The sequence below is a fragment of the Taurulus bubalis genome (genome assembly GCF_910589615.1).
Source record: "Taurulus bubalis genome assembly, chromosome: 5".
Taxonomy (NCBI): Eukaryota; Metazoa; Chordata; class Actinopteri; order Perciformes; family Cottidae; genus Taurulus; species Taurulus bubalis.
Window position 1 is genome coordinate 24,017,819 of NC_136593.1, and position 66,976 is coordinate 24,084,794.

The 66,976-nt window shown below is 40.7% G+C and overlaps 4 protein-coding genes across 5 annotated transcripts in view; 1 reads left to right on the plus strand and 3 right to left on the minus strand.

Moving 5' to 3' along the window:
- Positions 1-1,515: 1,515 nt before the first annotated feature.
- On the minus strand, positions 1,516-18,859 carry LOC306736361 (3'-5' exoribonuclease HELZ2-like; the record flags this gene model as incomplete). The annotated part of the gene is made up of 20 exons (XM_079217989.1): positions 1,516-2,331; positions 2,411-2,578; positions 2,836-2,992; positions 4,008-4,217; positions 4,419-4,565; positions 5,269-5,461; positions 6,320-6,451; positions 6,542-6,674; positions 6,755-6,821; positions 6,894-6,910; positions 6,993-7,118; positions 7,301-7,386; positions 7,547-10,943; positions 11,193-11,268; positions 11,419-12,211; positions 13,913-14,551; positions 14,643-15,157; positions 15,652-15,759; positions 16,478-16,661; positions 17,511-18,859. 20 exons carry the CDS (start codon positions 18,857-18,859, stop codon positions 2,219-2,221), a joined length of 8,610 nt encoding a protein of 2,869 aa, XP_079074115.1. The 3' UTR covers positions 1,516-2,218.
- A 3,875-nt stretch (positions 18,860-22,734) lies between these two features.
- Positions 22,735-41,496, minus strand: stmn3 (stathmin-like 3). Of its 2 annotated transcripts, none has more exons than XM_079217928.1 (5): positions 41,426-41,496; positions 31,539-31,634; positions 30,507-30,685; positions 24,976-25,167; positions 22,735-23,869 (listed from the first exon to the last, which is right to left on the minus strand). In XM_079217928.1, exons 1-5 carry the CDS (start codon positions 41,442-41,444, stop codon positions 23,810-23,812), a joined length of 546 nt encoding a protein of 181 aa, XP_079074054.1. In that variant the 5' UTR covers positions 41,445-41,496; the 3' UTR covers positions 22,735-23,809. The 2 variants fall into 2 exon arrangements, with proteins under 2 accessions (XP_079074054.1, XP_079074055.1); XM_079217929.1 differs by having other exon boundaries at positions 22,735-23,865; positions 24,972-25,167.
- A 4,651-nt stretch (positions 41,497-46,147) lies between these two features.
- Positions 46,148-53,543, minus strand: arfrp1 (ADP-ribosylation factor related protein 1). Its single transcript, XM_079218612.1, has 7 exons — positions 53,362-53,543; positions 50,905-50,992; positions 50,502-50,584; positions 48,915-48,996; positions 48,611-48,681; positions 48,275-48,375; positions 46,148-47,678 (listed from the first exon to the last, which is right to left on the minus strand). Exons 1-7 carry the CDS (start codon positions 53,452-53,454, stop codon positions 47,591-47,593), a joined length of 606 nt encoding a protein of 201 aa, XP_079074738.1. The 5' UTR covers positions 53,455-53,543; the 3' UTR covers positions 46,148-47,590.
- A 9,788-nt stretch (positions 53,544-63,331) lies between these two features.
- LOC306737224 (acidic mammalian chitinase-like) overlaps positions 63,332-66,976 on the plus strand; it is a gene marked incomplete at both ends in the record, with an annotated part of 3,868 nt that continues 223 nt past the window's right edge. The window contains 11 exons of the mRNA XM_079218935.1: positions 63,332-63,356; positions 63,902-63,928; positions 64,032-64,236; positions 64,458-64,514; positions 64,951-65,116; positions 65,221-65,345; positions 65,430-65,553; positions 65,772-65,954; positions 66,083-66,199; positions 66,288-66,420; positions 66,940-66,976. The exon at positions 66,940-66,976 is cut by the window's right edge and continues 223 nt beyond it. Of these exons, the coding sequence (XP_079075061.1) occupies positions 63,332-63,356; positions 63,902-63,928; positions 64,032-64,236; positions 64,458-64,514; positions 64,951-65,116; positions 65,221-65,345; positions 65,430-65,553; positions 65,772-65,954; positions 66,083-66,199; positions 66,288-66,420; positions 66,940-66,976 (1,199 nt within the window). The remainder of the gene's footprint in view (positions 63,357-63,901; positions 63,929-64,031; positions 64,237-64,457; positions 64,515-64,950; positions 65,117-65,220; positions 65,346-65,429; positions 65,554-65,771; positions 65,955-66,082; positions 66,200-66,287; positions 66,421-66,939) is intronic.

A 66,976-nucleotide genomic window follows, 5' to 3' on the forward strand; every position in this document is an offset into this window, starting at 1 on the left:
AGAAGGATCCTCCATGTTGCTCTCCCTCAGGTTTCTTCCTTTTTTCCCCATGAAAGGGTTTTCTCTATTTTTTGGGGGGAGTTTTTCCTGATCCGATGTGAGGTCCTGAGACAGGGATGGCGTATGTGTACAGACTGTAAAGCCCTGGGAGGCAAAACATTTTTTTGGGATTTTGGGCTATACAAAATAAACTGAATTGAATTGAATAATACATTCTGCCAAGCATTGATTATATGGTAAGAGCATCACCTAAATATAGCATACTCTTATGCAAGGTGGATAAAGATCTCTAGTAGACACCTTTTATCCCATAATCTGAGCATTACTGTCACATTAAAATAAACACACAGGTAACAAAATTAAACTTTAACATAGCAGAATTTCCCAAAAACATCTGCTTCATCGGCAACTCTCCTTCGAGATAAATCTGTGCCTCGTGTAATCTAGTCACGCAGGCACATCTTACATCCTGCCAGCTTGCCCCCAAAAGTCTGTTACTTCGCTTTTTGTCTAAGTAAGTTCTTTAGCTGACTTGGCTGGGAGAGATGGTGCTTCTTCCTTTGCCCAAATAAGGTATTTAGTTTTTCTTACTCTGAATTTGTTTTCCTATGTTAACGCTGCAGTGAAAAACCAGGGCTCTACGTTGATGAGACATTCACATAAAATTGCAGGTCGTTCAACAGAGCAAACCAAAATTAAAAATTACATTTTAAACAAATTGTGTAAAAACTCAATAAGTTCACATTAGTTGAACATAACATACTTTAAGTTAAGGAATGCCTTCAAGGATAGCTCTACATTCAGCCCATGTGACAGTAATATGTTTAGTATTTTTTATCCATGATGCTTTACATTTCAGGAGCAATACCTCTGGTATTTTCAAGGCTTCGGAAGCATCTGACTAGACATAGCGTGGCCGTGTTCTGGAAAATGTTTCGCTAATGGAGAGGTATAGATATTGTCTCCTGGTGGTGCTTTTTGTGTTTTGAAATCTTCATTTTCAGTCGGCGTTGTGTCTTTCCTATAACACCTATACACAAACCAGTAAACCACCGCACAAGTAATGTTTCCCTTTAGATTACAGCTCTGTCCTGTCTGGGGGTGACTGAACTCTTCAGTGTGGGTTGTGTTGTTTCAATGAGCAGATGAGTACAGATAAGTAACCTGAGAAGCATCAGCCACTGTGTTAGGTTACATGTTTCTTTTATTATTAAAAATGAAATAAATTATGTAACTATTTGAATTACTTCATCAAAGTAATTGAACTGATTACATTTGATTACTTTTCGAATAAATGTTTCAAACTTAAAATAAAGCTGAAAAGTACTGAAATGTAAACCAGTGTAAACCTCACAACACTCAACACTGATTACTGTGTTTTATTAAAGTGCTTCAATGGTGAGAACAAAATATGTGTTGACAAATGTAATGTAATAGAATAAATAACTATTGCTCAGTTTACTTCGTATTAGTCCACACATAAAACCTCCAAGTTTCATAATATATTGTGCTCAGTGTTTTATTTGATCTTACAGGAAGTACCTTGTCTTAAAGTGAAAATTCCTATTATTGAAATAATGACATAAATACATCTGAAAATGTTGACTATGAATAGTGGACGTGCATCTCACTGTGTACATATCCCATTACGTCTCTCTGTCTTTTCCTTGTCTCTCTTGTTTACGTCAAAGTTTGTACCTTAATATAGGTCAATAAATCCCTGAACATTGCCAGCACTCCAGTCTGGCTGAAAAGCAGCCTTCATCCAGTCAATCACACATCATACATGTTATATTCAATGACAATGTTTTATTAAGAGTTCTGTAGCCGAAGCTAATCCCTGAACATATAAGAGCTTAAGGTATCAAAACAGAGTAGGTCAAACATTTCTTTAACAACGTTTCTTAATCACAAACATAAAAACCCTCTGAATCTGGACGTTTGGAATTTAAATGAGCACATCTAACAATATCATTCTAGATACAGTTGACCTAGAAGTTGTAGGATTTCCTATTTATATTCAATAGCAGAGAAAGTCAGAGCACATCAAATATAATATAAAAAAACTAAAATTTGCTGTAAAACTGTAAAAAGAGTACATCATAAGTTATGCCATTATAGACTTAACCTAAAATATGAACATGACGTTGTGCTGTTCTGTTCTTCTGGTCTGCTACTTATAGAAATCCAGTCCCTTAAAAGCGATGGATGAGTTCAGCTATGTGGCACCTTTCACGGAAATCTTGTCTGCAGTTGTCACTGCATTGTGACGCCTGTAGTGGGCCAGGAGACTCCTCCAACTTCTACTGCAGCTCAGCAACTCATGGTTCCCTTTGAGAGGACAGAAACATCTTGAGTTATGAGGCTCCATAGGAGTTTTGCGCTTTAAGCGTAGCAATAAGTGTCTTACCGATGATGCACAGGCCCTCCTTGGCCCTGGTGATGCCCACGTTGATCTGATTGGGATCGCCCACAAAGCCCAGATGTTTGGAAATCCAAGCGCCGTCTGGCTCTTTCTCAATGTCTTTACTTGGCAGAGAGCACACTGTGGAATAGATGACGTAACGCCATTCGCTTCCTAGAAGACAAAATATTGCATGGCACATGAAATGCAACTGTCTGTATGTACTACTTTATGAATTATGGTCTTAAATTCAAAATATGAGTTATAGTCATGAAATATGATGCGCTGCGTTAAACTGCCCACTGGGTATCACTGAGACGAGCTCAAACATACTAGTTACAAGCAATTATTCAGAATGTGCAGTTTTTTGTGCAGAAAAACATGTTTTCATTGAAGTTTAGCTACTTTACTCTCAATAAAGGATTGGTCACCTTGGCTTTTAGTGATTGTGGTGACAGTGATGTGCTCCATTTTCTTCTTCTTCAGCCCATCTTTTATTTCTGACACTTGGGCATTATAGGGTGTCAGAATCACAATGCTTTGCTGTTTGATTTTGGCGACCTTCACCAGCTGTTCAGCAATTTCAATCTGCAAAAGAACAAAAGCAAAAAACACTGTTTGTAATAATGAAGCCGGATTTCCATTCAATTGTCAAGCAAAGTTTTTAAATGTTGTAAAACAGTAATGTAAATCAGGAACATTTCCGTCAACTGGTTTGGATCGAATAAACTCGGCTACAGCGTAGTTTAGTCAGAAGTTGGAGTTATGGGCTACACATGGCTGTAATCCACCGGTAGACAGAGTAACAGAAGTAGAGCTACGAACCGGAAACAAAACAAATTGCCTTGTCCATCGAACCATTATTGATGATCAATCATGTGAGTTTAATATTCATGATTCAGAATGTATTCTTTTTTGTTTGTGATTCGGTGCATCAACTGTATTTTGACGAATGCAAAAGACATCTCAAGAGAGCATCCAAACCTGTTCGCTCAGTTGAAGAAGTTTTATTGAACTTGTTTTTTCCATACAGATTTTCTAATGCAATTCTTCAAAATGTGCATCAATATTCTAAAATGGAAACGCGGCATGTTTAAAGGGTTAACGGGTTAAAGTAGGGTTGGTAATCTTCTTCAAAAGCATTTTTGTTATAATTGTTCAAATATATTTTACATCTCCACAGCAATCAATAAGTCAAATGCCCTGTCCAAAAAAGAGAAGAGAAAAAAATCTGATTCTGTGGTGGTCACAGGACTGTAATAGGCCTGAATGGAATGATTGGACGGCCTCTGTCTGTCCACTACGTGCATTCTGTACACTCATTGCGTGTCACAAGCTGCTAGCTTGAGAGAAAGAAGCCCAAAAGGCAGTGTTGCCGACATTTTTGCTAGATTTAACAAAGTTTGGAGCTTATGTGATAAATAAATAAATACATTTGAAAAGAGTTGGTAACACTGGGTTGGTTATTTAGGTTGGATTGTTTTTCAAATCTAGTGTACTCTTGCTGGTTTCTCAACATTACCAGCCCCACCTTGTCATATCCTTATATTTGAATATCACTGTTTAAAATCAACAAGGAAACCAAGGGTGCCCAAAATAGTACCACTTTGACGCTCTCTTCCTTGTTGGCTTTAGAGTTCTCGTTCCCCTTGTCTGTGTTGACGACCAGACTGACGGTCTCTCCAATGATGTCCCCAAAAACAATTGGCATTATCTTGTCACCAACACGCAGGACGCTGCTGGGCTGCTCCACCCCAGTTTTCAGTTTTCCCTCGTAATATTCTTCTGACGGGAACTTGCATATGCTCTCATGCTATAAAGGCACATAATTCATAGTTATTGAACAATTTTTAATATTTAACTCAGACATATGGTAATACAATATTGCTGCTGTAAGTACATATGTATACAATATACTGTCATAATTCACATTACTGTATGTATATATATACATATATATATATATATATATATATATATATATATTTGTATAGTGTATATTTTATGTTCTCACCATTCTGTACTGGGTGTCCAGCATCACTGCCCTTTTCTGATGCATTGTATGGTAGCGTTCAAACAGAGACTTGGCCATCCCGAGCTTCTTCACACGCTCATTCTTCACAATGGGTTGTAACTGTTTGTGGTCCCCGATCAAAACAATCTGAAAGTGATATTTTATAACGTTACAGTCACTAACTAGTGTGACGATGCAAAAGGAGCCCCCCTACCTCTTGGAGAAGCTTTTTTGCTCTAGAAACAGACATGATTATATCAACAGATGACATTAATTACATCAAACAAAGGAAAATTGAAATGGCCAGTTATGTTTGAATATCAACAAGCCAATGATGACACATCATCAGGTAGATATACGTGTTTTGCTGCTGCGAGCAAACGTTTCCTTGGATGTAGTGACACAAAATGGGGAAAATAGTGTTTTTGAGGAAATATGACCCTGAATACATTCAATTTAGATTCATAATGGCAGGCAGAAATGGTCAGGGTAAGCAGAATATTACACCCGGCCAACTTGAATATGCTACTGTTTTCTGCCAAAATATGTTTTTAACAATCCGCTGTGGGCCTTACGTTACATAAGGTTGAGAACCCCTAGATTACCCTGCATGAACAGGATCAAAGCACTGCTGTGCACTAAGTTTCTTCAGTTTTTGACAAGGATTAGGCTAATAAAGATAAAAAGGTATTTTGACATTAAAACTTGTGCTTTAAAAATGTTGTTCCCGGACAGTATTTCATAAAGCAATGCACAAACACAGCAACATTCATCGTTAGCAAACAGACTTATTCTTACAGTGTTAATGGAAAGCACGAGCAGGATATTGATTGTGAAATGGAAAGCGTACCTTTTCTGGATTGTTGCAGACCAATGGGATCAAGGCCTGGGGTTCGGTGGCCATTGCACATTCATCAACGATGATCTGGCGTGCACTGACTGTGGAAGATAATATCGGGGTGGAAGACTGTGTACATGTGCACAGTATGATGTCATGCCGTTCAAGCTCATACTTCCGAGCGTCTCTGAGAAGATCTTTGTATCTAGGAAGAAAAACAATCCATATTAGTGCTGGACATTAAGTTCAAATATTGCTCGATTACTTGTTTCTTCTATTTTTTCACAAGATTTTGGTATGCAAATGTAGAAAATATAAATGACTAATAAACACAAGACAAGGATTGTCTTTGTGCAGACCCTGGGCAAAAGTGGTGCAAATCTGTTCTTTTTTGCACATATGTGAAACAGATGGAATCTGATCTTTTCCATTCTGATTTGGGCCACTTTCACATGCGGCTGTCATTTTAAAAATGAAACCTCCAATTAAACAGCGACTTTTACGTCCTTTTAGGTTGAAATCCGTCACAGTTCTGCACTGGCAGGAGTTACTCGGTGAATACAAATATGGAAGACTGCGGCAATGGAGTAGTCAGTGGTGGGACAGTATTTGTATTGTATTGTAAGTGTTTGGGGTGACTCTTCTGTACAATTTTGGATGAAATCTGATTCACTCCTGGCTTCGACTTTGAACTGCCACACACCTCTGTACAGAAGAAGCAATTGCTGCAAAAAAAACCCACTGACTTCAGTGACCTCCATGTTTGTGTCTGTACAACAGCTATGTGTGACGTCTTTGTTATTCTTTGACGTGACCAGTTCACCATGGAATCTAATTTTGGCCCAAACATAACAGCCAAACAAAAATGTCTGATCTGAGCAATGGAGGTGGGGAAGTTAATTAGAGGTTTATTTGCCAAACCAACTAGTTAGTCATTATCCTTGAAGTCCTCTTTTCTTGTAAAACCTGAAAACACGGTTTATTCCGCAGATTTTGTAGAAACTAGTAAGTGAGTATCATGCAGCTTTAAAGTGTGTTAAACCAGCAGTGCATCTGAACTTACTCTTTCACTTCTTGAGCAGTCAGCTCGTTTTCTTTTTTCTCAAGGGCAAGTTTAATGCGTTGATCAAAAACTTTTATTTTGCCAGAGGAAGGGTTTTGGTCCTGTCGCATGAGGTGATGCAGGGTGATGCTCCTAAAACCATGTCAAATATGCCAGTGTTGGTTAATAATTAAAGACATTATTTAAAAAACTGAATCTCATCAACTGGTGTGATTATTATACTTGAGCTCCTCTTTGGCGCGTTCTTGGCGGTGTGACCTCCGGGTGCTGTCGGGATAAGGGTAATCAAGCATCTCCACTTGTTGGCTGTACACCCTGAGGGGCCGTAGTCTGTTCCCAAACTTCAACAAGTACTCTGTGATGACAGTAAATCGTGGATTATAGAAACAGAAAGAAATTATGCGGAAATTTAAGTAGAGAAACAAAGTAACTTGCCTGCAACAACATCCACAGACTTGTTGGACGGGCCGCAGTAAAGAACGACTTCCTTCTTGTTCTCATCCTTTGGGTCAATTAATATCCTTGGGTTTGTACAGTTCAGCTCAAAGAAACAGAAGACTATGTAAACACCTACCACTGTCTTTCCAGTTCCTAAGAAACAAATGGGGAAAAATGGGGTTAGCCTTTGCAGAAAATATGAAGCATCAGGGTGATTAAAAGTTCCAGCTCTTACCAGGTGGTCCCTGAATGATTGTGAAGGTTTGATTTAGAGCTTTCCCCACAGCAAGATGCTGACTGGAGTTAAACTCTGGTAGTCCCTCTGGTAACCCTCTCCTCAAGCTTTGCCACCTTGGTTCGACTGCAAAGACAAAAGGACTTTTTTTTTTTTGCACACAAAACAAAAAAGCAATTGAATCAAACTTAAAACACAATACACAGTAGGAATGTACAACTTGTGTTATGTGTATTCTCATGTGTGACACACATTGATACAAATAGTTAAAGTCAATGCAACTGTCTACTGCTTACAACGGCACATACCTTCTCTTGGAATGTGTTTTCCAAGTGCTATTGCCATGACAAGTACAGATCTAGATGGTATTTTCCTCACAGCATCTTCTTTCCGGCTACAACAAGAAAGAAGTGCATGTCAACTGTTTGATCTGAAACTGAAAAACGTCTAACAACATATAACCTCAATGCCAATGCAAGACAAATTAGAGAGAGAAAGAATGAACAGTCAAATTGAACTCTAGTAAGGCCAAAGTGAACTTTACTTGTACTTACATGTCAGGTACGAGCTTTGGAATTATTTCCACTGTGAAACAAGTGTTTCTCTGAAGGACACAATTAGGAGTGGGCTCCATCGGCAGGTGATTGACATAGAACTGCACTGTACTTCCTTCATTTGGAGGCTTCTTCCGTTGTTCTACTTGTGTTGTGACTCCGTGGGCCACCCATGTAAACAGTTTGGGGTCCACCAGTGCAGCATGCTCCGGGGTTGAAGGCAACTTCAAACCTCTTTTCCGTATGCACAGTAAGCACTTTGACAGGTTACATTCAATGGCCCATTCATTGATCCATGCTATTGGTAAGAAGAAGCTTCCTGTTAGTGTGCCTTCCTGCTTTTGAGTGAAGTTTACCTCCAGGTTCTCGATGACTATGCAGTCATTTTCATCCACTGCATTGGAAGCAGATTCCATCTCACACATCGGTTCCCATATCCGTACGTACTCTGCGGAGTCGTTGTAAGAACTCCTTGACGGATCGTCTGCAGATCTGGAGAAGCATGTGATAGGGCTGTGGACATGATGCACACAAATCTCAAACTTTGGTTTAATGCGCACCAACTGAACAGCAGGCATGTGATAACCTCTTTTGAGCTCTGTTGCCATTTGGATCTGAAGGGTGTCACCTCTCTGCAACTTAAGCTTGACGACAACCTCATGCTCCTTCTGTTCCTTTTGCTTCTCGTTGGTACATGAGTTAGTCTTGGAATGAGGCACCATAGCGGGTTGAGGCAGGGTTTTGAGTTTTTCCAGTCGCTTCGTATTAGCCTCCATTGTGAGAGACTTTGTAAGATCCCAGTTTTTTGTTTCAACAGCTTCAATAGTGGCCTTCCATACTGTCAGTGGAAGCTCAATGCAGGGCTCACAGCCTGGCATTTTCAGCTCTTGGTGGATTTGCATGTTGTCAGCTGCGTAGATTCGCTTGTTCCATGTGAGAGTGACGCAGTTGGTTTCTTCATCAAAAAGTGGTTGGTCGCACAATTGTAAATCTCTGTACATAATTGACACACTCTCTGCAAATACATTCTTGTTAAAAGGAAATGCCACTGCTAAACAGTCTCTGTTGGGACTAACAAAGCCTAACTTTGAAGCACTTTGCTTTTTCATGCTCACTGCATAGCGGATCTGCTCAACCTTTTGGTCATACGCCTTGACATCCTTGAGGTTCTTCTCAAATTGACTGCACAAAGTCATAATCTCTAAGGGAGTGTATTGGACATCCCTCTTGCATATGAAGGAGTGCAAAAGTCTCTGCAAGATGATGTCCATGTACCGCCGTATTGGTGAGGATGCTTGGGTGTAGGACAATAAGTTCAGAGAGTAATGCCCGACCTGTGCTTCGCTAGAGGAGTTGGAACAGAGGACTTCAGCTTTACTGAGGCACCTCCTGAACTGATCAATGACTGGCTGGAGCTGAGGGTGGATGTCATCTGCAGCAATCAGGTCCACCATACTGTCTATATCACCTGATCTGGCAGCTGCCTCGATACCTTCCCACACTTCTGTGAGTATGTGGAAGTTTTCACAGTTTGGGGCTTGTTCGTCGTGGTCAACTTTGTGCCGCACATGAAAAGACAGTGATATTAATCCTCCGAATTCCTTCTTGAATTCTTCGATCTTTTCAGGAGCTGGTGGTCCTTGACAGCGAAGGGGTGTGCAATTCATGGTCTTCTCAAAACCAATCAATTCCGTAGACGCAAGTGCATTGAATAACAAACTCAGCTCTTCAATCATCAGATTGGCTTTGCGCTTTCCGGGCAATCTATCATCATCAGGTTGAGAGTAAGCCCAATCCACAAGCCTCAACTTCCTTTGGGCTTTTGCAAAACAATAAGCCACTGTCACACAGTCTTCTTTAGAGTCAAATCTCGGCCCGTCTCCATATCTTTTGGTGATTATGTCCCCTGCCTCTTTATAAGACAACTTCCAATTAGACTCGATCAATGACAGCTTGAATTCGGGCTTTCCAATGATCTCATGTGTTTGTTTTTTTACTTTGAACATTAATGAGACCACCCTGCAAACTTTATTTGGCAGAAGACTGAAAAGTTCAGTATCGGCTTTGGGGAACATATGCACAGGATCTTCCTTACTGCAGTAATACGTAGCTCCACGTTGTTTTGCAACCTCATCCAATTCACTACTTGGACTCACAAAGCTTGCCACATCTGCAATATGGACTCCCAACTCATACTCATGATCTCCAATTTCCCTGACACTGATGGCGTCATCCAAGTCTTTTGCATGTTTTGGATCAACAGTGAAAGTAAAGACTTTCTTTATGTCCTGTCTGTGTTTCCTGTCTACATCTACAGAGGAGAGTACCTCGTCTGATTTACATGTATTGGGTGCAACTTTGAACTCTTCATTCAGGATCTGTAGTCCAGCCGGGAAAGAACTTCCGATTGGAAGAATATCTATGACGTACCCCAATGGAATATAGCATTGTTCTTTCCAGCTAATCACTTGCACCACAAATACATTGTTTTGTTTGAGGTTTTCGTTGAGACGTACATATGATGCACGTGTCCAATGTCCATTTATCTGCTCCCATATTGGAAGGAAGTTACGTCTTCTCTTGATCATCAGTATCCGTATTTTGGGTGCAGATTTTGTAATGGGCATCATTGTCCTTTTAACAAATATGCTGTCCGAATTTTGGCTTGATTTGCTGTGATCCTCATCCTCAAGCACGCACACAAGTACACGAGCCGATTCAGCTTCCTTGGTGATGCTGACCACTCTTGTTGTTTGTACGACCACTTCGTCCCCACTGAAGACCTTTCCCAGGTTTGCCCTTCCCTTGATGCTGATACGTGTGGCGGGGTTATGAAATGGTACGACATAACCTTTGTTAAATGTCTCCCTGATCAACTTTCCTTGCATGTACATCTCTGGTTGTTTTTCACACAACTCCAAAAGGTCTGTATCGACATCACTGACATTGTATGATGATCTTGACTTGTGGTTGTCAAAGTCTTTCAGATTCAGTCTGTCGTCTTCTGAACTACATCCTGGTTTCAGCTGTTCATATTCATCTTTCAGCTCTTGGAGAATTGCATCGTTGAGAGTGTTGCTCTCATCCACATGTTCAGACTTTTGAAACCTTGTAGTTTCCATGATATCTTTTTCAAAGAAATCTTTGGTGAAATGCTGCGGTGCAACACTGTTGTTGCTGATGCAGTGGTCTACGTAGCTCTTCCAGACCCCTGAGCATTTCCCAAAGCAACAGAGAGCAGCAGCATCTCCCACCACAACCACTTGGGACTGGGCCCGAGTCATTGCAGTGTTCAACACACGGGCATCATTGAACAGCTCCAGACCAGGCAGGTGAGATGTTTGTAGGCTGTCGCGTGTTTGCACTGCTGTTATTATGACTGCCCTGAACTGTTTGCCTGTTAACACATGAAGACAATTCACATTAAGTAATTAATTTAAGTATAAGGTCAAATAAATATATATTTGTATTCATCTATTTATTTTTGGTTGAACCACTCCAAGTTCTACCAGACAAGTTCTTAAGAACAAATTGTTATTTAAAATTAAAATAAAAAACTTATACTGAAATAGTCAGACAGGTGTGCTAGTTAGCCAACCTCCATGAGTAGCATAATAGCATAATCATCTAGGAATTCTAAAACTACCTTGTACGTTTGCGAGATTCTCAACATGGACATCAGCAAGGCCTCTTCTAGAAAGTCTTGTCCTAATTTGCCGAACCTAATGATCAAAAGAAACAATCGAGATAATTGAACCATTACAACTCTGACCATATATAACATGACAATTCAAATACATTCATGCAGAAATCTTCACTGTATCATTGATGTAATTATGGTTCAACTAAACAACTAAAAAGTTGTGATTTACCTGAGCTCCCTCTGATAGGATGCAGATTGATCTTTGGTCCTTGATCCCCCAGGTCTGTGGCCAGTGTTTGAGAATCTCCTGTACTTCTTCAACCACTCTGCCAACCTCGTCTTTGTTATACCATGACATGGACCCAGTGTCCAAGACACACTCTCCCCGGACATGGTGAAACTTTAGGGCATGGCCACTTTCAGGAGCCGGAACGTTTCCAATGGCTTTGATAACATCATTCTTACCAACGTAGAAATGGGTGGACACAAACGCCACAATTTCTTTGGTGGAGCGGTAGTTTTCACTGAAAATGATTCTACTATTCAGGGCCGCGTCACACTTTTGGCCTTGATAGTAGTGGAACAAGCGATTGAGGAGTGTGTGATTTGAACGGTGGTGATCATCAACTGAGAAAAGCTTGGGTCCCATTTGCATGTGATCTCCAGCTAAAACAACTCTGGCGTTTGGCCCAGCAAGGCCAAGAGCCATCAACGCTTCACATTCCAGCATCTGAGAGGCTTCATCAATGAGTATGTGGGTGAAATATCCCTCTGGGAGCTTGAGGTCATGCAGCTTTTTTGCCAGTGTCGTGGTGGTTATGACTATTCTGTGGCAATCTAGGGCAGCTTTTGTAGGTGGTAAAAACTGTCCATCTTCCGAAAGCAAACAGTATTTCCGAGTAATCGCATCTGTGGCAAACAAAGCACTTTTTTTGTTTGCTTTTATTCGAATTGGCCTCATCACATTATTTTTCTGGTCGATGAATGGGTGTAAGTGTTCTTTGACATACAGATCTGCAGAGCTGAAAGGAAACAAACATGTCGAGAACAGTGTTGGTGTTGTTATGTGTAGTTTTCAACCAGATACACAGCAAGAAAATGTATGTTTCCAGACAAGAAAACCCCATGTGCCAGAAAATTAAATTAAATTAAAAAAAAAGTAATACTTTTAAACTCTAATACGGTGCATGGCATGGCTGCCCACTTGAAACATTATGACAGAAATTGACAGCAATTAGTTTCTGTTCAGTGCCCATCAAAAAGATTCCAATGTCCAATATTAAGACGTAACTAACAGAACAGGCACAAAAATAATAATAATAATAATAATAATAATAATAATATGGGTTTCTGCACCAAAAACACTGAATTTAGCAAATATATCTAGTGTTTAAACTAGGATATACAATTTACATAGTGTACTATATATGAAATAGGATCAAGCTATGTTCTAGTATTTTTTTAAATTTTTAACGGGCAGTGGTCCTTAGTTTGGCCCGCCGGGTTTAGATCAAAGAGCATAGCCTAGATCAGGGATTCCCAAAGTGTGGTGCGCGCACCCTCAGGGGTGCGCGAGCTGCCTCTAGGGGGTGCGCGAGAGGAAAAATGAAATGGTGGTCTAATGGTGTAATAATTAATATTAAACATAATATAAAAAAAAAAAATTAAGTAGGATTTTTTAATTAGAAAATGTCCCTTTGTAAGATTTAAATTTAAAATTAAAAACGCACAATTTAATAATTAGATGCACTTCCGGTCCGGCCGCAAGACTGTCTTTTATGTACACACTAGCTAGCTTGTGCACCTAACGTCATTTCATTCATTCAGCAACATCCATGAAAATATGTTAAACTGGCTGAAATCGGGAAGCTGTCAGGTGGGACATCTGAAGCTATCAGTAATAAAAGAGGAGAGGGACACAGAGAGAGGGAGGAACCGGAGGCGAGAGAAACGGAGAGGTGCGTTGGGGAGAGACCGGGAGAAGAAATCGACCGGGAGTCGGAGAAAGAGGAGACAGAGGAGACCGAGACGGAGGAGACCGAGAAGGAGGAGACGGAGGAGACCGAGAAGGAGGAAGGGATGTCACAGACAAACCGGGAGCACAGAGGCCCATCGCGGAGTCAAGGTGAAAAAAGAGGAAACGAGAGTGAGCATCAGACTGGGAAAAAAAAGAGGAAATATGATGACAATTATCTGGGTCTGGGCTTCACTTGGATTGGCAATGCAGATTGCCCGAAGCCACAGTGCGTGTTGTGCAGTGAGGTTCTGGCTAACAGCTGTCTGAAGCCTCTTATTTGCGCCGCCACCTGCATTTAAAAAGCGCGCATGAAAGGCGCGCTGTACCATAGGAAAACAATGGTTTTGCTAGCGACGCGTTTTTGAGAGTCGCGCCTGGTGTGAACGGCCCCTTATTGCTCTTTAAAAGTGACGCCTTGTGTAACTGAAATGTATACAGCGGACTAAATCTTGTAACAAACGCCACGCGCGAGCAAACAGTTCTCGCATTGGTCCGATTTTATGCGGCTATAAATAGGCTCTGTTGCGTTTTTTCTTTTTAAGATGTGGGGGATTGGGGGTGCGTGAACCCGGTCGGGATGTAGAAGGGGGTGCGTGGCCTAAAAAGTTTGGGAACCGCTGGCCTAGATTAATACTTGGGGAGCACCTGTCTATGAGAATCAATCAATCAATATTTAATTAATCACATTCTCAATATTATATATTACCTGTTGGTATGGGTGCAAATGAGCACTTTGTTGTGAGGCTGCTTACAAAGTTCTCTGGCTGCTTTAGCCAGGGTGAATGTTTTCCCAGTTCCAAACGGTCCATAGATGAGGAGCGGTGCTACACATTGTTGGCCATTGGAAGGACCTGTGATGAAGTCAATCGCTGACTGCTGCTTTGCATTCAGCTTCTCATAGCGGATGTTATTCACAGGAACTGCACAGTTTTGTAGGTCTGGCAGCACTCTTTTCTTATCAGGAAGGAGGTCTATGGTCTTGTGCATGGCGCAGAAGCTGTGGCGATCGAGCTGAAACTGCACCTCCATTTGATACGATTCATTACTTTTGAGTGCGAGATCCAAGCAACATTGTTCAGACAGCTTCAAATACATTTTGTTCTCGCTTGTTTTTTCTTTCAGAACGACGGCTTCATAGGCCTTGGAGTTTGAACCACTTGAAGATAAGGGGGCTACCAGGCTAGACTGGATGCTTCGTTTAAGGGCCTGTCCTTCAGGGGTGTCTAGTGTGAGATTACAAGGAATTGAGACGGCACAGAACAGTTCTCCCTGAGGAGCTATCTCCATGCCAAACTGTGTACTGTTCAACGTGTCCAATGTTGTAATTTCTCCACGAACATTTAGTCTGAAGTAAAAAAACAAAAGAAAGCCGTGGTTAGTACATATGTGCAATTTTAAACATCATAAAAGGAAAACGCTAAAGATAAGCATATTACCTTGAAACAACATGGTCCTCTGCCCGCTCCTCATTGTACAGGAAGTGGTGCATTCTTTCATTGTAGTTCTCATTATTCAGAGGTGTTTGGCTGTTGTGGGAGGATTTATACTGGAAGCTAATCTGTGGAGGCTTGTACTCCTTTAGCAGCTCCTCCTGTGCTTCTGTCCTGGTCGTACACGGGATGATAACCCTGTTCCCTCGATGCCAACGCTCGGCACTTTGAAAGGTGGCTCCGCGAACCAAAGTTGGTTGCTCAACGTCATCCAGTGACAGCTGGCCTACTCTTACTCTGAGTTTCTTCAACATCACTGGCCTCGTGTCAAAATCTAGCACCAGCCACTGGTCATACAGGCCGGGGTTGATGGATGTGAAGGACACGGTGATGTCGTAGGTCATGTCTTTACTGAGAAAGTGTTCACCTGAGGAGTAGATGCAGGGCTCAGAACCGAGGTCACCAAGGGTGAATGAAGCTCCCGGTTCCTGCTTCAGCAGCGCCACGTGCACAAGTTGTCTCTGTACACACAGAAAAGTGGCAAACAAGCATACCATAACATTACCGGGAGATGAACGAAAAAAGACATTTGACGACGAAGAGACACCAAGAGGAATAACAGAGTAGCTCGGCCAATACACAACATCTAACTTCTTATTTCCTAAACTTCTTAAACTGATCACATACACAGTGCTTGATCAATGCAGCATAGGTATTGTAAGTACATCTGAATACTAGACGGAAACAACATGCAGTTATTATTTTTATTCTTCCTATTTAAATTATTACTCTGTCATAGCTCTGTGATAAGACAAAAAAAAAACAACAGCAAAAGCTACATCTATTTCTAAGATGTAATATTCTCTAAGAGACTATTATTTAATGTTTGGACAGATTATTTTTCTTCTTGCTCATATATATTAACAAGAATAATCTCTCTTCTTTTAGGACTTCTGGCATACACTTTTGCATTTGTCACAGAAAATGTAAATAAGTCGTGTTGTAAAAATCTTACCTCTGTTTCAACTTGGAAGGTCCACTTCAGTGTTGCATTGATGTGTTCACACTCCACAGTTAATTCATCATCAGAAGAGATGCTGACATCGTCAACTTGTTCTGCAAGCTGTTGAAATAATGATTGTTATCGTGATTATTATATACATTATTATAGAGAAATAGTGAACTGTGATTTAGGGTGAAGAACTGAAGGGTAAACTGTCAGTTAGTAAAGTAAAAAAAAACATGTATTCTGTCAACTAACCAACTTTGATAGAAGCGACAAACTTGTATAATTAATTGATACACGTCTAGCTTTTGATATCTTTGGTCCTCAGACAATTTGGGCTTGACATGTTGTCCTTTTATGAAGGGAGAATTCTCTGGGAAGTAGAAATCTCTCACAAACTGTAACAATTACTAAACTGGGACAGATTTAAAGTACTAGAGACTATATCACAGTATCATACGTGCGTATATTTTATAAACTCTGCAATATACCGAGAGATTAGTGTCTTTGGTAGGCTCATATTTACCCACGATGCTTTAGGTCCTAATTCAGTATTATTTTTCAGGCATCTTTATCTCTACTGTAGTTTATGAAATGAAGAAAAATCACAAAAGCATCAGCGACAGATGCGCACTGTATGATCTGTGTACTTTTTTCTGCTCTTGTTATATCCTCATTTTATTTATAATATGCAAATGTTTTACAGCATTTTGCTTTGAGCATGTCTTTTCAGGCCTGACAGCCCCACAGCTTTTTTTCTTCTCAAGAGTGATAACGTTCGCTATGACCTCGGGATAAACTGTGAAGGAAAACCCGATTAGAGCTTTGTACTCACGATGTGTACTTCGTTACTGCTGTTTTTGTATTCCTCCAAGAGCCTTTCACTGTAGCACATGAGACCCTGGGCTCCGATGTTGTGTCTGATCTCCTTCTCCTCTTCAGCACGCATCAACCACTCCTGCAGCTCGTCCACAGAATGAGCTTTTGGGCACTTGTTGCCATATTCACACGTTTGTGGTCTAGGATGAAAGGGCAGTTATAACAAAACAATACAAAAAGGATCAAACTACCACTTTGGAATGCTAAAAAAAACATCAAATAAAAAGACATCTTTACCCATTTACCCCTACTATGTAGAAAACTGAAAAACATATTGCGACATCGCTTTCCTTGTCCTTTTCATAATTACATGAAAAAAACTGATGTTTCAAAGGACAATATTTCCCTTTTTGGCTCTAATAACTGAATGAAGCGGTTAAAATAAATTCACAAGCAAAGAAAAAACAGTGAAGAGGTGTCAGTGTTGTCCAGCAGAAGGCAGCGCAGACCTGCTGATACTAAATTCCAAGCACTGGGATGGACACACAATGTCCATGAGAAATACTTCACTAAGTTATTAAACACAAAAAACTCAAAAATCATCATCCTTTCCACATGTTTTAAATGTACTTGTGTCAAATAGATTTAACAATGAGTGTTGTATTGCAGTCTCATGTTTGATCTGTGTTCCGTTGTGCATTTCAATACCTCACCACATTACTCTATTAGTTTGGATTTATTTCAAACTGTGAGGACTTGTTGTGTAGTGCATTGGTGGACAAAAACGTCCATCAGCACCGCGACTGAGGTCCAACTTTGCCTTTTAAATAATATGTCTGGCGATGTTTTATGTTTTTTCTTATTGTAAACAAATCTCAGGAAAAGACACAAACCAGCAATTAATATACACAAACAAGTTCTATGAGTGTATCAACGCCTGATATATACTCTACCTCTTCAAAAACAGATGGGTTAAGTTCTGAGTGAATTAACATAGTGGGACAAGAATCGACAGTGTGGTTGTCAAACATGTAAAAAGAGTTGTCTACCTCTCACACAGCCACAGCTCAGATCGGTGGCCGTGCGGGGGCTGTCGTCCTCTCCACCTGGTGGTGGTGTCCTCGGAGAGTAACTGGGCATGCTCCAAAGAGCTGCAGTGCTTGTAGAAGCTCTCCGGAGAGGAAAGGGCCAGGAGGCAAACTTTGCAATACATGGTGACCTTCCTGTGCTCCGTCTGGGCCCCCCGGCTCATCTGGAGGAGGTGAGGCCGCACGGAGAGCCCACTGTGCTCCGCTTTCCACACGGCCATCTCCACCTCGCTCTGGGCGGACTGGCAGCGGCTGGCCTCGTGCCAGCAGGGCTTTCCCTGCCTGACGTGGCTGCAGTACGTAAACTTACAGTTCGGTTGAAGAGGGCGCACCTGGCTGTAGACGTGCTTTCTGTTTTCTGACAGGTGATGAACTAAGACTGGGTTCCAGGTGTGCGCTGCATCTGCTGAGCAAGTGGAATTCCACCTTTTGGCTGTCAGTTTCTGTGGGCGTTCGTGAAAGCAGTCCTTGCAGAACTCCACAAATCCGCCTGAAAACTGCTGCCGTATGCTTTCAGCTGCACTTTCGGGTGTCATCTTAATAAGCTCAGACTCAATTACAAGTCTGATTAACTCTTCCTGATCGATGCGTCTGTCTCTAACGTAGTTCCATACCGCGGCCTCTTCACAGCTCCTGGCATAAGTGCATTCCTGTCCGTGTCGTGTACATCCAACGCCCTCGTTGAAGAAATGACACTCTTGGTAGAGAACATTCTGACCAAACTGTCCACATGTGGGCCGCTCAGAGACAGGCCTCCACTGATCAGAGGTTCTGTCTTGAGCTAAAAGCAGATTTCTACTGCACTTGTGATTCACTGACTGAACTGTGTATGTTATTTCCTTCTCCTTCACAGAACACTGATCACACACAGCCTTCAAAACCAGAGTTGTCAAGAGGTCACCCAGTGGTTCCTCATTATCAGGCAGATCAGCTCCTCTCTCAGACTGAACTATGAGATTACAGAGGAGCATGTGGTCCACGCTGTGGTACTTTTCAAACATCCAAACGGCGGCTTCCTCGTCACTTCTGGCGAAGGTGCACCGGTTCTTGTGGAACGAGCATCCAGAGCCCTCCACGAAGAAGTAGCATTTCTCATATTTACTCGGATTTGGAAACTTGGGCCGCCTGGAGACTGGCCTCCATTTGTTGCCACCTTTGGATCTGCATAGCAGGAGATCGCGTGCACACTTGTGGTCGACCGATTTCAACGAATACGTAACTTCTTTCTCCTTGACAGAGCACTGAGTGCATGCAAGTTTGAGGTCATGTGTCGATAAAAGAGGAGCCAGTTTAGATTTAGTAGCTGACATTGTGATACTTTCATAATGCGGAAGACAGTGCCTGGATTCAAAACTGCAGATTGTAGTATTTTGGTTGCAGCTAGTCACAATAGACCCAGATTTAGTTACAAGTCTGATTAACCAAGGCACGCACTAAGGGACCCGTGACAGAATAAAGCTGGATCAACTTGTCTGTGGCTAAACTGAAGGCCAGAGTCTGATAAATGTCCAACTTTGCTTGGAGCAGTCTGAAAAAGAAAACAGTCGAGAAGAGCTTGATGAGAAATGTGCTCAATATATTCAATTCAGAAGCAGTGAGCACCAAGCGGGATTTCAATGTTGATTTCTCGATGAACACTGGGTGATATTTGGTCTGAACGTCTAATCTAAGACCTATTTTCGCCCTCATTTCAACCGGCTGAAATGTGGTTACATCATCAAAACACCAGTATGTTTTAAAATGTTGATGATTTGTTTAGTTGTAGGTTGAAATAGAAATAATATTGGTCACTGTAACTCTGTTATGATGTTGATTCCCTACACGTGACATATATTGCACTTCTGTTCATCCTGATAGAGGGATCTATCATACAATCTGTATCTGTACAGATTGTGAAGCCACTTGAGGCCAATTTGTAATTTTTGCCGATACAAAATACATTTAAATGAATTGAAATTAAACGTATTTCTCCAAAGTCATATTTTTGCACCATTAGCATCATTGTATGCTGCTCACGAAGAAGGCCACTAGCTTGTAGCTACAGCAGCATGGACCCACAGTAAACATAAACATGTGTGTAAGTTCATGTTGGAGACTGTCTTCATGTGCTGTCACTGTAGCACAACAATTATATTTCTAGGCCATTTCACATCTAAAATATACAACAGAAAGCGAGTGTACATATACACATATACATACATATATATATATATATATATATATATATATATATATATATATATATAACAAGACAATAAATATTATAATATAATATATAAATACACAAGAAGTGTGGTCAAGTATACACATCTGTAAGAAGCACATATTACATTGCTTTATTTGTACACAGTTCAAATGAGGAGGAAGTAAGTGTGTTTGACGAGTTAAAGAAGGAAAGGGAGATTGTATTATTGTTTGCACTGTCAACAATCATGTATTTTATATTTCAACACTTTGTGTTTGTTTATCTGTTTCAGTCTGACATTACAATTCAAGGTCCAGGTAGGAACTACAGTGAGCTTGTTGCTATGGTTACCTGTGACGTGGTCTACAAGAAACAGCCTGTCAGAGAGTCTGTTGATATGACGTCATGATAGAAGTCCCCGCTGAGGCCAGCGACACTTTGTACCTATTCATGCTGCTTGTAACCTGCTTGTAACGAAACGTCAGCGGGTCACAGCCCCTTATGCTCGTAGCTGGAAACCCCGTGTTAACAGTGTTTACCATGAATGCCAATATAAAACGCCAGGTGCACTAACATGTCTGCTGATTGGACCGCAGTCCTAAACGGAGACAGCTAACGTTAAGTTAGCGAACTTCGAGATATGGAGGTTAGTTGCTTGCCAAGTTATTTTTCTGTCCTCGCCCCGGATAAACTATAAAAAAACAACAACAATAAACTCCAATGCAACCCGCAACAAGCTGCTGACAGTATACTTGTGCGAGTGTTGTTTGAGTAATAATATGGCTTTGGGTGCTCACCTCGAACGCGCATCCTCAGTCCGCTTTCTCCTCTCTTGTTAGCGCAATATGCGCGCGAACTAATATCTTCCTCTTTTGTGCTACGTCTACGCTTAGTACAGGGTCTCTGTTATTAAACACGGGAAATATCAATATGTTTGTTATTTCCCACTGTCCCATATGGCAATTACGCGCAGCTTGCGTCTCATGTCCACTAGATAGAGCAGTTGGCCATTTCCTTATTGAAGCGCAGGGAAAGGCAAAAAAAACCGGCTCACAGAATGAAGTCAGCAGCTCAAATTACCAGGGAGCGAGTTCAAAGTGCGCTTCAAACTGCAGACTTTTTTTTTAAAATAATAAAATACATGTCCTACAATTCAGCAATCAAGACATTCAAATTTCCACCATGCATCGTTGGCTGATGCAAAATAACATTCTAAACATGTGTCCGTAACTGTGAGTCAAGTTTAGTATTTTGACAATATTAATATTGCTTCTGCTTCTCGTACTACTACTACTACTACTACTACTACTACTACTACTACTACTATTACTATTGACAATAATAATAATAACACCAGCGTAATTATAATGAATTGATAACAATATCATCAATAACAGTAGTATTTACAATTACCGTCAATTAGGCGGATCTTCAGGAAGATTTTGTCATCGCAGATGTCCTCCATGTTAATGGAGGCTGTGAGACCTGATGAACAGAAGCGGCGGCATCGTGTGGATTCACTCCTGTGAGGTTTCGGAGTAGTCGGCCCCTCCCTGATCTGGAGCGCTGGAGCCTCCTCTGTCTTTCTCGACAACAAAATCCAAGTTTCGTTTTCCATATATTTGTATCACTATGATGTACACGCATGCGCTGTCTGCACAAGGATTTCTCTTCCTCATTTCTTCGTGAAGTTGCATGCAGTGGGATTTTCGAGGCATCCCTTCATGTAAAACCATTTCCACCTCCATTTTATTTTGTTATCGTGTCCTTATTAAATTCATAATGTTTCTTCAGTTTAGGTTCAAGATTGCACCTGGTTTCAATACAAATCCACTTGTTTCAGCTTGTTTAATTTTCTTGAGCACAATAATCTGCCTCACTCTGGTATAATACTTAAATTCAATCCCAATGGAAACTGTTCAAAATGATTGTAAATCTTTGGTTTGAAGAGTTTACTTTATATTGTTTTCATGCCTACTATATTTACTTGTTCTCTCTCTCTCTCTCTCTCTCTCTCTCTCTCTCTCTCTCTCTCTCTCTCTTTCTCTCTCTCTTTCTCTCTCTCTTTCTCTCTCTCTCTCTGAGTTCATCTCAGTCAGCTGCCAGTTCAGTGTCAAACTGATGCAACTCTTATCTACCTCGTTCCTCTCCCGTCGTCATCACATCCATCCAGATCTTCAGCTTTGCCCTTCACCCCTTCACCATCACCAAAAGTGTTGAGACTCCATCAGGCAATATTCCTGCAAAGCTCATGGCATCACAACCTCCTTAAAATAATGTTTTTTCTTCAACTTTCCTATTGTGCGCTGTCTCTTTAAGCCTCTGTTTAATTCAGTCTATTCTTTACTTTTCCTACTATGACAAGTCAAAACGTCAGCTGTGAAAAGGACCTAATACTTGTTCCTTGTCTCAGTAAATTCTGCTGTTATTCTGTTATTCTGCTATTCTACTTTTGGTTTCTTTTTCTAGAAAAAAAGTCCCATCACTGGTGGGTTTGTTTACTTTTTGTCATGTGACAGCATTCTTTAGGCTTTTGGTTCTGTTTCTGTTTGCTGCAATTACTGAGAACGTCATGGTTAACCGGGGCAAGACGGCGTCCTTTATACCAATGTCTATCTTCTTTTTACACACACATATATACACACACACACATATATATATATATAAACAGAAAAAAAATAGATATAATAATATCAATATAATGTGTACACAAGAAGTGTGATCAAGTATAAACATTTGTAAGAAGCATATATTACATTGATTTACTTGTGCTTATTATGGGCTTCTTACCTCATATCAGGGACAGGTGTTACTTCAATCTACTTAACTATGGTAATTAAAATCTATGGCAAGTTTAAAAGAAAGGAAAAACAAATTCTAACATTCTCTTTATTCATTCTGAGGGTGAAAAACATTTTTAAAAAGTGTTTAAGAAGACAGTTAAATCAAATGAAAAAAATAATAAATAGTAAATGTATTAAGTAAATTAAATACATGCCTTGAAATTGGGTTCAGACATCCATATTGCCAGAGAGTGAGTCCTAATGACTGATAATCATACATTTTAACTCTAAATGTCTGCGTGTTATCATACTAACTGCAAGTGCGGTATTATGCTAACGTAAACAATCATATTCCACAAGTCAACATGCTAACTGAGAGGTTAGCATGCTAACTGTTGAATGCTGAAATTCAGCATGTTAGCATCCAGTAGTTGTCGGGAGGCATGTTAGCACATGAGCATGTTGTTAACCACAGGGTGTACCAGATGAATTCCTCAGGGTTATTTTCTCAGACTTGTACATTGTACAACTGCTTTCACAAGCTGTTTCACAAACTGTCAAAGCTAGGGTTGGTAAGAAACTAGCAAGAGTTTACTGATTTTTTTTTCAAGAGAAAAACCCAGTGTTGCCAACCCTTTGTGAAGAAAGAAAGTTACCAAATCTAGTGAGGAAATGGCTGAGTTGGCAACACTGACAGCCCATCTCATCGGGCATCCGTCCGGAGCCACTCCCCTGATATTATCACGAAGAACATGATCAACAAACATGGCTTCTGTTAGTAGAGTTTGATTTAAAGTTTTAAGCTGCTCCATGGCTGCAGGTCTTCATTGGGCTGAAGGATCTTTCAATGCACACGCGCATTGAGCTAACTGTCAAAGTCAGTTCAGGTGTAGAGGTGGATCCTGAAATAAAATCACACCAAGGGCCCTAAAAAGACTCAGAAGGCATTTACACTCACAGTAAACTAAACAAATTTACCAGAATAGTCATCATTATTCAGCCATGTTTTTATAACTATAAATAAACCCGACACAGATCTCGTTCGGCTCAGGAGTGGACTTTATTTCAGCTGTACTTGGCTATGTCAGAATATCTACCTGACTTCCAAATATGTGTGGTTTACCAAAAAATGAAGCGGATGAGTAACATTTTTTGGTGCTGACTAACAACTAGTTTGAGTCTTGAAAGGTGCACTGTGGGAGGATATTTGTGAATACTGAACAACTAGGAACACTTTGACACACAGAAGAGTTTCAAAAGTAACATCCACTGCCAGAGAGCAGAGAGCGTCTTCAGCCCGAGAGGTCGGCCTGAAGCTGCTTGTTCCTGCGCACTTCAGCGGCGTGGACTTCCTGTAAAATAAAGCAATAATGTGTCACATTCACATGTCGCAAACTGAAACTTTATGACTAAGGCGGGGCTTATGTGGAACATGAAACTTAAGAGGCAGAGCGTTTTTTTCAGTCAGAATGTCGGAAACACAGCTGTTGAGATGTGGAAATTCCCCAGAAATGTGAAGCAACCTGCTTTGCATCCGTCGCAATCCATAATAGATTTAGAGATGTGTTTTCTGGTACAGCCTGATCTGTGTTTAAAGAGAATTCTGCGTGGTCAGCTTCTGGATCCTCTCCACGGGGCTTTTAATGGATGTTAGATATGTAATGTTAAGCCTTCCTGAGGTGACGGTGGTTCAGTAAAATGTCCAGTTTAAGGTCTGCACTATAAATATCTCTAACAGCATCCACCACCTTTATTTCTGTTGTCATACAGTAGTCATTATCGCTAGTTCATAACAAGGAATACGTCATATGCTGTATTCTATGGCTACTTTGAAGCTACACTCGTCGAATCATTTAAACCATATTTCCCACTGGATAAATAAAACCACTAATATCAACTAACATCAGGCTTTTGTCTTCATCCGCTATAGCTCTAATCAACGATGGAAACATGACACCCACGTGGACATGCTGTGTGGGATTTCATATTGGTACAAAACATACAATTATGCTCTCCATCATTCAAACTCGGACAGAAACAAGTAAAAACTCGTGAAAGCCTGTCTGTCACTGATCACCAACTCTTACGGAATAAGTAACGGATATAAAAGTAACCTCCGTAACATTTACATCGCTTACAACGTGACACACCAGAAAAAAAACCAGCAAGGCATACTCATCTACTGGCAACGTATACAACCATGAATTGCAATGGAGAGGAGTTTTCTGTGTTTAAAAAACCTGCATGTATGTGCACATTTAGGTGGAAAAGGGTTCACTCAGTTAGATCAACGGTCTAAAATGACTTAAAAAGTTTTTTACTATTGTAATTTAGGGTGAACACCAATGTATACAATAACACATGGGGGATTGTGTCCAATTTGTGCTGCTGCAACTTTTGAGGGTTGCATTATTTTTCATGCCCACTGTCACAAATGACCACGAATGGGAAGACTTGCTTTCTCACGCAGCCGTTGTTTGAGAGCATTGAGGTGAGCCTCCCGGTTCTCCTGGTTGACCTCCATCTTTTGGGTGAGCTTCTCCTCCGTCGTCTTGCTAAAGATGATGTTCTCCTCGCGCGCCCTGTAGAGAACCTCCTGCTCGTGCTCCCTCTTCTCCGCCAGCTGCTTCAGCAACAGGGCCTCCTGGGACTACGGCAGCGTAGGAGATACAGATCATGGGGGGACAAAGAGAGCGGGGTCACCGATATGAAGCAGGTGATTATGGTAATGGAGTGAACACCAAAAAACAGGTTAATCAAACAAACAGAGGAATGAACATCTATGGGGCTTTTGTGGAAGGACAATGTATGTGTGTTTTGAAATGTATTAATCATTCAATATTAACTAATATTCATAATCTGATACAAGCTTGTTTCCTCAACTTTGTAACCTTATGCAGGCGAAGAAAAGTTTACTCTTTGTAGAAACCGGAAAGGAAAACAGGATGCCGAGCCGGGAGGGAATAACAAAAGGGAAATGTCAGGTCACGATCAATGATGTGTCCACAGATGGCAGGTACAGAGGAAGTCACTACATTAAGCACACAAAGGGCTGTAATATACGAGAAAATGAGGATCCTCAGCACAGTCAACACTCACAGTTCCTCCTTAACTCTGAAACGGGCTCTCTTGTCATCTGAACAGTGTCCCTCATCGGGATCAGGTTAGCAAAACACCTGGAGAGACCTGCTTCACAGTGTGGAAGCAGTTGAATGTACACTCCCATTGTGCCGTCAGTTGATCCCGGAACAACTCGGTCTGCTTGTAATCTGTTTGCTGCAAATAAGTCATATACAGCACATCTATCTGGTCCGGACATGAACCGGGTTATTATGAGCACAATCCATGACATGTTGTGATGAGTTGCATTCATGTGAACCCACATAGAAACAGTGTATAGTCAGCCTGAGAAGATAAGTTGAATGTGGGATTTCACTAGTTGAGAAGAGACAGGATGCAGATAAACTCGCGGTGACCTGGCGCTATTCCAGTGCGAGCCAGTAAAAAGGGAGCTGTAGCCGCCAGCGGGTCACTAGCGACCAAAGACCAAAGGGCTAGCAAGGAAGGGATGAGATATTAAGACAAGTAGTGGGTATATATGTGACTGGATAAGGACCAAATGGGAGATAGTCTGCAAAGCAGCTACATACTTTAAGAAAACCGGCGTGAACTGGTATACGTGATGAAAGTGACATGCGTGGGCACTAGTTACAAGAAATATGAGACACGCGGATGGACTAAGGGTTGGATGGTGGGCCGCACTTAAACCAAACGTTACGTATTAAATAATATGTCTGTTTGTTTGTTCGCAAGTTGTGGTAGACAGTTGTGGTAGGAGTCATTGTATATGACACCGGACACAACTCGGTTTATTTGTCATCTGCGTGTTACAAATACATCTACGTGAATTGAACTCTGACCCAACCTCTCTTGTGTTCTGTGATCGATTACTGAGGTCCCGTTCGTGAGTTCCTGTGGCGCCTCACCATCAGTCAGATAGGAGATAGCTACAAGTTAATGCTGCATCAGGTTTTAAGAAGATTAATCATCATCGATCCAGAAGAAGAAATCAGCCACAACAAGATCCTGTTGTGTCTCACATTTAGATACCAGGTTTTAATAATAAGACTTTTAATCGTTGAGCCAGAACCACATGACTAATCCACAGCAACGTTAAATAACCTTTAAAGTTATCAATCATGCAATACAATAAGGCATTTACTACCCTGTAGCACAAAATAACCATGATACATGCAGGGGTTGACTTGATGACACATATTTCTAAAATCACTTCATGGCTCATGCTGTTTTGAAACAAAAACTTGCCACCCACTGAAGTGTCAACACAGTCTCTCTGTGAATCCCTCATATCTTCTCTATGAGTCACTTTATTATCTCCACCAGGAGAATGTGTAATCCGCCATGTAAGGTTGTGTGCGCCCATGTGTGCATCACTGTGTCTGTCCGTCTGTCTACAACTCGCACATTACTGGACCCATCAGCCTTACTTTTTGGTGCTCACTTATAACTGTGTGGTTCAGAACCTCTCGTGGTTGCAGTGGTTTATCCTTTTTGAAAACATATTTTATTGACGCAATATTTTATTGACGGTTTTACAGAGCCGTTGACTGCTGACTTCTCCCTGCTCTTAACAGGCTGCAAATACCTGCTTGAGTTTGGACTCTCCTTTGTATGCTTCAATCAAATATTACAGCAGTGATCGTTTGAAACAGAGCTCTAGTTAGCTGTTAGCAGCTGCTGGGTAGTTTTGCCAGTTGTTTCTTCAATGGGGAGATTTCTTAAGCAATCTTTGTCATTTATTTTGTCAATTTAATTGTCTGCATCTAGAACGAGAGTTGAGAGACCACACAGCTAACAGAGCTAACAGCTAACGGGACTAAACCAACAGCTGAACTGTACTGTTCGGAGAAATCGGTCAACATGAAGCGTTACACAGTGAAGGGGAGCGGATTTACATGCGAGTGAAAAACACGCCTGATACGCTTATCCGTTCAATCAAACATTACAGCAGTGGTTGGAGCAGAAACATCCTGGAAGAGATCTGCACTCGTTCACTCTTTGGTTTGGGCAATGCAATGACGCAAATATCGACAGTGCCACCGGTGCAGTTGCACAGGGGCCAAGAAGCTGTCAGGGGCCCAAATTTCACCGTCCTACACTGTGTCCTAACAGCAAGCGAGCAACCAACTATAACATCAGATGCTCATGTTGTGAGAGAAGAAAATGCACTTTGCTGGGGCAAAACACTGTACTTCACTTATATTCTTGTATTACTTCACAACTACATTACTATTCATGCTGTTCTTTATTTAGGTCTTGAATTTAAAACACCAATGCATGTTCTGGGCAAATGTTCTCACATTATGTTAATATTTACATGGACTAATGAAGCTTAAGCGTAAGTTAGATTAGGAAGAATATACATGTTCACGCCCGTAGTTTATTTTTCTTACATCTGCCATTCCCTCTTCTCAGGCATGCTCACTCATTATTTCCTTGCTGTCATTGTTCTGGGCTGTCAATCATGATATCAGCTGTTCTGATCAGCTGGTCTCCTCTATCCAATAGCACAGCGACACAATTACATCATTAGCCTATCATCTCACTTCTACTCAGGGCAAGACATTCTGTAGCTGAGCAGGTGTGGGAACAGAGCAGAGCTCACATGAGAATAAAGGACGTACAGGCATAGAGGAAATCATGGGATAAACAATGCTCTGGCCAAGTCGCAATGACCCGGCATTCATCAGGGGTCAAGGTATGACATAAAAAGAATAACTGTTGCACTAAAATATATCTTTTATTCGCTCCAGACTGGCCCAGTCATGTGCACCGCCACCCCGGCTATCTGTCATTGCCATAAGTGGAGTATAAAACTATTGTTATTTACCAGTTATATCATCCAATATCCATTATCAAATATGCTACTCTGTTACATCGCATTAACAAACCATGTAGGCTACCTGCTTGCTCTCCGCTCAAGATCAGACTGGAGACGCAACTACTGTTTGTTCTTTTTATCCAGAAAACAGATGTTTCATACTGGGATATTTAATGGAAATGGCATTCAACATAGCCAACAGCAAGTCGGAGACTTTCAGTCAATCTCCTCCGGGTGTCTGACAAAAGTTAAGACCATCACAGTGCTGCGTCGCTCATGGACAGTTAGGACATCACAAGACAATGCAATGAAACAGATAAAACCCGCATTCCCTCAAATGGTAAATGGTAGACAAACTGTACTTGTATAGGGTTAGATTGCTGATCTTCTGATTAGGGTTAGAAATGCTGATCCTCTGATTGAAGGATGACTCAGTTAGGTTTAGACAAAGATACCGAATTACTGTCATTGTATTTTACCCGTATGTGTTTGTGCACAAGCTTGTGCTTTGGTTTAGGGCGAGGTCCGAAGAAAAGAAATTCCAACGGGGTCAATCATAATTGTGTTACGCTGTAAACACAATATGTTCACAGTCACGGATGAAGGATGAAGCTTTAATTAGGAAGAGCTATTTTGTATTTCTTAGTTGCATAACTTTTGTCTTGCACACCCTATCATCAGTGTCAAGCCGGTAATTTCGACACACCCTTGTGCCAGGTCATATTCAAACCATGTTTCCATTGCTTCTTTTATTTGTACCTTCCGTGGAAAATCTTGTTTTGCTCCAAATTTGTTTTATGTTGACATCCGAGAATCAGTCTGATGGGATCTTGCAGTAGAAAACTGGGAAATATTGGAGCTAAAATACAGCAGTTGTTCGTCACTTTAGAGCAGGATAAAAGTTATTTCACAGCTCATGGTTAACCTTTGCTTTGAGGCAAGGCCATCATATCGTATTTACAGCGTATCGAACTACTTTATTGTACAGTAAGCTTGCCAGCCATTCAGCAAACCTGTTCAGCATCATTTTCTGCCATTCAAAGGAACTGCTCTACGAGTGCAGTGCAGCTTTACAACCGGCTTTCTCAAGAATTGAGAAAAACCAGTGATGACTGAAGCTATTTCTTAATACATTATTTGGGAGGACCTAACATTCATCCCCTGTAATCTGAGCATGCATTCAAAGGGTAATACAACCTACAACAACAACAAGAGGGATCAAAACCTTTAAATACTTGAGACCAAGTTGTGATGCTTGGGTATCCACAGTGAAAATGTTGTGTCTGTGACTCTCAGTGCCAAGGTAACATGACTGCACAACAGGCTCTGAAGGCAACTGCAAACATTTCATTGACATTCCTAAGACTGTGAACCTACTGCGAATCTATTGCCTCATGGCGCCTAAAGGTGGCGGCTGAGCTGGCGATTCGCAGCTAACCGTGCTAATGGCTGAGCTGGGGGGTTGCAGCTAACCGTGCTAAAGGCTGAGCTGGGGGTTTGCAGCTAACCATGCTAACAGCTGAGCTGGCGGTTCGCAGCTAACTGTGCTAACGGCGCCAACAGTGCAAACAACGGCAACAGTGCTGACCATAGGGGAAACCCTCGACCGACGGCGTTGTCACCTGTAACCGCCGTATGAGAGCAGAGCATAGCGGAGGCCGTTCTGCAGGTGTGCTCACATGCACTAACAAATGACGGAGGCTCGGATTACAACACACACAGAGGGTGCGTGACTTCAGTCTCTGCTCAAGCAGACATTAATCCTCTACATCTTTACATAGCTGGTAGTTGTTGCCAAGCACGATTGCACGCGACTGCTTGGCAACAACAATCAGCTATGTGGAGATGTAGAGGAGAAGCTCTGCTCCTGGCCGGAGGAGGAGACGCTACACTACTTTTAGTGTATTATTCAATGAGAGCATCATTGTTTAATATCTAGGAGGAAGGGAAAACAACGTACAGAAATCCTCAACTGAAAATGAAAGGAGTTAAATGAGCGTACTGTGGATCAATGCAGATAATATCACCTCAAGGATCAGCGGTGGCACTCCATCACGGGGCCATGCTGCGGTCACATGTGTGCTTACCTTCCTCCTCTCATCAGCAGCCTCCAGCCTCGTCTGGAGCTCCTCCAGGGACACCTCCCTCCTCGGAGGGGAAGGCAGCAGCTGATGCTGGCTTTTGTCCCCGGACTGGTCGGGATCCTTCAGGATAACCTCAAACGACTGGCCGGATGCTCGCTTGTTCAAGCCCTTCACCTCCAGGTCTGACACACAACGGTAAAACACGAGCAAGTGAGCTGTTTATCAGATGCAAGCTCTTCCTTTCTTTAGTTCATTTTGATTGCTTGCATGCTCTCTCCTAAATCAGAGGGTCGGGTGATATCTCTGGACTGTGTCTCGTCATTGTTATCAAAAAGACTGTAGCTGCACCTCATCCCCCTCCTCATATCCTGTCGTCCCTTGACTTTGAATAAAGGCATTAAAATGTGGCAAAAGGTGAGAGCTATGATCTGAAATGAGCTGTGAGCATGGTTGGTGCACATGGGGTAAAAAGTGTCCCTCTTCTTGCTACTTAAAGACACAATTTGCAAGATACAGTTGATAAGAGTGTTAATACCGTCTAGTGCAGAAGAGCAAAAACATGTTGGCTCACAGAAAAAAGGCATTTCGTTCTGTGTTCTCATACGGAACTAACTGCTCTAAACACAAGTCTGGAGACTTTGTATTCTTGTCTTTTGCTCTTTCACTGCACTGTATAGGTATGGCCTAATTTACATGTCTTCTTTCACTGTTAGAAGTAGCTAGTTCCAACAGCCACAAGCTCATTCAGAAGGTCGTCCTATTTGTCCTGACCTTGGCCGACTTTTCATGGTGGGAGGCTTTTCTGATGTTGCCGTGGCAAGGGTTTGGCCTTTTTAGCCGCCCCTCTCTGCTGAACTTCATGTAGCACTTGAAATGCAGTTTTTGAGGGCAGCTAAAGAATAAAAGCATTGCTAACGTAAGCATAGTTTGGGGGGTAAACTAAGCAGGTGCAGACAGAGAGACAGACAGACAGACAGACAGACAGACAAATAGAAAGACAGACAAATAGAAAGACAGACCGACCGACAGACTGACCTCCATACTGATAGAGGCTGTTGGGATGTGGCTGTGTGTAGAAGCAGGAGCAGATCAGAGACAGCATGGACATTTCCTTGATCTTGTCTGTGTAGGCTGTTACATAGAGATAAAAGACCAAAATGTTACACATGAAACACATGAAACTCTGTCGACTTAGTGGGACAGAATCAAACTTGGGTTACTTCGGTGAGGAATTTGGTTGGCTGTGCTAGTAATATAACACAACACAGAAAAATAACAAGAAATTATTGAAATTGCTGCTTTTAAACAAGACACAATCCTTGTTGTGTAAGAGAAAACAAGTCCCTGGTTTGGTTTACACAGATTTCACTCGTAGGTTTCTCCACATTACTTTACTTACTTTAATTCAAGCAATAATACACAATGAAGTGTCATACTAAACATAAATAACAGCAAAAGTTAGCCCATACTGGTGACTGTTATTTATTTGAGCTTATTACAGCTCAGGAATGTGTGGGGGAGATATCATTTATTGGCATATTCTTTATACTCTTTTAGTTTTGCTGCACCTGCTTTAGTGGTACAAATTCAATATGTGTCATACTTATTAGTTCATGAGGTCTGGTGAGCTCACATGGAAGGCTTAAACCAGGAAGGACATGTTACAAGCTCTGTGGTGTGATGAAAAGGTTTTGCTGTGCTTTTGTTATTTCTGTTATGATGTTTTCAAACTCCTCGCTCTTCTTGCTTATGGTGCAAGATTGGGTTCCTGCCACCAACCACAAGGAAGTGCACAAGAGCGGCCTCACGCTTTGGCATCTCGCCTTCGTCTGACCTCGCTTTTGAGACTCACGCTTCTTCCTCCTCCATGTTTATTTTTGAGTTTTTTTGTTTTTAGGAAGTAAGGGCCCCCACCCTTGCTCTCCGTCTTTTGTTTAAATTCTTGTTCATGCAGATTGCCTGTACTCTGTACAACCATTGAACCTTTGATGTAGCAAATAAAACCAACAAACTTCCAGTTCTGTTTTCTCAGTATTCCTTATTTCAGTTTAAAGAGACTCAGACAGATGAATAATTACACAATTTCCACCACAGTGGTCAGCCAGGCCCAGTCTTAGATATAAATACTGTGTACATCTCCCTCACACCATCCTGTCTACAGAAAGGTGTCTACTGCCAATAAGCATACAGATGTACACTTTCAGTGTTTGCATGCCAGCTTCCCCTACCGGTTCTTCCACACAGCCTGTTTACGAGCTGTCTCTCTTTTCAGATAGCATTTTTTATTGTGTCCTTGATACACCTTAACAATGGTGTACCTTAACAACTCTGTTGAAACCCGGAAGCCCGTGACAGCTGTGCGCAGCGTGTTCAGATATTATTGACTAATTCTGTGCTGATGTGAGGGCAAACCTTTACTCTTCGCTCATCCAATGTATGGCATGATACAAGCTCTGCACCAGACAATCCTAAAATAAATATGGCCTTTTTAGATACAAGTTGTATCTTCAGGTCAGACTTGTTTTTTAGACAATGATCAACTCTGTCTCCCACAGAATTACATTCCAATAAAACTAAACAACTTAGTGCATACTGGAGTGCAAAGAGCTTAAGTGGTGAAGAGGTGACTTAAGAGCCAACACAGTCTCACGGCAGTTTGTGCGGCGAACAATCCATCAAACCCGGTACTGTTTCAGCCGGGCAAAATGCAGAAACAAGGTAGAACGTAGGGTGGAAAAGTTACGTCAGTTTGTGTAAAATAATAAGCTGCACCTAGAAGACACTACAAACACCCCCGTCACATCATATCTGTGTACTGCCTCAGCAGCCTCTAGTTAGTTGATTCAAGATCATGTTCAGCATAACTAAGTAAATGGGTGTCACACAGGCCAACTCCTGTTTGAGAGTTTCGTTCTACCAACTAGACTTGAATGCCGAGTCACAAGCTTGGCATCAGGCAGTGTAGTGGAACCAGAGTGACAGGCCCGTCTTGTCAACTTTATGTTCTCTGTAGGTGACAGTTTCTGCATACTTCCACTTCTTTGTTCACGGTTGACAAAGAGTCATCAAACTTTCCAGTAAAATAAAGCAGACAATGAAAAAGTGTTCCAGCCATTAGCGATGTATTTAAATGTAATGTAGACACATCCCATGATGCTGCTGCTGCACCTTATTAAGAGTTTGTATATATATTTATAAATGAAACTGAGCAGAAGCATCTCTCTAAGCCAATCTAATTTTTGCTGTCAAACTATAAATAAAAAACTAAGTTATGATAGGGTCTAATCGCCAAAGACTCTCCACAATTCTAAATGTCTTGCTTTACCATCCAGCCTATCTGTCTATCGGGGAATCATTTATTCCACTGCATCTGTTCCCCTATTGAGCTGAATGACTGGGGATAAACCAAACTCGGGGTCAGTTGTGGGTCAGTTAGGTACGACATAAACTAGTTGGTCATAAACTAGTTGGTCATAAACTAATTTAGTGCACCAGGTCTTAACCTTCCAGGAGTGCACAACTCCCTTTCTGTGAGCTGAGTGACTCCAAGGCTATGGATTGATAGTAGTGACCGGCCTCCCTCCTTGTGTTCCTGCATCAAGGACACAGTGTACGAGGCGAACAAGAGTTCAGCACCTAAATCATCACATACACACAGTAGATAGAGCGGGGCCTGCGGTCTCAGACATGTCCAGAGGCTCCTGACTTACTGATTGGCGGTCCGGCTTATGACCCGGAGCATAATGCATCCTGATCCTCTGATTAGGAATTTGTATTGTTTATGACTTGGTTTTACATGGAGACATTCCCTCATTTGGCGCTTCCTAGTTAAATTATCCTTGAAACGCAGTGGCCTTCAGAATTGAGTGTAGCTACGCACTTGTGACTATGTGTCTGTGTATCAGTGTATTGCTGTTACTCGTTTCACCTTGAACTCATTATACGTTCAGTCATCTGTGTTTTGCTCCTTTCAAAATGGAAATCGGACTGTTACTTAGTCATACATGTGACATCATCACACATGACTTGTTCAGGTATTTAGATCAAAATGATCAAAATGAGGTCAAAATGATAGCAGCAATGGAAGCCAAGCGCAAAGTGGAACCATCCAATTTGATGTCTGGGGACTTTTTATTGCGTGACAGAAATGCATTTCATGAAAAGTTTATATTTTTAGAAAGATTCTGAATTATTAACATGTACTTCACAATCACTTTCAAGTCACTGAGCGCAGGCTCTCAATATGGGATCATTGAAGAGTTAAAGGGCAACACCTCTGAGAAAAGGTGTGATGCACTTTACAAGTGTACAATGTTCTAACGCAACATTGTAAAGCAGGCTCAATATCTTGTTATTTAATGGAATTCATTGCATTCATTAAAAACCAGTACAATGTGCTCCTGGAAACCTTCCAGGTCTGTGGTACATTCAAATATATTTCCTTGACATTATCAGAAGCAACGGCCACCATCTTGGCATCAGGTTCAACCTGTTTACTGTTAACTAGCAAGTTCTAGGGCAAGACACGTAGCCCTACATGTGTCTGTGCCGGCAGGGTATGAATGATTAGTTGGAGTCCTGATGGGCAGGTGACACCTTGCATGGTCGTGTGAATGATGTGATACTTGTTAACTCAGATTGTTTTTGATGCTCTGCTTGCATATATTCTTCGATGTCCCAGTTTGTTAACAACGTTTAGACATTAGCTGTTGTGTTTTTAGTGAAGCAATATTGGTTCGTTTGGCATCTAAATTGAAGGTTTTGCAAGTGTTTTATTTGCAATGTGCTGATAGCTTAGTTTTAAGTCCACAGAAAGGAGAGAACATGGAAATGGCAATGGTTTGCATCACAGTACGGCCATATTAATTAGTTTAAAGCATTAACGTGTACATATAGAAATGGATCAAGTATTTCTAATCTGATTAAACAGATGCTTGTCCTTAAGTGACCTTGCAAGAGATGTGTCCTTGTCCCTCTTTGCACCTGCACCACGGCTGCAAAACAAATCAGTCCCACATGAATACGTCTTCCTGTGTATCTAGGTGTGGGCGTGTGTGTGTGTGTGTGTGTGTGTGTGTGTGTGTGTGTGTGTGTGTGTGTGTGTGTGTGTGTGTGTGTGTGTGTGTGTGTGTGTGTGGTTGAGATGCAGAATGTGTTGCAACTGTGTGCTGATAAGCCTTAAATAAAAGCCAGTCAAGCCCCAGTGTGTGTTGCCAAGGTGACATAAAGGCAGTGTAAAGTACAAGCAATACACCTGTATTTAAATACAATGGCCAGGATCCATGAAGAGGACTCCAGAGGGTTCCCAATAAATAATATGTTTATTTTGTATTCAAATTGAATAAAGCTCCAGAACAAAAGGAAAATATGACGGTCATTATCTTCCTCACACACAACTCACGTTGGCCACCTCACTTACACTAACATGGATTGGCTAGATAACACACACACACACACACCTCACAGTAAAAGAAGACATTACACATATGAACATTGATCCAGTTTACTCGTCACATTTGATGTTGAAACACGCCCCCTGCTGTTCAGAGAGGCAGGTGCCAATCGGTTGGAGCAGTTTATTTACTTGCTGTGTATTGTACAGTACACTGACAGAAGCATCCACGGTGTTCAAAGTGCTGAGTAATACTTAAATACTTAATCTAGTCCTAAGGGCTGCATACGATGGGGGTTTTTGTTTGGGGAGCCTTGAGTCGTCCAGTTGCAGGCCGCATTCTCTAAAGCGATGAGTCATGATATGTGAAGGTCTTCCCTCGTAGAAACAGGACTGACTTGGTTGCTGACTTATTGCTCAGGTTTTACTGACATGACAGGAAGAGGAAGATTGGGATCCGTGCATTCACCACGAAGTTATCTATTATTGAGATGCTCATCAGGATGGAGCCATTAATCCTTCTCAGTGTCCCGACCACGTGCTTCCCTGTGCAGTCCCTCTGTCCACAGCCACACAGCACCATGATCCATATCAAATAATGTCTCCAAATCTGCTGCAGCCAGCATTCGTTCTGCCCACAGAGTTTCTGCATGGAGTCTGAGTGAAGCAGCAATAAAATACTTTATTGTATTATTATTATTTCATACAAGCCATATACAGTAATTGCCAACTGCTCCATTAATGTCCAACTAAAGTCAAAGCCACTTAGTTTTTATAGCCAATTAAAAGAAGATGGGCAAATGGGTTGAGTGGGTGGATGTATCAGTCCTCCCCACTATGGCTATTACTGGTTGTAATTGCAACTAATTGTTGGTCGGCATATTACAAAGTAAACTTTACAATAGCTAGATAATTGCTTTGGAGAAAAATACTAAATCCACTGGATGCAGCGATTGGCCAGGCGTGTAAAAGTGAGAACTTCTTCCTTAAAGGAGCTCTATACGGATTGCACAGCATCGATTGAGTGATTGCCTCCACACAGCTCTCAACATGGAGATGGATGAGCCGGTGGCTAGCAGCTAAAGGTGCGAACAACTGCCACAGTGCTGAATAGCTAACAGTGTACACCTAAGAGGCAACTGGAGGGCGCTATATATGCTGATGCAAAAACGCCGTGAGCCATGATGGCGTCATCAGCTGTAACCGCTGATGACGCAGTGCAGAGCTGCTGCAGTGAGCCAGCCAGTGGGACCCACAAAGAGGGACTCACATACTCTAACATGCACACACAGCTGGACCAGCTCCATAAACAAAGTGAAGCTCGGATTAGAACCACACTGCAACCTCTGAGTCTGGAAAATGAAGCCAATGTGGCAAAGCCTTGAACTTGCATTCTCTTTAATGTCCATCAGGGCGCCGCCGACTCATCTGATTGTATAATTCTATGAGAAAATGACTCTACTTCTCTCTGGATTTATTACCTCCGTAAACATTGCAAAGATGAGTTTATGGTCTCCATCTCTAGTTTCAAGTCTTCTTCAATACAGGTTAATTAATAATAATAATTCCACGTTATCTGGATTATTGTTTGCTGCTTTATTGGCGCTCTGAATATCATATCGAGTCATCTATAAGTTATATCTATTTTTTGTCACTTGTGAACAACTAAGAGCAACGTCTATCTTCCCAGAGAAACAGTCTACAAACATGCACTATTATCTCCAAATGTAATGGTTAATCGAGTCACCCGTTGACTGCGTTGCCCCGCCTTCGACTGGCTGTTCAGAACAGCTATAAACACTGCTGCCTCCTAACGTGGTTGAATTATCTACTGTAGCCCGGCCCTTACAATAATGCACTAATACAGCACTGGCAAAAGAACGATATTTGGAAATATAAAAATAATAATTAATATTCCTTCATTTGACCAGTGGCGGGCCGTGTATTTTTTTACCTGCGTTTTCAGTGTATCTGAGGTCATAGTCGCGATCAGCTGTGCAAGGTGCATTACTGCCACCTACTGGCCCTGTGGCGAAACACACGTCCATAATGCTAGCAGGCCTCGTCATATAGTTTAACCAGCTCTCAATTCCATAGAGAAACAGAGGTAAAATGTGATTGGATGAGCTCTTAACCAGATCCTTAAACAGCGGCCGCCACATGCAGCAGGCTGTAGGCAAAGCAACAGAGGAACACAGGAGCTGTGTAATGAGAAAATAAGCTAATAGGGAAAACACATTATAATACATGTAGTGTATTTGTGAAAAACAATTAAATTATAAAATAGATATAACTTTTAATTATAAAAAAATACAATATTTAAACTTTGTGATTCTGTTTAGGCCAGCAGAGAAGGCTTAGCAGGCCCTGACGGCCCGCCACTGCATTTGATCCAGACCTCAAGCCACTTTAGGCTTACTTGTATAGTTCCGGCAACCCTGTGAGCGCCAGAGAATCAAACATGATTCATCGCTTCTTGTTGAGGGAATAAATTAAAGACAGCTACAGAGTATATTGCTGAAGGTAAGTGTTCACACTCCCCCGGTGTGCTGTGCACAGTGAGTCAGAGTAGATGGATCTATAAAGCAGTGTACATTATCTCATCAGTCTGAAGTAGGGCACAGTCAGCTCTGTTACTCCACTGAATCCTCAAAATGGCTGGCTTGTACACCACACCGTAGTATTATGGTATGGTATAACACAACATCAACTGTGAACACCTGCCACTTCCTCTTTTTCTTCCTTTCCTTTTTTTTCTGTGGAGGCTAAACAGCAGAGGGTATTGAGCTGTGTGTGTGTGTGTGTGTGTGTGTGTGTGTGTGTGTGTGTGTGTGTGTGTGTGTGTGTGTGCGTGTGTGTGTGTGTACGTGTGCATCAGAGCGGCTCACGAGGTGTGTTCACAAAGGGAGACATTGGTGAGACAAGAAGCAGGGCGTTGACAAGCTCACAAGCCAGAGAGCATGCAGTGCTTCATTTATTATTCGGGAGTTTGGTGCAAAGGAAAAGACTCCAAATTCAAAGAAAACAACAGTGTGCCTGGTGCGCTGGAGACATCTTTGAAACTACTTTCAACATAGCACTCAATATGGAGAATATTTGACGAGGATCTTGGCCCACTCATAGATGTGGATGTCAAATTTAGCAAAATAACAAATTAATAAAGATGTTGACCTGTGACAATGACCTCTCAAAGTTAAAAATAAGTTTTCCAAATATCCAAGTGTCTTTTCAATTTCATTGCTGTTTTTATTTCTTGTTTATGTCTAAATGCATTATGTAAACAATTTGTTTACATAATGCATTTGTGCTTGAAATGTGCGATACAAATACACTTGTCTTGCCTGCTAGAGTGCATTTAATTATCTCATCTCTGATTGATGTTCAATTGGAGTGTTTTTTTTTTTACGAGGGTATTAATTATCACTAGAAATATAGATTTTTTTTGTAACCAGAAAACTAAGTTTGCAATATTAGTTTGTCAAGGCCTCAGTAGTGTCGGCCAGGTATTTCTTTTGGCTCCATACAAAATCTTCACCAATACAAAAAAGGGCGAAACCCAAATACTGTCGCTTTGGCAGTGACCCACAGCTAGACGCAGAAATATAAGGTGACATCTATTGATGAGGTTGCATATTGCAACCAACTGCAACTTCACCGTGTGCCAAGGGCAAAGAGGGCCCTATCTAGGCAGGGTTTGATTTGTCCATTCTGGGCTACTGTAGAAACATGGCGGTGCGACATGGCGGACTATATGAAGAGAATCTGCCCCCTGATAGAGCTATGAAGGGCTCAATCTAAGCTAACGATAACACAATTCTTATTTTTAGCTGATTATACACGAAACACTGGACCTTTAAGAAACAATCACATGACTTTTACCCAAATATACTTAGCCAAACCATGATATTTAATCATACACATATATACGTTACAGTTAACGTTAACCTTGTGTCAACCGTCAGCATTAATAAGATAAAAGCTTCAGAATGGTTTCTGCCCAAGCAGCAAAATATGCTGACGAGTAGGGTCAGGACCATGTTGTCTATTTTTATGACAATGTGTTATTGTTTTAGTAGATATTTTGGTAGTTGGTAGAGACCAAAAACAGAGTGAATATTTGACAGAAAGGTGGAAAGAAACACAACAAAATAAATGATAATGTTCCTCTGTAAATGCTGGGTGTGGGAATTAATGAGCAACTATTTTTTTATCAACTTATGCTGAAATGTTAATATTGAGGCTGATATTTTTTTAAGTTTAAGGTTTAAGTTTATTTATTGTCCAGTGAAGATTTACTGAATGGATTGACACAAACTATGGTACACACATTCAGGGTTCCTAGAAAATATTCAGTGACGCTCGAACCTTTCTAATATTTTCAAAAAACTTAAATTTGTCCAATAGTCTACATTGTTTTATTAACCAAACACATGCAAAACCAGTGACACTCCCATCTGCTTCATCTGTGTGTTTAGTACTAATAAACAAATGTGAGCATGCTAACGTGCTAAACTAAGATGATGACCATGACATTACCTGCTTAACACCGTCACATTAGCATTGTTGTTGTGAACCTGTTTCATGTTTTGATGTTAGCATTTAGCTTGAAGCACCACTGTGTAGACTCACCAGTCTTGTTTTATTGTTATCACTTATGGTATTTCTAAAAGAAAGTGATTACTGCACATGTGTCTCTCCCACAAGAGATACATTATTTTTGGTTCTTGTTACACTGTTGCCACCTTGTTAAATCTTTCCTGCTGTTTTTTTTTATACAGTAGAAGGCTTTTTAATTGGTTGATGCTACTTTCTGTTATTGCCTCGGACATATATGAAAATGTACTAAATTATGTTTTTAAGGTGTGAATGCAAATGTGAAAAATGTGGTTCTAAGTTTTGAAATACTACAGTTCACCAGAGACAAAATGTATATTTACTTTGTTTACCATATATAGGCTATAAATAAATCTGAGTGCTACGTGACAAGGCTTAATGTGTTTACTTATTTAAGATTACATGCATTACTTTAAAGTGTGTGTGACTGTAGATTCTACAAGAACATCTGACCTAATGGCTTAAACATATGTTGCACTTTTCTTTTTTACCACGAGTACTAAATATAGCAGCACATCAATATTGATATAATACTGTGATGATTATTCCAGTATCCATTTGGTCCATTTTGTCCTCCTTTACTTGCAGTATAAAGTCACCAGAGTGGTTTAGTTCGTTCATCACCAGTCTCAGTGTGAATCTTTGTTCAGTTTCTTTTCTTTTTCTTTATCCTCATCAGTGACCTAGTCAGCGGTGGTGACACATTACTGCAAAGGACCGGTTGTTTCTGGAAGAATCTGGCTGCGCCCACATGTCCGTATGGGACTATGGGAGGGTCCCTCATCTCCATCAGAGCCCCGGTACAACGAGAGAGACCCCAGTTGCCATGACAATTACACAGATACACATAGACCCTCTTCACCCTCTTCATCATCGAATAGATAGAACCAGCATGGCGTGGAGCGGCTCGTCTTACCTGATATTGTGCTGGTCATTGTTGCTGACGGTGGAGGAAGAGAAGAGAGCCGGAGGATGCTGCTGGGTGGAGGCGAGGAGAGAATGTGAAGGATTCAGAGAGAGAGGATGAAGGAGGAGGAGGAGGGAGGGAGAGAGAGAGAGAGAGAGAGAGAGAGAGAGAGAGAGAGAGAGAGAGAGAAGATGGGCTGGGCGTGTGTGTGTGTGCCTTGTATGGTGCAGTGCACAAGTCTATGTGAACAATAGGCAGTCAGGGGTGTGTGTGTGTGTGTGTGGTGGGTGGTGTGAAGCAGTGGTGGGAGTCACACCATGTGTGTAACCAAACATCATTTATCTGACATGATTCAGAAATGCACAGACTAACAGATATGAAATGCGTCTGAATTACCGTCTTAAAAGGATTTTAATTCGGTGAGATGGCTCCAATGTTTATGTGCCGTGTGGTTTACTCGTGTGATTTCTGAGGGCACAAATAAACTAGAGACGTAAAGGAGTCAAGGCCACAAGGATTAAAACATAAAACAAAACCCACAGCTGAAGTTAAGGGAATGCGCCTTTCTTTTTTTAAAGCATCTTCTTAACAGTATCCAACACTAACAGAGATTTAAAGCTACACTAACTTGTACAGTTGTATTTTTTAGTGTGTTATTTTCGTTTCAAGCAGCAGCAGCAGCAGCTGGGTGAGACAACAGACTGACCATTCTGGTCCTGGCAGGATGGATGGATCCAACAGACAGAAGTCTGTCAGCATCTAAACCGATATTTGTTCCCCAAGTGAAAGGAGAAGTCAACGTTGATGTTTGTCTCAATGTTTCTAATGTTCAAGAACGCAGCTTACGGGGTTATTTTATCCCAAACGACAATCTTCTCCGAAACCTAACAACAGAGTTTTGTTGCCTAAACCCGACTAAGTATACCACAATCTTTTCCTGAACCCAATCAAGTAGTTTTGTTGCCTAAACCTAACTTCTTGTGAGGTAGGACGTTTATTTAGAAAAACAAACTATACATGTAACGTGGAGAAATTGACAAGCCGCTGGACTTGCATAGGAAAATGTACATCATACAGTGTTTGAGGATACGTCACAGTTGGTGGTCAAATCCAATGTTATTGATTTTCTTCAAAAAATTGGATAAGAGGTTTTCACAGGATGGGCGGGGCTTAGCAGCCGGTCATGGAAATGAACCGGAACCTAGGATTGTGTTTGTTCTCACTAACTAGGGCCTTAGTATCACAGATCCACATTGATCATTGAACCAAGTTACAAGATCATTCACATTGGTTTAAGTCTGCACATGGGATTTTGTTGGATTATCATCAGACGTATTATTTAATAATAACTCTTAATAGAATCAGATATTTGAGCCCACAAAGCTGCAGATCATTCTGCAACAACCTGAGGAGAAAACCAGGGGAAGGTGAAGCTTCTCGTGTGGGAAACCTCTCAGAGTGACACTGACGGTAAAGAGGGTCTGCAGGGAGGGGCTCAGGGGTCAAAGGTCATGAGGGGCATGACTCCGGGATAGGCCACTTCTTGGAAGTGGATCCGTGTTATAGACCGGCGTGATGTAATCACCCTGAAGACATGCTGAGATCATCTCCTGCGGTTTAAATAGCCAGTGTGCCTCAGTAACGTTGGCAGGATTAGCTTCCTCCAGTACAAGTGGACATTTTATTAAAAAACTCTTATAAGTCCCTCCGGTGTTTATTTCTCTCTTGATGATACCAGATGAATTATTGCAGTTATAATAATGTTGATTAATCATATATCACAGCGCTAAATATGGTATTGATTTAACATTACTCAGAGGAGACTTGGACAGGTGCAGGTGTGTGTGACGGAGAAGCATCAGCATCTTAAATGAACCACTGATTCTTGCTGACTGACACCACAGGATGCTTTAAAGCTTTAAAGCAAGTATGACAGACCAGCAATACATATATTGCATATTTCAGTAAGAGGCTGTTATATAACTAAGCATAAATAATACATATTCTTGAGTGTTGGTTACATTATTTTTCATGTTAAAATAATAATTAAGTGCTCTACTTAATAACCAGCTCCATGGATGTCTTTCCAAACGCAATGACCTTGACGCAATACATTTGATTTAATACACATAAAAGGGTACACTTGGCCAAAAAGCCATTTTAAGAGAATTAAATAGGAGTTGCAAGTTCTAATTGGTATATGTGAGGAGTCTCTGAAATACTACAAAACAAACAGCAATAAGATTAATCTGTGAGATGAAGGGAAGTCAGGGTGGAGAGAGAGAGATATTGAATTGTTGTGTCTTACATGAAACCAAAAGCAATATTGACTTATTTGAATTCATGTAGGATACTTAACTATTTTAAAATCCAAATCATGAATCATGATTCTTTCCTCTCTCTTTACAAAGTAGTTTTGTTGCCAGACATAAATGGTTTCCTGTGGCGTCAGCAGTGGTTGTGTTAGTCTTTCTTGTTGTTGGTCATTGTGACGGACAGAGTTATAAAATATCCGGTTAACGTGATGAGCTCTGAGAGGCAGCGCAATAATTATTCCTGTGGAGGAAGTCGTTACGTGACTCCAGCGCGTAATTGCCCGTTAAGAGGTTGTGGTCACAGAAATAAATGCACTGCAAAAACTGTGACTTAAGGCCTCCACACAACGGTGGCCTTTCATCTCTACCATTTATTCAAACGTCAATACAAAACTGTTGATTTGGTCACGAGTACTTTCATACAGAACATGAATATTACCAACAAGCAGTGTGACTTTTTTTCTTTTCATAACGAGGTCACTTTTTCTGAGCTTTCGCACTACGAACAAATGCATGAAATGATCCCGTTGTGTGTCTATTTGAGGATTATCAACCAACAGCATGGAGGCTCTGGAGTCTTTCTTTCCACAAGTCCTAGACATATTATTCACAGGTGAGTATTTCACATTGTGGTGTCATTTAGTGTAAAGGCCTTCAGGCACAGTTCACATTGACACATTTTGTCTCCCATTAAATACTCTTTGAATATTATTTTGAACTGTATATAAGCAATGCCTAGCATCTGTATAGTTATTATAGTATGATCATCTCTACTACAGAAATGTCCTTTAGCATTATTGAGGTTTTTTCCAGTTAGACCTGCTAAACCTGAAAGAGCAGCTATTCTCCAACACTGGGCCCACTGGTCCTCAGAGAGCCATCCAGTGGGCACCAGAGATACTGCCAAATGGTTAGAAATAAAAACAATACTTTTTTTGTTCATTTCTCAGAGACGTTTTTAGTGCCGTTAGCTAGCTAACGTTCCTGTGACTTTGACGGATTAAGTGACATAAAGTGAGTTTTCAGAAATGAAGGAGTGATGTGGAAGAGAACGCTGCGCCAGGAAACTCTGCAAAGCTCGTGGTGAGAAAATATGACCCTGAATGTAATAAATATGGACTCATAATGACAGGCAGTGATGGTAAGCAGAATATGTGTTCTACTCATTACAGTGGGACAGGGGCATACATGTATATATAAATAGAGAGAGAGAGAGAGATAATATTTACAGCGCAGTTTATTTTTTACTTTTTTCTCATTTAATTGTGAAGTTGGTCCTCGAGTTTGTTTTTAACAATCAGAGAGGACGTGTTTGATCTGTTCGCAAACCTGGAAAAACATTTAGTTGGAACGAATACGGGTGAATGAGTGGTACTGAAGCCAATGGCAATTACACTCTGTCTTTTGTAGCTTTGACTTAATTGATAGAGACTATTCTTTATATATACTGAAGAGAATTTATTGATTTATATGATGTTACTGCATTATTTTGACTAGGTTTCATGTCCTGCTTATATTAGAGAATGTGTCTCAGGGCAGAGAAAACACAACTTGCTGACTTCCCGTTCTGCGGTTTTGGTTCCACAGCCACTCTCTCTCGACCCTGTCTGAACCGGTCAAATAGAGGCCGACGGGGCCTTATATGAACATGCTACCGGGTTTAAACATATAAAGCTTGCTTTTGGCCTATATCTGGTTCCTGTCTTATGGAAGAAGTTCCGCTTTATGCTCTTGGCAATAGTTACAGACAGTATAACTCATCCTTGTGACCTTTAGATGTCTGATATACAGACGACCGCTCCCCCTTTGCTATTTAAACTGTGACAATTTTAGAGTCAGAAAAAAGGGAGTCACATAGAAAAGAGGATAAATATCCATTGCTCTTAGAATACGGGGCCCACTCTCATCCTGGGGGTGCACTGACTGTGTGCAGACTGTGTGCAGAGCAGACCAGCAGGGGAGCGGAGTCCAAGGCCTTGTAAAAGGTATGCATTTCATGTATGTGTAATAATGGCTTAAATAAATAACCTTGATTGTAATATAACCTGTCCTGTCAATTCTTGAACACCCGAGGAATATCCTGGAGAGGACTATTCTCCCTTTCAACACACACACACACACACACACACACACACACACACACACACACACACACACACACACACACACACATCAACAATAAGAATCAGCAAATCCGGCCTAAAACAAAGCAGTTAGTCAAAGAGTGAATGGCCGTGCACGACGCTAGATCATATTTGTGATTTGGTTTTAGTCCAATATATCGACACTGTACACACACAACTTCCTGGTGGACACCCCTCTTGTGGCTACAATATACTGGTGTTACTTTGAACCCCTTTGTGCTCATTTCAACATGTGTCAAGTGGGACCATGAAAACATGAAAATGTGTGTCTTTGAGATTAGAAGTTTATTATTTTCATTGACCATATATGTGACTGGCAGAGGACAGTCATTTTCATAACAACGCCATAGATCCTAAGTTCCCCTCCTGGTATAAAGTGATGCAGCAGGATTCAGAGATCACTGCCCGGTTACCCAGCTGTAGTGTCAAACTATGAATGTTTTACAGAAGTCAAAGTATATATGGGGAACATAAAGAAACTAAAACGACAGATTGCTTGAGTAATTATACACTTTATGAAGAAAACCCTCCACTGCATTGTTCTGGTGACGGAGTGAGAACTTTAGGGAACAGCTAACAAGCACAAGAGGTATTCATGTCATATCTGAGCCGTTTCCACTTTAATTCTCCCCACAGAAGTCTTACAAAACTCAACATATCGGCCTTTAGGGCCAGTCATCGGTCGACCCTTCAGTACGGAGCTCCAATAAGCTGCATTGTGCTACGAGTAAATCATGCAACCGAAAGAAGAGTATTAAAAAAAATGTTTACATAGTTTCTTCTCCTTTTCATGGAGAGTTAGACTCAAACTATTTTAGCTCACATTATTTGGATTTTAACTCTCCACACTACACAGCTGCCACAGGAAACCCCATCAAAGTAAAATCCATGACAAAATGTCACAAACCCTTTCCACAAGGCATTTGCTCTCATTTATCCATCATGACCGTGTGATAGCTACGTCTAGCCAACAACGTGATGAGGGGCTGTCAGACGACATGACAACTGGTAAAGTAAGAAAAGTAGTGAACGCTGAGGGGGCAGCGTGCAGATTGGAGAGTTCAAACCTTAAAAACAAAGAGAAATTACATGTCTTCTTTTTTTTGTCACATAACAACAATGTCCATTTTTCTTTTGACCCAGTCACATGACCAAGGAACACTTTTCCATGTCCGTTCTGCTCCTATTCTATTTCTGTGGTTATCAAGGAAGCGGCTCAACCAGAGGCCTGAACAAACGGTTCTGTTAGCTGCAGCATCCTTAATTTGCCGATACACATAAAGTGTGGAGGATGCAAATTTAACTTTGACTTTGAAAATGTGAGCTAAATATTGTTCAGTTGATCTGATACCGCTGCCGTTTTGTATATTTCACATGAGAACCGATGCTTCTTTGCTTCAGCGGCCCCAGCAGCTCCACACTGGCACCGCTGTCCACACGTGAAGCAGAAGAAGTCATGACACCGCTTCAGACAGTGGAACAAGTCAGAGTCCATTCACAGCACATCTGAAATGATGCTTTGTGATCATAAAACTAAATAAAATAAAAACTGTGACACTGTCTGTAAGGAACCCCTAAAAGCCGAAATCCAAACTGTTCAAAGTCACAGCAACACACGAGGAGAGAGGAGAGGGGATCCGCTCCGGGGTTCACGTGGAATGTCCTCAAGGAGGAAGTCGCAGTCCAAAGTCAGAGGAAGCAGAGCAGGAGCTTTCCTACGTGATGTCCTTCTGTCTGGGCGGCCGGTGGATGTTTCGCACCACACACTTCACCATCCAATCGATGCCTTCGTTCACTCCATCCCTGTGTCAAAACAAAGAGGTCACTCACTACTTATTGCTCACGACCAAGTACACAAAAAGGTAAGAGAGCTTTTGTTCACCAGGAAGGCCTCGTGGTGTGATACAGTGATGCGTGCACAGCAGGCCGTACCCAAACTGAAAAGATGCAGCTGAACTCAAATGCATCAGACACTTATAACACCCCAAAGTATTCAGAAATGCAGCTTTTCAATGCACAAACATGGGACTTTAACTTTGGAATATCTCCATATGGAAACGTTTGATTTTGTGTCTGTGCAGTCTGTCCTTTTCCTAGTCCCTTTAACGTTAGCTGGGGTTTTGCAAACATTAGCTCACTTTAGATGCAATGTAACGTAGCTCTTTAACACACATGTCACCATACACCAATTCCCACCCTGATGGGAGGGGCTACCATGCAAGGTGCCATCAGGACTCTAACTGTCATTCATACAACATGCAGGCAATTGCAGATGCAATTTGGGGTTAAATGTTTTGCCGAAGGACACATCGTCACGGACTTCAAATTGCCGATCCTCTGATTGAAGGACGACCCTGATTCACAGTCGCAACACACAGTGAACACAGTAGCAGTCTCACCCTGTCAGCGCAGTACAAGGCTGGACTAAACAATCTCTCTTGCCGATCTTCGGGGCAGAGTCACTGAAGGCTGTTTTAATGTCCGACACTGACAAGCAGTCCTGAGAACAGAGCAAAAACACGACAGGACTGAATGCTGCAACAGAAACGACAACACTGTAAAGAAAAACAATCATTATCTCGAATATAGATTTTAGATTACAGCCTTCCAATTGCTTGTACGGTCCAACAAACAGTTCAAAACTGTAAGATTGAATAAAACGGTGTTTCATGTTTAAAAGAAGTCATGCATTGACCTGAACAGGGTCTCAGTGGGTTAAAAAGATCACACCGTACCGGGACATCCTGCTTGTTGGCCAGCACGAGGAGCGGGACCCCGTCTAACATCTCGTTGCTGATCATTTTCTCTGGAGGAGACAACAGTCACAGGATTGATTCAACACTCGGCAAACACAACACACAATAAAGCACCTCATGGTGTGACGTCGAGTGTCGATTTGGATTCAAGTAATCTGCTCGAGAACACTGGAGCTGATTTTTCGTGTTGGTTGAAAAAGTAAAATTAAACTCAAGCCCGTCGGCAACGATGTCATTATGTTCGGGGAATAAAGTCAGAAAACAACAGAGGAACGTCGCTCACCGAAGGCCTCCTTGGATTCAGACAGGCGCTCCTCATCAGTTGAATCGATCACGTAGATGACTCCATGGGACTCAGCATAGTACTGAACATGCAAATGAGAAAGAAGGAGTCAGAGCAGCCTCCTGGGACAAAATAACCAACACGTCGCCAAAACAATAATGAAACCCTCGAGGTGCCTTTTGGTACGACCGCTGAAGGACAAGCTAGGGGTTCAACTCAGGAAAAAGTCCAGTCAGGAAAAAATAAATTAAAAAAAATCGGCAATTCTAAGATTGAAATCTCTCGCCAGCCTGTGGGGTGATCATGTGCTCGGTGATGTGTGCACCTGTCCGTCTGTCCACGGCTAATCTTACATACTACTGGATCAATCGGCCTGATATTTTCTGCGCTCACTTTTTGAAAAAACTATAACATTTTTATACCGTCACTGACAGCTGACTCCTCACTCCTCTTAACCGGTCGGTATGAGCTGCAAGAGATCAACACCTGTAGCAGAAGGCATGTGCTGCTGTTGACCTTACAGTCTGTTGCAGGTTACTTTTTGCCCTTTGTCGAGGCTCAAAGACTGAAATTCATGGAAATGTTTTAACTAAATTCTGCAGATTAATTCCACACCAGATATGTGATGATCCGCTAAACTTAACCACAAGATGAATACATCCTGAATGTATAGGAGCCGCAATCGAAAATTTAGCTAAATTGACCTTTTTAAGGGGGGGACACACGTAGATCCGAGCTCTACTGAGAGCACTTTTCTAGTTCATAATGTTATGAAAAGAGAAAAAGGTTGTACAATTTATCCATTAATGTCATGATATTTGACAATAAAGATGTAACAAGAACAAATAATTGGAGAAAACCAACCAAGTCATGCTGCTCCAGTCACTGCTTCAAAACATCTGGTTATAAAATCCCCATCTTCTAGTTGCCTTCATGTCAAAATCCTAAAGTTTATGACAGGGCCTTGTTGACTGCCATCACCCAATCAGCAAATAAGATGGTATTTGCAGATGGCAGTGGCTGCTAGGGTTACTGGCAGTTTTGCGTCAGCTAACTGTTGCGTTGGTCATTTATTTGTGAGGATAAACTGCATGAATGATGATTTGAAAACAGCAAAGTTACATCAACATCGGCACCAGCATTTAGAATCGGTGCATCGCTAGTTAGATGAAGAGGTGCACTGCAGTTCTCCCCTACTCCTCATTTGACACATGAAAGGTGACCGCCTGCTCTTATCTGGTTAACATATTGTACAATTTGGACTTCATTCTCAAAATAGTTTTTTGGACTCATACATTTTGGACATTTCTCTTGTAATACTTCTGCTTTATTCTTGATATCTCCGATCATCTTTTTTCTTAACTGTGGCCCTATGTTAGCCTTAGGATACTAATGCAATGTAGTTTCAAGTTTTTTTTAAACCGATCACTTGACATAATGCATTTAGTTTGATCTGGGTTTGGGAAGTTGCGTAATAGAAAAGGTAGAACCTGTTTTTATTTGAAATAACACATGTGTACATGCAGAGAGCCTGCGCGTCAGCGTGAGGCCGGTGAGGATACTGTCGCCGTTTCATCCTTCACTCACTTTGTCCCACAGAGACTGGAGCTCGTCTTGACCTCCCAGGTCCCAGAACATCAGACGAGCTTTGCCCACATCGATTGTGCCAACTGTGAGGGAGATTAAGAAGAAACATTGTACTGTGGAGCAGCATGAGGAATTACACGCATACTGGGAATTGCAAGACAAGTAATATCAGATGATACACAATTACGTTGTCTAAATTGATAACAACAAGCACATATTGACTAACTTCTAGTAAACACTTTTTTTTTTTTAAAGATAATTTTGTAGCTTTTTGCGATATTTCAAGATGTATTTTTTTACTTTAACTTTTTCAATCAACTGACAAAGTTCACCTTCAAAGAAAAGTGTTCCAGGAGTAACAAAGCCATTGCTGAAGACATAACGTACTGGAACGTTCACTTACTGTTCAGGCCGACTGTGGTTGTGATCTTTGATAAATTCATTCCCTTATAGTTCTTACTGAACTTGGTTTTGGTTTGTTCCAGAAAGGTCTGCAAAGAGAGACAGCAGTGAGATGAACAGACTATTCATGTTTATATTCAATGACTCACATGATATGGCAAAGGCTAACAGTTATACAGTAGTTGATCAGTTTTCACCACCATAAATCGTCCTGAAATACCATTTAAACCATCCCAAAGTAAAGGCTAGTCGTCCTAATTAAAAGATAGGTTGAAGTTCCATAAATAAATATGACGCATGCCATAAATAAAACATTATGATTACAACAAAAGTTAGAAATTAGCTCATTTTATGAAAACATGTTTTACATATACTCATTTATTTATACCTCAAAATGAATTGCAACAGATTTGTTGCCCGTCTATTCACGAAATTACGGCACCGGTGCTCGGAATGGCCAAAAAGGACTTATAGTGATTTCTCATAGTCCACATACCATGTCAAATGAAATTGTGGTTATCATAAAATGGTAGGCTTTTAGAAATGTCCTGAAATGTAAAATGGGTTTGTATGTTATATGAAACGTGAAGTCATTGTACTGAAGGAAGCCTTTTTTTAAGTAAGCAAAATAAATCCACCTTCACTGCAAATATGCAATTCAAAATCCCCTCAATTTTTAACTATGACAACCCAGTTTACATTATATGTTGTTCACTCAGAATTATGGAATATAAAAAATAAAAATTTTAAGAATACTGCAATTAATTTGTGTTCAGAAGGAAATTGTCTATAAATATATAACATTTTAAAGTATTCCACTATACAATTTAAGAAAACTAAAAAGGTAAAGTAACCACAAAGTCAAAACACATAGCATATCCCTTGATATTTGACATACTTGATCTTGAATTGTTGAAATTCTCAATGGAATGCAGTTCACAGTGACCACTGACTATGACCATTAAGGAGGTCATTTACTGTACTTCTCACTTTCACATCCAAAATGTGGAGCACTTGGTGGATTGAAGCAAAACACCTCAGCTGCAGGAGCAACCGAGGTCCTACGGCACCAAAGGTTTCTCGTAGCTCACCGCCAGCTTGATGCATCATGTGCGGGTTGGTGCACCTCTCATGCCCGTCAGGCAAACATAGGTCTGCGGTGTATTGAGTGGGAGCGCGCCATTTATTTCAGATTTGGACCTGCAGTTTTAAGTTGGTCAAGGGGTTTTGATTTATTCAATAGAAGTGATTCAATAGTTCCATAAAGGGATGTCCCAACACAACTCCATGTCTGGAGAAAAAATATAGAAGAGTTGGATGACAGATGGAGCTCCGGTGCCAAAGACTTATAAGGTGGTTGTTGTTACAACAGGATGTGTGGTACTTCTCCAGAAAACACATGACATCTATCACACTTCTGTCCGTCCTGATTGAGGGGTCCCTCCTCTTTGTTTCTACCTGTTCAAGTTTTTTTTGAGGAGAGTTTTCCTGTTCCGGTGGGAGAGTCCTGGGACAGAGGATGTTGTATGTGTAGCGATTGGGATTTGGGGCGATACAAAATTAAAACCCATATCGCGGCGCTGATGTCCAATCAAACTTCTGCATTGTCCACGGTGCCTTACGCTCAGTCACATATGTCAGGAGGTGCAAACCATCTCTGCGGCTGTGCAGTAGCTGAGTGCAAGTTTACTCGCTTCAGTACAAATGAGGCATCAGTGATTTTGCACTTTCAGTTCCCTTATTCTGAAGAAATGGGGTTTCTGGATGAGTCATTGGTTAGATGATTTAAATATGATGTGTGGTTAATACATGACATTTTAAAGTTATGTTCTACGACATGAAATATATCAGTCAATACTCTAACATTTTGAGTCTTTTCCGTGTCATGGAAAAGGCGGTTCCTGACAAGTGGCGAAATGAGCCTAAATGTCATCACACTAGTCTGCTTTAGCTTAGTGATGTCAGGCAACCTTGGTGCAGGGAATTAGTTCTTTTCTTTCATTAATTTTTGACTTAAATTACTTTTTATGTCAAATGACACTTCAAAAATCATAAAAGTGCTGTTTTATTGGTTAAAATAATCTTGCTGAACAAACTTGAGTTTCTTTTCCATAATAATCCCAAGTACAATGGAAAGATCTCAATTTACTTTTTGTGGAGGGAACCAGTGCGATGATAACTTCCGGGTTAGCTACAAAACCCTCTTTTTGGACCCTTCAAGCACCCGTACCGTAATTACACCAATAGAGGCGCAACACAACCAAACCGGCTTGATCGTATTCAGGTTTTTGCAAACGACGGCTCACTTGGCCGCAGTCCTCTCAGTCAAAGAAATTGACTGACTGCTGACACATAGGGATGAAAGCAGCACAACACTAATAACACAATGGACACTGCCGTCAGTGGGGACGAACGAGTTCACGTTAACCCTGTTGTAAAGAATTATAAAGTAATTTACCGTTTTCCCAGCGTTGTCCAGTCCCAGGATCAAAACACAGAATTCCTCCTTTTGGAACATGTACTTATATAATCCAGATAATAAAGTATACATCTTGAAAAAATATTGTAAACAACACAATTACTTGCTAACTAGTCATGCCAATATTAGCTTGGTAACATAGATTAGCCTTCATATGAGGCCAAACACAGCGACACGCGCCGCTGCGGCTTCATTATCATCTAAATTAATGAACGCGAGTGTCCAACAATCGTAAATGCATCAAATAAGTCGGTAAAAGTCGTCGTTTTGTCGCTAGTTTACTAGTCTGAAGCTCTCTTTGAGAAGTGACACTACGTGTTATCTAACCAGGAAGTACGGCGACAGGAGTTGTGGGAAATGAAGTACACTTCGCATCGTTCGACCTGTCTGTGAACAAGGCGGTGCGTTCATAGAACTTAATTTCCCAGGAAGCATTTCGGTGTTTCTGTGCGCTCGATGGCGCGTAGGAGCGTAAGCCAATGGCGTCATCACGTTAAAGAAAAAAGCCACCCTAAAATTGAATTTTCTCTCTTTATTATCATCGTTAACTTCAGCTAGTATCTGCTTTGCGTTGGGTTTTCTTACTAATGGAGCTGGTAAAGTTATATATATATATATATATATATATATATACACACACACACATACATGTATGTATATATCTGTACGTATGTATAAGAAAGAGACTATTTATTTATACATGTAAAATCCTTTTATTTTTAATTTTATGAATCATTTTATAACAGTTTGTGAATTACTGTAATATGCAGTAAAAAGTCACAGGAATATCTGCGACACAATGATTTATTTTTATTTTTGTACGCTGCAAGTTCAAACCAGAGTTTGACCTTTGACCTTTAAAGTCTCACTAATATCTCTCACCATTGCTTCATGTTTGCAGGTTTTTAATTAGTGAGCCGTAGAGATGACTTTGATAAAAGTATTTCTCTGAATGCTTATTAATAAAGTGTTGACTTTCAGGTTATTTATGTTGGATATGAGCTGCTCTACACAATTAATTTACTTTTATTATCGTATTAATTATGTATAAAAATAGATAAGAAATGTTTTTAAAAATGGTCCTAAACTTAAATTCATACTTGAGCCTATTCAGACAGGATGTATTATTTCAGTTTGTTCTCATGGAACATGGACAGAGGTGGTATATAAGCACATTGTGATAGCGTAACGTCAAAGGTATTCAAACTGAAGCTGACATAAATCTTAGTCTTGACATCATGGAGACATCATATATTGTTTCATTAAACCTGTTTGTGCTGAGACTGATGCTGCAGAGAGCATCACTACTTTACTCTCAGTTTAATTTTTCACTTAAGTCAGCGGTCCAAGAAATGATCCTCAGAACAACAAATCACATACTTCACACTACTGCTGCCCAAAAGATACGAAAGCACTAGTAAGTACTAAACTATAGCTGTTGATATTATATTTTAACTTCAGACCAAGACCAAGTACATGTTAGCTTTAAACAAATAAACGGAATTTAATTTCTGCATCTTTGACATCCATTACTTATTTGAATACTTATGAGACTGAATAACAAAAGGATGAAAGAGAGATGCCGCACATAATATTATGCTGCACATATGTTATGAATGATGACACACAGATGACGTTGCTCTATCAGTAGAAGTATAATGTTACAGGAAATTGGGTTATATAAGCAATGTGTAAACTACATGTCTTTATCTGATTTGTAATACCCAGAGAGGATGAGTAACTGGCTCGCTAGTGAAGGATCTTCAGAGAAAGTCTCTGTATATGAGGGTGCTTGGCACCACTAGCTTGCACAGGTTGGCAAGAGTGTCAGTTAATGTGGTTTCCTTGCGTAATAGTGCCCTCATGTGAGTGGAACTGTGATGGCACACAATTCCGGTTTTGAAACCCTGAGAAACATATAAATATTCTATTGCACCGTACACTGAGGGACAATTTGATGTATAGGGTCAAGAAAGAATAGGCTTGAGACTGAAAAGAGAACATGAAAAGAATGTTAAATGGTTCATTAAAATGAGAGAAAAAAGAAAACCTTGAAGCTAAAGCGGAAATGCTCCACATTTTGTATTGTTACAGCCTTGTTAAATATTTAAAGTTCTCTGCAATTATAAAAAGTAGCAGAACTGTTTATTCAATTTGAACCTAATTTGGTTAATTTATTGCTCACATTTAGTTCTCTACATGCACAGAATGAGGCAATGAGGCAATAAAGCTTAAATATATTGGTGCATTACTTGCAAGTCTGAGCTCCTTCAAGGGAAAATGTGCTGATTTTCAACCTGAAGTCTATCTATCCCAAATCAGTTGTTCTTCTTGCATCCAGCTCCGGCATTTGACGTGGCAGTGATGTAGTTGGTGGTTCCTCTGGGAGGTCAGGAGCCTGCTCTAAAATATGGAGGACAGAAAATGACTTAAGTATAAATAAATAAATGCCTGAATAAATACAGGAATAAATAAATAAATGCTTAAATAGATATAGGAATAAATAAATAAATGCTTAAATAAATGTATAAATAAATAAATACAGGAATACATAAATAAATGCTTAAATAAATGTATAAATATATACAGGAATACATAAACAAATGCTTAAATAAATGTATAAATAAATAAATACAGGAATAAATACATAAATACAAGAATATATAAATATAAGTTAGACCTAAACAGGACATCATTAAATAAATATATTTCTACATTTGTGTATTTATTCATTTATTTATGTCTGTATGTATGTGTCCACACGTATTTCTTCATTAATTTATGCCTGTATTTATGTGTCCTTATATGCAAATGAGCTGGGGCGGTTCGAACCTCTGTCTAAAGCACGATTGGTCACAGGAGTGTGATCGCACCTGGTATGTTATGCTCTACTACTTTTTTCTTGCACATGTTGTTGAAGTTTGCAAGGTTAGTCAGCTAACCGTTAGCAGAAGTCGTCGTTAGCACTTGGCAAAATGGCATTAGGCTCGTTTGAGATGAGCCAGTTCTGCGCAGAATCGATCGGCGGCGATCGGCGCGCAATGCATGCCGGCTAGATTTGTGTCCGACTTGCTCCCGACTTGCTCTGACGTCATGCACACGTGGTCAACGATACTCTCACGAGACTAAGTCGCCGTCGATTTCAGAGTCAGTCGCCGCAGTTGCTTTCCAACGACTGCGTGGCCCAGTGCATGATGGGAAACGCCTGGCTGTCGCCACATCAGAGAGCTGATTGGCTCTTAGATCTGACAGCAAACACCACGTGTTGTAGAAAATTCTTATTTTATGTGTAGTTGTAATACTTAACGCTGGATTATTGACTATTAGTCTCATGTTTGATCTAAAAACATTTATTGTGTTGTTGTTAATACAAAATCGTATTTATACAACACACATCAAAACTACTAGTAATGTATTTCACAGGCAGACATCAAAAGACCAAAGGATGCAGCTACACACTAATTTTTACATAAATATATATTTATAAACACATATAATAAATCCAAACGTGATCTGTAAACTACAAGTAAACAAAAGTTCGGAACTAACAGGAAGTACTTTTTTCTGTGACTTCCTGCGTATACACAGCTGACAGCTGATAACTGTCCGACTTGATTGCAGTTTTTGTCAACACCTCCTGCTGCGGCCGCCTGCTCTCGTCTGGATTCCAGGCGAGGCGCAGCTCTAATGAACGAGCCTATCGCTATTACAAGCCATTTCAAATCAATGGCGATCCTTAGTAGCCGATCTTAACCTTTTTGACCTTGGGGCCCAACTTTTCAAGTACAAAGTGCCCCGGGGCCCATTCAAATATTAACACTGTATTGGTTTATTACCAATTGATCTGACTCAAAACTGAGAAAAAAATTGAAATTTGATAAATACATAATGTGGTAATAAAAGAAATACACTGCACAATTATTAGGAAAGTAGTTTTTATTAGGATTAATTGTATTATTGAACTACTACAGTGCTCTTGGTTAATCCACAATGTTAATAAACTTCAAACCTGAATATTTAGGACAGTAAAAGTGAGGTTTTTACTTTCTTTGGAGAATATCTGTGTGTGCACAATTATTGGGCAACTATTAGTGTGCACGCTTGTCTGCACACTAATAGTTGCCCAATAATTGTGCACACACAGATATTCTCCTAAGAAAGTAAAAACCTTCAAAATAATAATTTTCAAATTAAATAAACTGTAAATTTAAATAAAGTGCAAATTAAAATATAGCCTTACGATGTGAATGATATGCTTCAGCAGTCTTCATGTTTGCAGAACCAGAAGTTGCTCTTCATATCTGTGACAGCTGGCTTTCAAAGCACATTTGGAGTTGCTTGTCAGTGACAGGCAGACCTTTTCTGCATCTGTAGTACACTGTCCTTTATCTGGAAAAATCCCACCGGTTTTCCCACGAGCGTTGGATGTTTGGTCTCTAGATACCGCTTTAGCTGTGAAGCCTTCAGTGCTGCGTTAGGAAGCGAGGCTAGCGTTAGCTAGCGTTAGCCCTCACTCCACACAGGCTCAGGGCTCTGCCTCGTTACCTCCGTTCACAAAGCCCTACTTCGTGAAGTCAGGATTATACTTGCACAAACATTTAGACGTTTGGGGGGGTTGTTCAACAGCACTTTCGTCTTCATGTTTTCGTTTTAAATACTTCTCTATAACTTTCGCTACAGGCTAATGGCTGGCTGAGTGTCTTCTTCTGCATATTGACGCTTGTTAAATAACTAACTGATGCATTACCGTCACCAAGTGGTGGGAAGCTGTATTGTAACTGAGCGTCTCGTGGATAACAGTAATATCTCTGGTGTCTTCAACTCACTACCTATGAGTTCCAACGGTCCTCGCGGCCCACAGGTGAAAAACTGAACAATTTTGGCGGCGCTCTAGGTGGCTATGGTTAAGAATCTCTGGCCTAGACAGTTGTTTGACTTCGTCTACAAGGGCCATGTGCTTCTGTCTTGCTCCCCTACTTGACCAATCATGTTTAACAATGAGGTTCGGACCGCCCCAGCTCATTTGCATATAAGGACACAGAAATACAGTCATAAATAAATGAAGAAATACATAGGGACACATAAATACAGACAGAAATAAATGAAGAAATACAGAAATGTAGAAATAGATTTATTTAATGATGTCCTGTTTAGGCAACATTTATTTAATTATTCATGTATTTATTTATACGTGTATTTAAGTATTTATTTATTTATGCATGTATTTATTTATGCATGTATTTATTCATGCATTTATTTATTTATACTTAAGTCATTTTCTGTCCTCCATACTAAAGTAGACGACGCTCAAAAACCGAACTTCCTTGTTCTCTTCGCTTGTATCGCTTGTAAATTAGCTACGTTTCCAGCGGCACTGTAAAATATAAGTGTAGAGGATGTTATGGTGTGACGGTCCCTGTCTCGGTCCCTGTCTCTGTCCCTAATCACTGCAGGTGTGCGTTTCTCCCTTTGTCCCTGGAGAACAGATGACCCGATGCAGAGCACCTGGTCCAGGAAGGGGGACGGCATAAAAGCCCTGCAATAGCGTTGCTCACGGCGCGCGCAGGTTTTCCTCTTGGACGTAGGCTCAGTGACTCCAGGCCGTTGCGTTGAGTTACCTTGTACCTTGTACCTTGTAGCCATTACATTTCACACGCACGCACGCACGCACATGACTGATCTGACTGATTATCACACTCCATAAAAGGGTAACTATTCTGCTATTTAATAAGAATAAAACATCTTACGTTACCCTCCACTGTGGTCTGTGCAGTATTTGTCATGGCCTAAGAGCCGGGTTATGACAATGGACGAGGGCATATTTACAGTGTGAGCGAGAGAGTGGTTTTGTCACTTAGCGCTATTGTAAACTATTTTGTGGAGTTGAAATACATTCACACAGAAAGTCTGTAGTTTATTCAGATTTACTGAAATTATCCCCCTGGTATACACCGAGATTGGTTTCAGATCAACAAGTACTACAGTTCAGCCAGTGACCATGTAAACAGGTTGATTTCTGCTGGGAAATAGAGCATTTCAACATAGAGGTCCATGGGGATTGAAGCGCTTTTGTAGCCAGCCTCAAGTAGCTATTTGATGAACGGTATTTTGCATGACCGAAGGTTTGCATAGTGTTAATGCGTACTAATTATTGGATGCCTGGTGTAGCCTCCAGGAAGAACTTAGCCAAACAACTTATCTCGTTCTCGGAATTTATTGTCCTTGATCACAAACAAAGTAGTAAGTGCTGCAATCGCGATTGCAGGGAACATCTAACGTCATGAACATCTAACATTTCTATTGGCTCTAACTTGTCTAAGAGGAAGGGAATCGTGTCTTCATCTTTTCTCACAAGGCTGGAACGTGCAACGACCAGTCTGCTTCCCTAATCTCAATATACTGATAAACAGGTGTGAGTGTTGTAGTGCAAAGCGTGGAACCTTGAGGAACGTTTCTCACAGACACTTCTCCCAGACAGTATTTGTTAAACTGACCTCGCACAACCTGAACTGTCATATACATAAGAATAATGAAATGAAGAATATCTACAGAATATAATGATTTATATTATCAATTGCTTAACACGCTATTGCACGCAACTATACTCATGTTGCCAAACTGCGAGTGCACACATACCTGCGTACTCAGAGTGACGTTTTGAGCTTTCCTTTATGGTTTGTATCTCTCTCAAACTTGCTGGAACCGGCTTGTGTTTAATAGGTTAAGCAAAGTCCACTGTAGATGCATGCAATATATTCAAGTTCTGGCACAAAAAGCATTTGGCCAGTTATTCAGTGACCCATGTTACGCCAATTAATTTTGATAATACGTGTACTAATACGTGTTTGATAATATGTGTGCTCAAAGGGTGACTCATGAGCGTCCAAGAGCCAGGTTATGCAGCAACAAAATGAGCACTACGAGTACTAAGGTCACTGAGCACAGAGAGTAAAAGAGTAAAATTTAACTTTATCTTTAGCTTTATTCAACACTTGTGTCACAGTGTTGAAAAGCATGTTGCTATTGAAAGAGGAGGAACAACCAGTGATGTGCGGTAAGGTTTGTGGCTGGTGAGGCACTGAGTCAGATTTACAAATATATGAATCCAATAGAGAAGCTTAAATCACCATTCAATTGGCAGCTTGCACATTGACGACTGGTTATTTTTCTTTTTTTGGTTTTATGTCAATCAACGAGACTAAAAAGGTTTCGACATGAAATACACTAACTATTCTATGGAAAGAATGGACATATAATACAGGTTTCTACAAATATTACAGTGGTGACAAACAATGAGAAAGCGAAAGGTATGCGCTCATCCCCGTTTGTGAGGGATTGCACAATCTGAGACGAGGCACAGCTCGTCGCTGCCTCACGTGTCATTACGTGTCACGTGTTATTATAGAAAGACTTGAAATGATTAGAATCATACAAAAATTACATATCAGTAAATAAATATTCATATTTATTTTATTGTATCATTATTTGTGTTTTACTTTTCATGATGACAGGTGAAGCTCTGCCTCCCCTGGCCGCACGTCCCTGGTAACAACTTTGTTAGGCTCATTTTCTTTGCTAGCTTGCTAATTCGGCCATGCTTTAATGTTTGTAAAGCATAAATAGTCTTCACTATAGGTGAGGTCACAGCACATACTTAACTTATGAGTAGTAACTACTGAATTAATCATGAATTGCAGCTTTTTTTTAATCATTTACCAACACTTTACAAATGATCTTATTAATTAATTATCTATAAGTCCTAATACTTCATTTATTATACTTTATTTATAATTGTGTTTATGAATTGCATACTAATGAGTTACTAATGAGTGTTCCTGTTGGAATAATACTTTAAAAATTATGAATTCAGTGTTTATTCATGCTTTACTAATGCTAAATAGTGTGTACTTATTATAAAGTGCGACCCAATTGTCTCTATTCTATTATTTAATAAAACACAGATCTCTGGAGGAGTCACAAAAAGTTGTTACTACAATACAAATTCAGCATGGACCATTTTGTTGGGGCAAGAACATTTTCCTTCCTCCAAAGTGGGGCGTGACAGAACAAGTTTGAGAACAGCTTTAAGTATAAAGACCTGGGCTCACAGGGGCCATGTGGACCAACGTAAACAATCCCACCTTTCTGAGTTGATCTGATTACTTTGTGCTTAAGGTGTGAATTTCACTCCATCATTTTCGTTGTTGTTTTGATCACACAATATTTGTGTTATGACTAGCACAGCTTTTCAAAGTGAGAATTTGTAGCTTTTATGTTTGTATTATCTTCTATGTTAATTCAAAAAGTAGCCACTTGATTTCTAGCTGCTGCTTTTTATTAAATCTGTACATTAATCAGTATGTAGTTGCCCCAATATCATACAAAACTAAGAAAGAAATGATCTTGGGGAAATTCTTCTCTGCATTTGACCCATCCCTGGATAGGGGGCAGTGGGCGGCCCTGTGAGGCGCCCGGGGAGCAGCTAAGGGTTCAGTGTCTTGCTCAGGGACACTTCGACATGTGAGCTATGGGGGACTGGGGATCGAACCGGCTACCTTGTGGACAACCACTCATCCCCCTGAGCTACAGCCTAAAACAACAAAACACCTCTTTTCTTTTATTGTTTAATTCGTCATACATACATATTCTTTATTTGAATTCATTACTTTACAATCATGAGAGATATGACTAGTTTGTCACCAGCTGCCATCGTCGTATACTTCATATCATTGTGGTTTGAAGATTACACCTTCTGTGTGTTTGATATTTGTTCTCTTTGTTGTTAATATCGCACCACTCTGTGTCCCAGAATGCTCCTCACTTATCTCCAAGTGAATGTAGAAAAAACAAGCTGCCAGCTGAGAAACATCTTGATGGGCAAGGGTCAATGGCAGTGTCCAACAAAGGACAAAGATAAAGTAATCAATGTATTTGTTTTTATTATTATGATTCATATTAAGTGTCACATAGTGATTTTTTTAATTATACTTCCCAGTTTCATATAAAATTTTACAAGTTTATCACTAACTGCAGCTACCAGACTATAAACATAGGTACTTTACGCTGGCTGTGCACATCAGAATCAAAATCAGAATCAGAACCATTTGTTCGCCAGGCATGTTTACACAAACGAGGAATTTTCTTGGCGGAAGGTGCATAACATTAGACATTAGACGAGACGATCAACGACAACAACAGTGCAATAGATATTAAATTAAGTATAAAATGTGTAAATCTATGACCACCATGTGTAGCCCAGAGTCATCATATTACTGGTTGTCAGAGGAATGCTGAAAAATAAACTTGGTATTTAATTTCAATAATACATAACTGGATCCAGCTAATGTCTGCGTTTTGCAAGCAAAATAAACCCATAATTGATTTTTATTGATCAAATATTAATTATCACTTGACTGAAAGTAACTAATTGATGTAAAAGTGATGTTTTAACTTCCCATCAAGTTACAGTACAGTAACAATGACACATTTATCCAAACTGAAATATCAGGACTATGATCAGATGAGATGGCATTGTTGCATCTATTTACAGACTTAATGTATAACCGGTTCATGTGTTGAATGCATGCTGTGAATAGAGTACCGCACTCTGTAAATTATTGTCTACATATCCTACGGTTCAGAATATGCAGGATCTTATCGAAACATGTTCTAATAACCACAGCATTTATCACCCCAATGTATCAAAGGCTGCTACACCTCCTCCTTTCTCTGTGCACAGTCGACTGTATAAAAGGCCAAACTTTGCTGCGGTTATTTGGGTCTCTGGTCTTGTCCCAAGGTGAGTTTACAAGGGAAAACAATGCCTCTAAGATTTCATTTTTATTTGTGATCATCTTGTGAACGGTTTATTGTTGTTGTTGTTTCCATAATTGATCCTGTTTCACTTTGTGTCAACTAGTATTCCAGTGTTGTGAGAAGTGAATTCAAGATGACCAGACTTACAATTCTAGCAGGTATTTATTTACATTTGGTGCTGTATTACTCTTCACTAACGGACTATAATATCTATAATGTTGTCATCCTGATTGTCCATACTGTAATTCTATAATGGTGGTCTATTCTGTACACACGGCATCTATTTCCTGGCTGTCCGTCCGGTGAGAGGAATCCTTCCTGTGTTTCGCTTCCTGTTCCTCTCACTTTTTCCCCGTTAAAGGGTTTTTATCTCAAATTAATTTTATACCACAAATTTCTGATTTGTGGTATTGGGCTATAGCAATTGAATTGACTTGACTGAAAGAAACAGTGTGTAGCATTGAGGAGGATTTACAGGCTGAAATGAAATATTCTATTAATAAGTATGTTTCCTTTAGTGTAGAATCACCTAAAGTAACAGTAACTCCTACAGTAGCTCATAAAGGACAAACTAAACATTGGCTTTAGGGAGGGTCGTTCAACCTCACAGCTACATGCCACCAGATCCAACACACTGGACCTGTAATTTATTTTTTGGTTGGAGCTTTTCTTTATCTAACCGTTTCTTTTCTATATTCTTCAGGCCTATGTTTGGTGATATGCCAACTGGGTAAGTCGTAATACTTTTTGATCAACTGGCAACATTTGATCTGGATTTTCATTTGAAATTACTGGACTCAATGCTTCTGTAATGTTCCTTTACTCCAACACAGGATCTGCCACCCAGATGGTGTGTTACTTCACCAACTGGTCCCAGTACAGACCAGGTTTGGGGAAGTACATGCCACAAGATGTGGACCCCTTCCTGTGCACCACCCTGATCTACGCCTTCTCCATCATCAACAGTAACAACGAGCTGATTACCTATGAGTGGAATGATGAAGTCCTCTACAAGTCTTTCAATGGCCTCAAGACCAAGTAAGTGTCAATAGTTTAGCTTGGTCAGAGGTCAGGCTAAGCTAGCAGAAGTTCAGTGCCTTGCACAAGAGGCAGGGTACTGCTTGCTGAAATTGGCACTTTGCTTTAACAAGGATTCAAACCCAGATATGTTTTCTACTGTAAAATGTCAATAGACTACTTGAGTCTGAACGAGCGATTGGAGAAAGTGTGGTGGGAATGACCTATCCTCTGTTTTCCAGAAATCCTCATCTGAAGACTCTACTGGCTGTTGGTGGATGGAACTTTGGTTCAGCACAGTGAGTAACATTTCAAATCACATGTAGTAACCACTATATTCTTGAAACATCCTGGAAGTTCAATGACGTCTTAACTGTCCAAAATGGTGGTGAGATATAGTCTGAATATAGTAGGATAGTTTTTGTTGTTTTGTTAGCTTTCCTAAAGGAATATTTAGTGGATGTTATCTTTAACATACAGCAGTTAGCTACTTACAGAAACAAATCAACAATAGACAGCTAGCCAAATTGTGTGGTCTTCTAACTTTGACGCTTCTACTAAAAACATATTTCCAATTAATGCAATTTCAAATATTAATCACCCCCAGCCTCTAAAACTGCGGTCAGGTGTTTTTCCCAAAGGTTAAGGGCCAAAGGCCAAACGCTGTTGCCATCTATAGCAAAAAGGTTTCTGGATCGTACCAAGTATGAAAACAGAGCATCATCTTCCTCGCAGGTTCAGCATCATGGTGTCCTCTCCAGCCAACCGTCAGAAATTCATCCAGTCATCCATCAAATTCCTGAGGACTCATGGATTTGATGGTCTGGATCTGGACTGGGAGTACCCTGGATCTCGTGGAAGTCCCCCAGGGGACAAACAGAAGTTCACTCTGCTCTGCAGGGTGGGTACTCCTGCTTGAGTTTCTAGCTGCAATTCACTGCTACTGTTGTAGGGTTTAGATCATATTGACTTCTATCTTATTTACTCTTTGGTCTTTATTTGCAGGAGCTTGTTGTTGCATACGCAGCTGAGGCCAAGTCCACCGGCAATGCTCAGCTCGTGGTAACTGCTGCAGTGTCTGCTGGAAAGGGAACCATTGATGCTGGATATGAGATTGCTGAGATTGCAAAGTGAGTGTGCTTTCATTTATGCTTCTTAAGAGAGATAAACTGTTCTACAAAGTTGTATTAAATGAAAATGTCCCCTATCTCCAGGGAACTGGAATTCATCAATGTGATGACCTACGACTTTCATGGAACTTGGGAGCAATTCACTGGACACAACAGCCCACTGTTCCGTGGATCACAGGACCACGGTGATCTCATCTACTTCAACACCGTAAGTTGACATTGGGTACTGGAGATTCAATTCAGTTCATTTTACAAAGCCCAAAATCACAAATACAAATTTGCCTCAGAGGGCTTTACAATATGTACACATAACATCCCTGTCCTGGGACCTCACATCGAATTTAGGAAAAACTCCCCCAAGAAATGAATGTACTTAGGGGTACCTAGCCCTTAGTTTCACTTCAGCTCTCCCATCAAATGTTGTAGGACTATGCCATGAAGTACTGGAGAGACAACGGCACCCCACTGGAGAAGCTCAATATGGGATTTGCTGCTTATGGTCGTACCTTCCGTCTGACATCATCAAGCACTGGCGTTGGAGCCCCAGCTAGCGGTCCTGCAGCAGCCGGACCATTCACACGTGAAGCTGGATTCTGGGCCTACTATGAGGTATAGTTTAGATAAGGCTCAATATGGTATACAGTATATCAGTTACAGTGGCATTTAATGGCCTGCTTGAAAGACAAAATACAAATGAAATGTAACGCGACACAAACCTCATGATGTCTATGGTCTAGATCTGTGGATTCATGAAGGGCACCACTCTTCAGTGGATTGAGGACCAGAAGGTTCCCTATGCCACCAAGAACAGCGAGTGGGTGGGATTTGACACCAAGGAAAGCTATGAGACCAAGGTATGTGGCATGTCAGCTCTAGAATGTAAATATTCAAAACAAATCCAAAGTATTTACACCAGTTTATTTTTGATGTTTGCCCCAATAGGTGCGCTACCTGCAGGAGCAGAAGTTTGGTGGTGCCTTTGTGTGGGCCCTCGATTTGGATGATTTTGCTGGAAGATTCTGCAGCGAGGGTAACCATCCTCTGCTGAATCATCTCCGCAAACTTCTTAACATTGGTAAGTCCAAAGCATTTTTAAGCAGAAGTTTTCCTTTAAAGTTATTACACTATGGTTTAAGACGATAGTAATGTTTGACATCTTTAGTGGTCTAGTGATTAACGATTATTACCCCTACTATTATCCCTTCAGGATCAATTATCTTTGGCTCTCATAGTAAACAATCCCAATGAGTTTATTCTTATATTCTTATAGTTTGTCTTATTTAAATCTGCATCAGGTATTTTTGTTATCAAGTTACTCTGTAATATGGGCCTGTAACGCGTAGATGACATGATGACATTTTACAGTCATTTGCCATATAAAAAATGACAAACATGCATGTTCAAACAGGTATTTTGCTTGTAATACCACTTCTTACTGTAAGGCTTGAGAATGAGCCACCCTCTCTGTCATTTATTGGAGTAATAGAGAATGTACAGTGCTGTCTGGATTAGTCATTTAAATCATAGTCGAGTTAGAGACAAATGTTAATGTGTTTATTTGCTTCAAACACCTTCCTCTCCTTCAACCATTCAGAACTGCCCCCACTGCCCCCTACCTCCGCCCCCACCAC

Excerpts from the sequence above, each read along its gene's own strand:
- stmn3 (XM_079217928.1), bottom strand. Across the intron at positions 25,168-30,506 it reads CTGCTGATGAGAGGAGGAAG|TCCCAGGAGGCCCTGTTGCT; the intron begins GTAAGCACACAT and ends ACGCTGCCGTAG. Across the intron at positions 23,870-24,975 it reads AACAACGGCTGCGTGAGAAA|GAAGTCCACGCCGCTGAAGT; the intron begins GCAAGTCTTCCC and ends TTTATTTTACAG.
- arfrp1 (XM_079218612.1), bottom strand. The coding sequence starts at position 53,454 with ATGTATACTTTATTATCTGGATTATATAAGTACATGTTCCAAAAGGAG. Across the intron at positions 50,585-50,904 it reads AACCACAGTCGGCCTGAACA|TTGGCACAATCGATGTGGGC; the intron begins GTAAGTGAACGT and ends TCTCCCTCACAG. Across the intron at positions 48,376-48,610 it reads CCAACAAGCAGGATGTCCCG|GACTGCTTGTCAGTGTCGGA; the intron begins GTACGGTGTGAT and ends CTCTGTTCTCAG.